Source organism: Talpa europaea (genome assembly GCF_964194135.1).
Source record: "Talpa europaea genome assembly, chromosome: 12".
Taxonomy (NCBI): Eukaryota; Metazoa; Chordata; class Mammalia; order Eulipotyphla; family Talpidae; genus Talpa; species Talpa europaea.
This window is the reverse complement of record NC_140079.1, coordinates 7,501,408-7,570,171: the sequence shown is the minus strand read 5'-3', so window position 1 is coordinate 7,570,171 and position 68,764 is coordinate 7,501,408. Positions and strand designations below refer to the sequence as shown.

The window sequence follows — 68,764 nt, the reverse complement described above, 5'->3', positions numbered from 1 at the left end:
CCCCCCACCCCCCCACCCCCATTGCTGTCTGGTCTCTGCTCTTCTGGACACCAGGCCTGCTTATCTGGTTCCCCCTTCCTGACTTCCATTTTGTTAGAAATTGGGGTTGCTTAGATTTATAGATTAAGTGGACAGCAAGGTGTCATCTTAAAAAACAGTTGATGACTTGAATGTATTTCAAGTCATACTAGTTCCACAGGACACCACGATAGGAAGGGTTCTGAAAATTTAAGTATTGGGGACACCCTTCCCCTGACAACCATAGTGCCTGGTGGTGAGCTTGGTTTGAAGCAAGGCTTTCTTGAGCTGACGTAAACTAGTATGTTTCTTCAGCGGTACTCACCGCCCTCTGCCTGCCCACTGCACATGAGGATAAACTGAGGCAGGCTTGTGGCCACTGCGTCTCAGGCCATCCTGGCCTGTGAGTCTGGGGATTCATTCCTCTCCTCTCACAGTGCCCCCTGTTGGACTCTGGGGAACCAGAGGGGCAGTGACAGGGGAAGCCAGTGGTACATTCCAGGACGCCTGCGTCCCTTCCCTTCTACTTGGTATGGCCTGTGGGCCAGCCTGCCTGGGACGAGAGCCAACTTTCAGTTCTCCATTTTGTGAATTTTCCAGGACATGTGTTGCCACTGGCATTTTCTCCTGCGGGCGCCGAGTACTCACCCCTGGCAGGGTGCTCCATGTGGGATCTTGGGTCCTCCCTACAACTTTTTGCCCACCCCATGTGGGGACCCCTAGGTCCTAGAAACAGGCTTGAGGCCCTGTTTCATGGCCTGGTCACACCTGGGTATCTAGAGACCCGGGGCAGGACCTGCCTGGTGTGTGTTGGTAGCAGGGAGGTGTGGCGTGTAGTTGGCCAGCCTAAGTGTGGGTGCTGCTCACTCCAGGCCTCTTCTCCTGGGGCCTGATCTGTAAGCACAGACCGACTCCTTGCTAGGTGCCCAGCACCTAGGAAGATCCCTTCCTCGGACGCCCCTGCTTGGCTTCATCATCCCATTAAGCTGAACTAGTGGAATGTACCCCACTAACGCTGCCCATCTCCCTGTGAACTTTGAGTAACAGAATTCTGGATTAGGATGGTGCTTCTGACCCCTCCTCTGCCCTGGTGGCTGTGGCTGTGTGAGGAGTGATTGCCCAGCAATGGCTACTACCCCTCAGGGCACTAAGCATCCTGAGCTGAGGTGTGGGTAACTCCTCTGGGGCAAGCCCTTGTCTGTATTTTCTTTTTTTTAAAAAAAGATCTATCTATTCATGCATACAAGAACCGGGGTACAGGCCAGATGTGTGGAGGGTGAGAGGATTCACCAGAGACAGAGCGGGAAACAGAACAGGCAGACTGACTGAAACACACTGCTGAGGGGAGCAGCGGGCAAGACAGGAGAGGTATGCTGTGCCATGTGGGCATCTCCCCGGCCGGCGGGGATCAAACCCACACTACAGAGGCTGTGGACAGCTCTACAGCCCCGTGCTCAACCGCCTGCACCGCCAGGGAGGCCCCTTGTCTGTATTTTCATGGTCAGGGTGCTCAGTTAACCAGGGGGTCCATCAGACAGGGGTGCTGGGTCCTGGCACCCAGCATCTCCCTCCCATGGCAGCAGAGGGGCTCAGGATTTGGATGGTCTTGGGACACAGGTATGGTTTTGTGGGGTGGTGAACTCTGACCCCAGATGCCAGCTTAGCATTGGGTGGGCAAAGGCCAGAAGCAGGAGTGCCCATTGCATGGGCAGGTGCAACTGAGACTCGGAGACAGGGCCTGGTTGCAGTCATTTGCTGGGAACTGAGTGGGCTGTGCTCTGTAGCCCACCCCACCTGGCAGAGCCCTGACTCATGTTCTAGTTGGAGGACCCTGAAGTGGATTTCAGCAGATTTCTTTAGCAGATCACGTGGGCACCAGAGGAGCATGGACATGTGTGGGTGTACCTGCTAGCCTGGCAGATGTCCCCTTTGCCACTGGCCCTCTGAATGGTGTCTGTGAGCCACCATTCCCAGGGGTCTGGACCTGTGGTAGAGCTCAAGATGAGCAGGAGCTCTGGGGAAGGATCTCCCAAATGGAAGGGAACAAGTGAACACCCACCTGGTGAGGGCCAATCCTGCCGACCCCCTGGATTAAGGACGGGGGCCCAGGGTCCCCTCCAGCAGCTCCTAGCAGAGGGCTGCTAGTCCTGAAGGTATGACCTGCAGGCCAACTTAGCCTGTTGTGCCGGCTTGCCAGCACCATAACCTCCTTGTCCTCCAAGCAGGGGAAGACAGCCACGTGCCTGCTGTCCAGCCAGGGCTGGCCCAGGGCCCCTGCTGGGCTGGTATCCCTTGTCTCACCCTGAGTTCTCCTGGCTGCTCATCCTCCCTTGAGGGATGACCTGATGGTCTAAGGTAAGTAATCAAAATAGACATAGCTCCATGCCAGGCAGTTGCACTGGTCCATTTCCTGACCTCTGACCCCCCACCCCCGCCCTTAGCTCCTCCTGGCCTCCCCTCCAGAGGTAATTGCTGTGAACTGGCTGGCTGGCAGAAGTGACCATGTGCTATCAGGTGAAAACAGAATGGTTGTGGCCCTGCCCACCTGCCCCTCCATCCTGTGTCCTGCTTCCCCAAAACTGGGTAACTCACATCATTTCTTTTCTCCCATCACAAATAGTGCAGCGATGCAGACACAACTGCCTCCTTATGAACAGCCTTTGGGTACCTTTTTAGGAGTGGAATTGCTGGGTACAGCGTACATCAAAGGGTACACTTAAAGCGTTGATAAACTACGTGCAGGGCGGTGCAACTCTGATGCTTGGTACAGAGCCGTCAATGTGAGCTGCTGCCATCCTGGCATGGTTGTTGTCACTGACGACACCCACTCTGCACGTTTGTTTTTAAAATTTTCATTTGGCATCATTTGGGATTTACAGAAAAGTTAAAAGACAGCAGAGTTCTACCTCCCCCTCACCTAGCGTCCAGCATCTTGTGGAAACCAAGGAATTGACTCATGAACGTCCCCATTAATGCTGCCCCAGGGTTTATTCCAATTCATTTTTTTTCCACCAATACCATTTCCTGTTCTCAATCCCACGTGGCCTTTAGTCATCGACTTTTTTAGTCTCTTCAAATCGACACTTCATGCTTCCCTCGTTTTTCATGATCTTGACAGTTTTGAGGACTGGTCTGGTAATTTGCAAAATGTCCCCTGGTAGGCCCTTTTATTTTTTCATAATCAGACTAGGTTTGTGGGTTTATAGCACACACAGGTGGGGTGTCCTGACCACATCCCTTCAGGGGTCCTTGACACCCGCATGACCTCTGATGTTCTCCTGAGGTTGACTCCTGGCTGAGGTTACTTTACCCCTCCACCCCCGGTCTGTTTGCCATCTCCCCTTTCTCTGCTTTGTCTTGAGTCCTGCCCACACCTGGCAGGGGAGCATTTATTAAACACATAACTTTTTTTGTACAGAAAAATGTAAAAAAGGACAAATAGTCCACAATTGCACATAGAACGCAGATACCTACTGACAGTTAAAGAAAACCAACATAACATGGAATATGAAAAAAGTTGTGCAAAAAGTACTATTAAACTATTCCAACAAAAAGTAAAGTCTTCATGGTCTTTAAAAAAGAAGACACTGCCACCCCTGCCTCTGTCCAGCAGGTGGGGCCTGGCAGGAGCCCTCTGGAGCCCCTCGGTGCTGTCAGGAAAGGGTCGGGATGGCTCCCATTTTACAAGTGAGGACACTGGTCTGAAGAAAGGGATTGGCCTTGAAAGTCCGGCCTGGACACCACCCATGTCAGGTCTGTGCCTGCCCAGTTGTGCCATTAAGACTCCCCAACAACTACGTTGCCCCAGACTGAGCCTCTAGAGGGCCACTGGGAGTGCTGCCCACACTGGTACAATGATAAGTCGGTATCTTTCCTGCCCTGGCGCCTATGTGTGGAAAGGAGCTTCCTGCCTCTTCCAAGTCTGGATGCCGCCCCTGAGTGGTGAGCAGAGGCTGAGCTGTGGGTATCCTGCAGGGCTGTGGGGTGGGGAAGGAGAGGCTCTGAGGGCTGCTGAGATGGGGTGGGGCTGGAGTCCTGCCCAGATGGTGCATCTTCCCAGGCCTTCAAAGGCTCAGGAGGCCCCGGCTGCCAATGCCCTGAGTGCCACCAGGACAATGCTGTCAAAGGAAACCCATGTGGCTGCACTGCGTCTTCGAACCTGAACACTGCATGCTCCTCTGCTTTCCTTTGTCAGCTACGAGTGTAGCAGATACTGCGCACTGTTGGGACACCCAACAGGGGCACCCAGAGAAGGCTGACACCGGCAGGGACTACAGGCCTAGGCGACCAGGACCCAGGGGGAGTGGGAGTGGCCAGCTTGGGGACAGGGGCTGAGCCGGGGCGGGTCAGTTCGCAGAGGTTGCAGGCCCGCCCGCCCCAGATGAGGCCAAGTCCAGGGTGACAGGCACTGTCTGCACCCAGCCCAGGACGGCTTGAGTGACAGAAACCCTTGAGGGAACTCGACGCTGCCGGGCAGCCCCGCACCCTAGAGGTTGCTGCAGCCGCTGCACGGCCCCCGCCGCCCGCCGGGGAAGGGGCAGGGGCGTGGTCGCCGCGGAGGGCGCCGCCCGTCACCCCGTCCCGCTCCCCACTTCCGCGAGCCCCTTCCCCGCCTCGCGCCCCCGGCCCCGGGCCCCGCGCGCCGGGCCCCGCTCTGGGCACCCACGGCCTCGCCGCTCTGGCAGCTCGTCCCCTTGGCCTGGACGCGCGCGGGGCTTCGCGAGGCCCGACTCGCGCTCCCGCCCGAGGGCCCCGGCCCGGAGCCGGGACCCGAAGTGCCCGACCCCGGGTCCCGCCCGCCCTCCTCGAGGCCCCCCCTCCATGCTGGGCCCCGGCCCTCCCCTCCCCCACGAGACACGCGCGGCGACTTCCCAAGAGGGGCGAAAAGAGGAACGAGGGCGCGGCAGATCCGGCGGGGCGGGCGCCCCACTCCCGCGCCCAGCCGGGCTGCACCCGCGCCTAGGCCGGGGGGCCCCGCGAGGTCGGGGACCCCGGAGAGGGGGGCGGGCGGGCGCCGTCTCCCCAGCCCGGGCCGGCGGAGAGGGGGGAGGGTCGCGCACGTGGCCGGGGGGCGGGGCTGGCTGCTTCCACCCCCCGCCCGGGCCACGTGGGGTGCCCTCCCCCACCGCGAGCGGGGGCGCGCCGGGCGGAGACGGCGGCGGCGCGGGGGGGGCGGGCTCCCGCCGACCGCGCGCCCGGCCGCGGGGTGGGCGCGCCGCGAGGGGGTGGGGCGCGCGGGGGCGGGGCCTCCGGGGGCGGGGAGCGCCGAGGCGGGGCGGGGCGCGCCCGGGGCGGGCGGGCGGGCGGGCTGCGCGGGGGCGGGCGGGGCCCCCGGGCTGAGGAGGGGGCGCCCCCGGCGCGGGGCGAGAGGAGGCGCCGGGCGGGGCGGGGCGCGGCGCGCGGGGCGTCCGGGCCGGGGCGGGCGCGCTCGGGCCGCAGTGGGCGCGCCCGGGGCGGCGCCCCCGGCCGGGCCCCGCCCCCGGGGCGAGGGTGCGCCGGGAGGGGGCGTGGCCGCGGCGCCCCGAAGGGGCGTCCACCGGGTGGGGCGGGCTGCGGCCGCCCCCGCGGGCTCCGGTGCGTCAGGGCGCGTCAGGCGGGGCGGGGCGGGCCGAGCGCGGGCGGCGGCGGCGGCGCGGCGCGCGCCGGGCCTCCTCCTCCTCCTCCTGCTCCTCCCGCTCTCAGCAGCCGCCGCCGGCCGGACGGGCGCCGCTCCGCCGCCTCCTCTCCGCCCGCGCGAGCCTCCCGCGTGCCCTGCCCGGCATGTCGGCGGCCGTGGCGTGCGTGGATTACTTCGCCGCCGACGTGCTCATGGCCATCTCCTCGGGCGCCGTGGTGCACCGCGGGCGGCCGGGCCCCGAGGGCGCGGGCTCCGCCGCCGGCCTGGATGTGCGCGCGCCGCGCCGCGAGGCCGCCCCGGCCGGGCCCGCGGGGCCGCCGCCGCCCCCCGCCTCCCCGCTCCCGGGCCCGGGCGGCGCCGCCGCGCCCCACCTGCTGGCCGCCAGCATCCTGGCCGACCTGCGCGGCGGGCCCGGCGCCGCCCCGGGGGGCGCCTCGCCCGGCTCGTCCTCCTCGGCCGCCTCGTCCCCGTCCTCCGGCCGCGCCCCCGGCGCCGCACCCGCCGCCGCCAAGAGCCACCGCTGCCCCTTCCCGGGCTGCGCCAAGGCGTATTACAAGTCCTCCCACCTGAAGTCGCACCTGCGGACGCACACCGGTGAGTCCGGCCGCGCGCCCGGCCCGCGCGGGGGCGACCTCCGGGGCCCCTCCCCCGCCGGGACCCCGAAATTGCGTGGCGCGCGGGGGGCGGGGAGGGGGGCGCGCCCTGGCCGCGCCGCGCCGGCGGGCGGGGCCTCGGTGGGTGGGGCGCGCGCGGGGGGCGTGGCGGCCACGCGGTCTGGCGGCGCGCGGGAGGCTGGCGGGGCGCGCGGCGCCGGGGTCGGGCCCTCGCGTCCCCTCCCCCGCGGCCTGCTTTCTCTTTTATTTTCTGTTGCGCTCGCGTGAGCCCTGGTGGAGCGTCTGGCCTCGGGCTGCGGCTTCCCGGCCTCGGCGCCCCTGTCTTTGGAGCCGGAGGAGGAGCCTCATCGCCGCCTCCGGGGTGGCGGCGAGGGTTTACCCGGGGCGGCGGCGGAGCGCCGGGTTCGGGGCCAGGGTTGGGCTTGGCCGGCACGTTTTCTTTACCTTCTGTGTTTTAACCGGGCGGTGGGCTGGGCTGGCAGTTGGGGTCGGGGCCTGAGTTTGGGGAGGAGCGGCTGTTTCAGAGGGAGACGCAGGAGGGAGTCAGGGCCTCATTGTGTTGGTTCCCCCCTCCGCCCCCCTGCCACCGGGGCCTGGCAGGTGCGCGGGTGGGAGGGGAGGGCTCGCTACATTATCACCTCTCCTAGCAACACGGTCCTCTTGGGGGGCGCCGAGGGGAACCAAGACGCAGAGAGGTGGGTGGGCAGGTCTCCCTCCGTGGTCACCACCGCCCCTCATCCCCCCGTAGGACCACGCTCGGTCCATGGGGGGCCTGCTGCAGGCCGGGAGTTTGAAATAGGGGACCTGAAGCCTGTCCTGCTGACCGACCTGGGACTGAGAATTGGAGGTGTTTGCCGCGTTGTGGAAGGGCATGGCAGCAGGGCTGGGGACCTGGGGCAATGTGGGGGTGCATTGGACCTTTGTGTCTGGCACAGGATTTGAGGTCTTAGTTTTTCCATCTGCATAAAGGGAACAGGAAACGTGACCTTCCTGTTGAGGGGCTTGTGGGCAGGTGGAGAGGGTACAGGATATTAGGATTGGCCACATGGTGGGGAGACACCTCATAGCGCCCAGACCCACTGCAGGGTCTAGGGAGGGGAGCAGAGTTGGGAAGAGGCGAGCAGTGTCCCTCCCTCTCCCCCCCCTTGGGCCCTGGAGCCTCTGCCCACTTTCTGATCACAGTCAGATGCTGTTTGGGGTGGGTGAATGTTTCCTTCCCGAGCCCCTGTCCTCCAGAGTGGGTGGCCACGGCCTGCCTCTCCAAGGCAGCATGGTCCAGGGCCCCTTGTCTGTGTTGCCATTCTCACTTTCTAAAGGAGAGACTGAGGCCCGAGAGGTCAGTGGGAGAGGTGTCTCAGGAGTGGGGACAGATACTGGGTGGGGGAAAAACCACAATCCTTTGACCCCCAAGGGGGCGGCCCTGTCCCATAATCCCCATTATAATAGTGGGGGTGGGGGGAGGGGGCACGGCCCCTGGACTCTGAATTAAGAGCAGACGTTCTGGTCCTGGGCACCTTAGCTTCTGTTTTGGAGGATTTTGGACACCTCTCTGCTTAATGACTGCCTGTTTGGTGTTTCTCTGGCTCCCAGGGGTCTGTTTGAGGGGTGGGGAAGGCCATACCTGTCCTGGGTGTCCAAAGGCTTGTTGGTGACAGACCCAGGGATACAGTGGGTGAGGTACCCCATCATCCCTGCTCCACTGGCAAGGGTGGTGGGGAAATTGGGAGGGACTGTGGGATTTTGTCCCGGGGCCACCCAGCCACAGGGGGACCGAGGCAGGCTGTCCTGTGGCGGCGGCCCCCCCCCCCCCCCAGGAACCTCTGGCCCAGCAAGGAGCTTCCTGCAAGGGGCGGGACTTTGAAAGCTGCGGGAGATGTTGACGCTGTTACCATGGATACCAAAGTGAGAGCGAGGAGATGGGGCGGGGGCGGAGGAGATGCTGCTGTCTACTTGCTCTCCCAACCTCCTCCGCCTCTGGACTGCTCCCCCTGCTCCCCAGTGCCCAGCATGCAGTCAGCGCCGAGCCTTCTTGGGGGCTTTGGCTCTCTCCCCCCAAGAGGGAGCTCCAATGGAAAATGGAGCTTTTAGTCCAGATCTCCTGCTGACATGGGAGGGGGCTCATCTCTGGGGGGGGGGGTCTGTCCTTGGCATTATGGGGTGTTGAGTAGCATGCCTGTTCCCACCTACTCAGTGCCTGCAGCACCCCCCAGTCGAGACAACCACAGATGTCCCCAGATATGACCTAGTATCCTCTGGGGGGCAAGATGTTCCCCCCCTCCCTGTTCTACTCTAAAACCACATTTACTTAAATCTGAGAGACAGTAGTTGAGCATTTACTGTATACAAAGCACAGTGGAATGGGCCAATCCAGTCCCTGTCCCCTGGGCCTCCTGCAACCTTGTGGGGGGTGGGGAGGTGGCGGCAGCAACTGATGGAAGGCTTTCCGGAGCAAGAGCCCCCTCTCTGCAGAAACCTGAACCTTTGGGGCAGGTGGGGCAGGTTAGGGTTTGTTCAGAGTGGGGACTGCACCCTGGCTGCAGGGGATGGGGGGCAGAGACTGGTCTGGGCTTTGAGAAGGAAGTGGGGTGGGGGGCAGAGCAGGCAAGGGTTCTCTTTAATCCTGAGGGCAGGGTGGAGGAGGGTGGGTGTGGAGGCAAGGGAGGCTTTGCAGAGGAAAATCCGTTTATGGAGAAGGGATTTGGAGAGAAGTTGCTGCTTTGTGGGAGGGAATGGTTCCTGACTGAGGGGGCAGGAGGAGGCTAGGGTGACCCCCAGTTTTCTGATTGAGGGGGCTGTGTGGTGAAGAGTGGCCAGGAGGAGAAACCCCATCAGGAAAATGAGTTTCAGAGGATAAAGTGCCACCAGTCCCTCCTCCTCCCATTGTTATAGAGCCCTAACACCATCACAGGGATGTCTGAGTGAGCAAAGGACCCCGTGCCCTTCCCCCGCATCTGTGAGCCCCTTAAGATCTGGTGGGACTCTGGATACTGGTAGCATATTTGGGAGTCCAAGGTGGGGGACTGCCAAGCCCAGGGAGTGGCAGGGGTGGCCTTGAAGTACTGGCTGGTACCCAGGGACGGCCTCCCCACCTCGCCCCCTTTCAGTGGGTAGGGTGCCTGTGCCCCAGCTTGTTGGGGCTCCCCCAACATTGCTAGGGCGATAACCACCCCCCACCCGTCAGGCTCCCTGATAAAGCTGGTGCAGATGGCTGTCGAGTTAGTGGATGATACCAATGTGAGGCGCCGCCTCCCTCCCCTAGTGCTCTTCCCAGGACAGCAGGCCCCTGAAACTCATGTGCTGGGGCACCTGGGGAGCTGTGTCCGCCTCCTGAAGATGCCAGTCTAGGTGGAGGATGAGTTGGGTGCTGTCCTGGCCAGGCAGCCTTGTCCCTCTAGGAGGGAGGGATGAGGTGCTGTAGGAACTCCCTTCAAATCCGTGGGAGCAGTGCTAGCTCCTGCTGGTGGTGGGGTATGGATGAGCAGATGTGGGAGCCTGTAGACTCACAGGTGTATGTCAGGTACTTATGGGGTACCACACTCTGCCCTCAGTTTGCAGGGGGTACGGGGACATGTCACACCCAGGGCATGCAAGTGTTTGGAGGCTGAGCACAGGGTAGTAAAAGGACCAACCCAGGGGTCAGTGTGGGGGGACACCAGGGCCAGGAGAGGCCTGTCAGACAGGTGGTGTACTGAACAGGGACAGAACTGAAGAGACAAGAAGGGGGGGATGTGGCGCGGTGTGGAGAAACCTGAGGTGAGAGCAAAGAAGAGGCTTGTGGGGTGATCTTGATGATAGCCTTGGGTTTGTGGGGGCAGGAGTGGGGGTGTTTAAGATCACAGCCCCTCACAGGCTGTCTTTGCAAAGCCATCAGGACAGCCGACCACAGGGGACCCCTTCCTTGCTGTCTGGCCTCGCCATCATTTCTGCTGCCCAAGACTGTCCTTTGGGTTCTTGAAGTCCTTTGTTACACCTCCCCGCACCCCCCCCCCACAACCTGCTGCAACCCCAGTGTCCCCTGGCTCTCCCTGCCTGTCCCCTCCCTGGTGCCTTCCACCTGGTGGGGGTCATTGGTGCAGGCTCCAGCTGCCAGCCACACCTCCTCTCTACCCCTGTGGGGTGATCCCAGGAGGTCCCGTGAAGCTTAGCGTCAGAGCCACAGCCCTTGACCTCTGCCCTAGTCCAAGGAATGGGGTACTCTCCCCACAAAGGCCGAGGATTGGCGGCCGGGGCGGGGGGGGGGCTGTACACCCAGCCTGTCTCCAGGACTCTTGCTCTCTGTTTCTCTGTGTCTGGGGGCACCATGGGGCTAACCTTCCTGTCCCGAGCTTGTGCAGCTCAGCCCAGGCCAGAGGATCAAGTCCACCTTGGCCCTGCTCACCCTGTTGTCTAGCCCCACAGGTAGCCAGGAACAGCCCAGCGGCCTCACCTGGGCTCTCCCCCAGCTTTGAGCCCCCAATGTTGCCTCCTCAGAGTGTGTATTGTGAGAGCTTGGCAGGGCCTGGCATCTTGCAGGTGTGGGGGCAGGAAGTCTGCACCTGGGTATCTGCCACCCACGTGTGCTTTGGTGCTCCCCGGCAACCAGGCAAGGGGTGGAGCTGGCAGGCTGCCAGGCCGGGACCCCCGCCTGGTGCTTGGCCCCCGCGGGAACCACGTGAGCAGGATGTCCCCATCACCCAGCTACTTGTACGTGCAACAGCTGTGTTCCCAGCCTGGTGTCCTGCCTGGCGGGTGCTGGGCCTGGGGAGGGGAGGGTGGGAGCGGGGACCAGCCACACTACTCTATAAGGGGAAGTAAGGGTGCTGCGGGGACTCAGCCGCAGCAGGGCATACCCCCAACTTGCCCTGCAAGATGGTGACAGGACTGCGTGCCTCTAAGCTGCATCTCAGACCCCATCTTCATCCCCAAACCAGGCTCCCTCCCCCACACTCATCCTGCAGAGCCATCAGATCCCTGTGGTCACTGCAAGGATGTTTTGGGGGTTCCATCCTGGGCTGTTCTGACCCCTCCCCCAGGTCCTGCTGACCCTGCCTTCTGGAGTGTGGATGGGGCAGCCCCAGGGACAGCCCTACAGTCTTGGGGACTGTTGATCCCTTGTCCCCACTGCTCAGTTGTGGTCCCCCACCCCGTGGCAGTGGCGCCAGCATCTCTCTTTAGACACCTGGGCTGACAACCCCTCCAGCCAGTCCTTGTGAGCATGACTCATGGGTGGCCCCCAAGAAAACCTCTGGGGTGGGGGGAGGTGTGGACCTCTGAACTCCTGTGGTGCTGGGGATTGTTCTTCCATCTCCTTTTGGGACTAGAGATGTCATGAGATCACCTCCATTACCCGGGCCCTGATCTCCCTCTCCGCCTCTGCCCCTCCTGGCTCCTAGTCTGCCTCTGCATTTCACTACCTGTCTCCTGCCTGGCCTGGGGGCCTTAGCTGACTTTGGGGGGACGGATCCTTTTCTGTCCTTGTAGCCCCCACTGCCGCGGGTGGGTGTATTCTTTTGACCAAGTTGTCCTGGATCACCTCTGCCCCCAGTGCCCCCAAACCCTTGAGGTACCTACCCTGATCCAGTGGTGACACCCCCCAACCTGGCAGCTCCCCCCGCCCCCCCTGTCCCCCCCCCCCTCCGTCCTACCTGCTCCCTCCCTAGTCTGTATTCCATCTTTCACCATTAGGGGGGTGGCATGGGCTTCAGGGCCCTTCAGAGCTCCTGGCAAATAAGGACTCGAGGACCGGCCCAGGATACCAGCTGCGGGCAGATGTGCCCTTGGTCTGGAGCATGGTGTGGCGGGGCCTAGTGTAGAGGAACTTCGGCGAGGCCCCTTGGCACCCTCAGCCAGTGGGGGATGCCCTGATAACACATCTACAGGACTGTGGCTCCATTAGATAGAGGGTCAGGCGAGGTAGCACTCAGGGGTTGGCAAGTGCGACTGGCAGGCTGGGGTGGCCGCTGGTCTGGTCGGGAGCAGGATGGGCGAGGGTGATGGGAGGGGTCTGCGGAGGAAGTTGCTGGGTGGTGCCCGCTGCCTGGTGCTGGCGCCATCTGTTCAGTGGGGGCGGGGCATCCCCAGGCCTCTGGCCCCCCAACCCCCACCCCGTTCCCTGAGCTGTGGCCCTGTGGTCGACCCTTCCCCACGCTGAGCTCCCTGGATGGGACATGCAGGGCTGCTGCTCCCGGTCTCCCGAGCCCCGCACCGGTCCCTGTGCCCACAGGAGTCAGCAATTGCCCTCTGCCCCTTTGTGCCCCAGGTGGTTATTTCCAAAGATGGTACTAAGCTGGGGTCAGGTCAGATTAAGCTGCAGGAGAGGGGGAGAAGCCCTGCCAGCGTGCGTGTGCAGCCTATTAATGTGGCCTCTGGGTCGTCTTCTTTTTTTTTTTTTTTTTTTAAAGATTTTTTAAATTTATGCACACAAGAGCTGAGGTACAGGTCAGAGATGCAGGGGGTGAGAGGATTCACCAGGGGCACAGTGGGGAACAGAACAGGCAGACTGACGGAAGTATGCTGCTGAGGGGAGCAGGGGGCAAGTCAGGAGAGGTCTGCCATGTGGGTAGCTCCCTGGCTAGGGAGGGAACTCGTGCTGCAGAGGCTGCGGACAGCTTCATAGGTTGTGTCTTAACCCCTTGTACCACCGGGGAGGCCCCTCTGGGTCTCCTTTAAACGATGGAAACTGCTTCGGTGGTGTGACTACTGCGGGTCTTGGGAAATAAAAGGGGGTGTTTGTTAGGAACACGTGAAGTGAGTGGGGTCTTTCCTTGGCGCGCTTAAGTCCACAGCCAGAAGCCGGCCTTTGGGGCCAGGGTCGGACAGAGGCCGGGGACCCTTTGACGTCTGATGGCTACCCACTAACCATGCCCTGTTCTCCGCCTCCCTGCAGGTGAGCGGCCCTTTGCCTGCGACTGGCTTGGCTGCGACAAGAAGTTCGCACGCTCAGATGAGCTGGCACGCCACCACCGGACACACACGGGCGAGAAGCGCTTCCCCTGCCCGCTCTGCACCAAGCGCTTCACCCGCAGCGACCACCTGACCAAGCACGCGCGCCGCCACCCTGATTTCCGCCCAGAATTGCTCCGGCGCCCAGGTGCCCGCAGCGCCTCGCCCAGCGACTCGCTGCCCTGCAGCCTGGCAGGCAGCCCAGCGCCCAGCCCCGTGCCCAGCCCAGCCCCCGCTGGTCTGTAGGGCCCTGTGTCAGCCCCGCCCCCCCAGCGCCCCCCCCCCCATCTCCCCGCTGGACAGGGGCACGGAGCACCAGCCACACGCCTGCTGTCCAGGGCCCAGGCGAGGCTCGCGCTGACAGCAAGCCTGGGCCCCGCCAGCCTGCCCCCCGAGGGCCCTGAAGATGACCCTGCCCTGCGAGAAAGCGAGCAGGGGCCTGAGACTGGACCCGGCGCGCCGCATGGGACTGGGGCTCACGTCTGTAAATAGCCATGACCCATGACCGTCCACTCTTCCCATCTATTGAACAGGGTCCCCCCATGGGTGGCCAGCAGGCGCTCCCCATCCCCTTGGCGATCACCCCACTTTAGGAAGTGGGACATTGGCCCCAGAAAAGGCGCCTTGCTCAGGCCTCTGCCTCCAGGTTGGAATGAAGTGTGCAAAGAGCCATAGATGAACCAGGGGCGACCCTGTGCCCACTCCCCACCCAGCCCGGGGCCCCTCGCCCCACTGAAAGCCATTGGGGACGTTCAGGGAATCGGGGCCTGGGCGCCCCCACTCGGGTACTCAATCTCAGGTGTCCACGAGTTCCACCCCGCTGCCCACAGGGGGCTGCCCTGCTCCCTTGCCGGGGCGCGGGGCGGGGTGGGGGTGGTAGGTGTCTGTCGGGATCCAGGTTTTGGTTTTGAAGCTTGGGGTACAGAGGAGAGAAACCGGGGTTCTTCCAAAGAGCATTTTGACTCACTTTGGTGGGCGGGGGGGTGGTATCACGAGATGGGAATGAATGTTGGCTTATTTATTTTCCTCTGTCCCTGCTGGTGTGGGGGGCCGCGCTGCCCCTCCGGCTTGTGAGTGTGTGTGAGTGAGAGACGACTGCGGGGAGGTTGGCTCACGGGCCAGCTCCCCGGGGGTAGGGTCCCCAACTTTCGCCTTGGACAGCATCACATGACAATCAGCCCCCCTGCCCCCATAGCTGGGTGTGCCAGCTCTGTCCTGATCCCCCTCTTTCCCCTGACATCCCCGCTTCCTGGTGTCCGGGCCAGTCGGAGGCCCCGCCGTGCCCGAGGCGGAGGGCTCGCTCCCGAGCCCCGATAGCTTGCTTTTTGGACCGCGTAGAGTATTTTTTCAGGCGCCAATTCTTTTACTGATCCAGCCCCTGGGTTGGATCCCTGTCCTCAGGGGTGTGTGTGGGGGGGTCTCCATGATCTGAACTTGGGGGTGGGGGGATACATGCTATGCCCTTCTGCTTCCTCCCAATGAGGCTTGGGTTCGATATCCATTTGGACGGAGAGACCGAGGCTCCCTCCCTGGAATGGGAGGGGGCCCAGGCTCCCTGTTCCCAGACCCTGAAAGACACCTATCCCCCCACCATTGACTGCAGGAGATTTTTGGTACCCCCGTTTGTTCCAGAACCTTCCTGTCTCCCAGTTGGGGACTGGGGAGCTTGGATGGCACTGGCTTAGACCCAGACCCCACCTGGCAGGATCCAGGGATGGGTGCCTGGGGTTCTGGGGGGGATGGATTCCTTTTGGAGCTAGGCTGGGGTGGGTGTCTGGGCATGGCCTCGTGGGGCCTGTTGGTCTGCACCCTCAGACCCTCCTCTCCAGTGTTGGTGAGGTGCCTTAGTCCATGGAGATGGGTGGCGTGCAGGGGCCCCTGTTCCTTCGTGTCTGTCTGCTAGCCCCTCAATCACCCAGCCCTGACCTGTGCCTGACCTGCGGGAGGGTGGGGCTGCGTACCCGGGCCCTGTCCCGGGACCTGAAGAAACTTGTGCCCTTCTAGTTCTGAGTGGTCATTGCTGGTTCTAGCTGTGGCCTCAAAGGAGGGGTGCATGGGGGACCTGTGCTTTCAGGTGGTGCCCTCCTTCCCCCGCCCTGCCTGGCCTCAACCTTGTATTTAATTAAACAAGCCCTTTTTTAAACCTGACTCTAGTGTCTCTGGTATTTCCCGTTGCTGACCTCGGCCAGAGGGGCCCCTCCATCATGCTCACCTGTGTATCCCCAGGTCACCAGCCTCCCGGAGAAACTGAGGCAGTGGGCTAGGGAATCCGGGGTCTTGGCCAGTCCTCAGACAGAAAATAAGCAGGGTTTGAGGCGGTGGCTGCCTGCAGCAGTGCACTCTGCTGCCCACTGTCACCCTGACATCTGCGCCTCCCCTGCTTCCTGAGCCGGCAACCTAGGCCCATGACAAGCTCTTTAGGCTTCTGCCTAGTGACCCCCGCTGGGGGAACTACAGGGGGTGATCAGGATCCTCCCTGAGGCGCCCTGCAGCCCCTGACCCAGCCATTCCAGCCCCATCTGGTTCCTGTGGCCGGTAGTCCAGCTCTTACTGTATGCCTACTGTATACCAGCCTGCAGTTGTAAGGGGACATGGTAGGGGGACCTCAGCTGCTCTGGGAGCTTTACAAAGTCGACATCTCTGATTGCAGAGTTCTCCAGAGCCTGGGTGGAAGAAGCATAGACACTCCCTAGGGCTTCCCAGTTTCCAAACCCCCCCAAAGTGATGACCACCCCCCAATCTGGTGACTGCCCCAAGTATTGCAGTGCACCTCATCTTCTAGGGCCCTGCTTTCCCAGCCCCAAGGTCATGCCCACCCTGGGATGAGGAGAGGTGGGGAGTGGGGTCTGCACTCACCTCGCTCTTGCTCCACCTATTTGCCCTTTCCACTGCCCTTGGGGTCCCTGTTCCCCCCGGCCCCCAGCTATGGTCAGGTTCTCTGCCCCTTTGGGCAAAGTTCTAGGTGGGACATGTGCCCTGGAAACACTACAAGGGTGTCCCCTCCTGATTGCTGGAAGTGCCAGGACCCCTTCACCCTCAGGCTTAGCTCCCCATCTTCCACTTCGCCCCTCCACCCCACACCTGCATGGCCAGTGACACCGTCGGGACCGTCACCAGCAGGACCTGTGCCAGCTCCAAAGCCGGGGTGTTCCCACTCCCCTAGGCTGCCCTGGCCCGCGGCGTGAGCCTTGATTACCTTCTGTCTCATCGCCGCTACGTCCAGTCGATCCAGAAACCTCCCTGGGGTTTTACCTTCGGCACATGTCCAGAATCCGGCCACTTCCCTCTTCTGCCTCCACCGGGACTGGACCCCATTATCGCTCAACTGGACCAGCACAGTCCCCTCCACCCAGGCCTCAGGCTCCTCCCCGAGGAGGCCGCTAGGGGGCGCGTGTGAGCAACCGAGCACGGTCCTGCCTTTCCTGAACCCCAGATCCCCACCTTTAACCCCCATCTGGGGCTGAAGCCCACTGCTTCTCCACCTCACAAGGCCCTGCCCCTCCTCTCTCCATTCCCTCTCTGCTTCCTCACCCCCTCACCTCCTCACTCTGCTGCAGCCACTTGGGCCTCTCTTCTGTTTCTCCAACACACCCAGGACTTTTTTTTTAAAGATTTATTTTTATACAAGAACCCGGGTACAGACCAGATGCGTGGGAGGGTGAGAGATTCACCAGAGACAGAGCGGGGAGCAGAACAGGCAGACGGACCGAAGACACTGCTGAGGGGAGCAGCGGGTGAGACAGGAGAGGTCTGCCGCGCCATGTGGTTATCTCTGTGGCCAGCAGGGATCGAACCCTCACTGCAGAGGCTGCGGACAGCTTCACAGTGCAGCGCTCAACCGCCTGTGCCACCAGAGAGGCCCCAGGACTTTTTTTAAGATTTGTTTATGCATACAAGAACTGGGGTACAGGCCAGAGGTGGGGGGGATGAGAAGAGTCACCAGAGACAGAGTGGGAAACAGAACAGGCGGATCGACGGAAACACACTGCTGAGGGGAGTAGGGAGTGAGACAGGAGAGGTCTGCTGCACCATGTGGGCCACCTGGTGCTGCAGAGGCTGAGGTTAGCTTCAAAGTGCTGTGCTCAGCCCCTTGCACCACTAGGGTGGTCCCCACACCAGGACTTTTACACATACTGTGGCCCTCTGCCTGGAATGCTCCTCCCCTGGAGGCTTCCTTGGTCCTCTCTTAACCTGCTCAAACCCCACCTTCCCCAGAGGCTCATGCAAGCACATTTTCCCCAACCCTCTACCCTGTTCTGCCTCTTCTCCCTTAGCACTTTTTGCTTCCTCGTTTACTCGGTTCCCTCCTGTTTGCCAGCCCCTCCAGAACACTACATCTACCAGGGTGGGGTTGCTGCTTTGGTCACCGATGTGTCCAGCACTGTGTATGGCACTTGATAGGAACTCGGTAAATATTTGTTGAACGAATGACCAAGACTGGAAGGAGCACTAAGTGCAAGTTCAACTAAACATCTCTAGCACCACACAGAGGCGCCCAGCCTGCTGCTACCACAGGCATGAAGAAGCTGAGAGAACACTTAAGGGAGGAGCGCAGCCGAAATGCTCAAGAGGGCTGGACTGGGAGTGGGGAGGTGACCTTTACACACAGTCCCCTGCTTGTGTGTGTGGGGGGTCTGTGGTGGGGACCTATGGGTGGACCCAAGATGTTCATAGAGAGATTAGGAATCTTGATCTTTATGCGATGGTTCCCTAGATTTTAAACATGGGCACCAAATTGACATTACTCTAAAATCTAGTAGTCAAACATACACACACACACACACACACACACACACACACACACACACACACACGATCACAGCAGCATGATTTCAATGGCCAAAAGATGGAATCCATTCAAGTGTCTGCAACAGAGAACAGATAAACACAATGTGTTCCAGTCATACAGTAGAGTATTAGTCACCCACGCAAAGGAGTAAAACTCTGACACATGCTACAGTATGGAGAGGCCTTGAACACACGATGCTCAGGGAGAGAAACCAGACACCAAAGGCCACACGGTGTGTGAGTCCACTGAGATGAATTGTCTGGAACAGGCATAGCCACAACAAAAAGTGAGTTTGTGGTGTCAGGGGCTTGTAGGAGTGGGGCATGGGGGTGACTGCTGATGGTGACAGGGCTTTTTTAGGGAAGGAATATTCTGGAACTAGAAAGTGGTAGCGGGCACATAACACTGTGACAGCCACTGAATTTTTCACTTTCAAATGGTTAATTGTATGTACTGCAGATTTCTCCAGTGAGAGGAGCCACACTAACAAGGGGGATTTGTCAAATGCTATTCGAGGCCCCTCCCCTGCCTTTGCCTGCATTCCTGTTTTCAATCAGGAATTTTTACCTCAGTCATTATGCATTTAAGTTAGGGTCTCTGCACCCCTTAGACTTGAGGATGGGTTCATTCAGCACTCATTGATCCATTTCAGTTGTGTTGCAGGTTCTGTGTTGGGCTGGATACTGGGGTCCTAGGATCTTAGATTCTCCAATCCGGTGTGGGGGTGGGGTGAGAACACCTACACAGTTGGAGAACAAGAAGGGCTGTGAGGCTGCTGAGGTGAGAAATCTCCAGGGAGAAAAGCAATTGTCAGACTCAGCTGAGTCCTTCCTTGATCCCAACCATCCCAACCCCACCTGGCAGGATCCAGGGACGGGTCCTGGGCCCTCTGGTTTGGACAAGGACCTCCCAGCATCCACATCTTTGGGCCTGAACCTTGGCTCAAGAAGAGTCCCTGAGTCTAGAAAGCCACAGGCATGAAGAAGCTGAGAGAACACTTGAGGGAGGAGCGCAGCCGAAATGCTCAAGAGGGCTGGGCTGGGAGTGGGGAGGTAACCTTCACACACAGTCCCCCTGCTTGTCAATACTCATTGTTTCATAGTGGGGTGACTGAGGTGATATGGCCATGGACGCACTGGGTCCCTGCCCTGGCCACAAGACCAACTTAGGGAAAAAATACATTGAGTCTTCTGCAGAGCAGTCCCTGACCCTCTCCATCCCACCTGCCTCACTGCTCTGCCCAGACACTTATTAATTTATATGTAAAAAATAAATGAAATGTACCATCTTAGCCATGTTTAAGTGCACAGCTCAGTGGCATAAAGCACATTCACAGTGTAGTGCAGCCATCCCCACCATCTGTCTCCAGAATTTTCTCACCTTCCCAAACTGAAACTGTCTCCATGAAACTCCTCCTCCCATTTCCTAGCACCTCGTACCCCCATTTACTTCCTGTCTCTATGGATGGGACTCCAGGCGCTCCTGTGAGTGGATCACACTGTACGTGTCCTTTGGGTCTGGCTTATTTCGCTGAGTATAATGGGCTTAAGGGCCAAGCACATTTTAGGACTTTATTCATTATTAAAATTGAATAATATTCCATTGTATTGAATGAACCATTTTGCGTTTATCCATTCAATACAGCAATATCTCTCCTTTCTTACTAAGAGACATTCCCTTTCCCCTGAGTTAGCAAACTTTGATTTATATGTTTAACCTCTTGCTTTTTCCTTGCCGTCCGAGGGCAAAGGGCCTTCTGCAAACTTCAAAACAAAGCCAACGACAGAGCCCTGCAAAGACTCTGAATTGCTGATCGCCAGATGGTGACAAGTGACATCAACCAAGTCACCAGCCCCTTAGGTTATCAGCAGGGGCGTGCTGACCCTCTCCCACTCCCCTCTTATTCCTTGTAACCCTAAGTACCCCCACACTCTATAAGCTGGTGGGTAGGCTTTCACACTCTTTGCTGCCCTTCTCATTTGTCAACAAATAAATGAAACCATTTTCCTTTTCCTCAGAATGCTATTCTTACTGGCGAAGGGGAAGCCAGATAGGTGATTCTGGTACCACATTCACCTATCAATGGGCACTTGGCTGTCCTTCTGGCTGTGGTGAATCATGCTGCTGTCAACATTGGCGCACAAACACCTGTCCAAGACCCTGCTTTGCCATCTTTTGCTACATCGTGGGATTCCTGTATCACTCTTTGAGGAACCGACCTGCTGTTCTCTAGAGCAGCTGCACCATTTTACAATCGCACCAACACGCAAGGGGTCACTCTTAGAACTTTTCCCTGAGACCCTGTGCCCGCTTTGGTTCAGCATGGCATCTAGGGCAGGGTATACAGTAGGCATTCAGTATTTGGTGAGCAAATGAGTGAGTGAGAACATGTCTCCTCCTGTGGACCTGGGGGTTACACGCTGACAAGAGACGGGGTGCGACGAATGAAACACTTACTGAGAGTCAGTCAACCTGTAGGTTTTACAGCCTGAACCCATTTCCCCCGTGCAGGTAAGACGGGCCCGCGCGACTCGCTTTGTTCAGCAGAGGGCGCTTCAGGGCCACAAGCAACGCGAAAAGCAAAGTAATTGCAAACCAGTACCCGGCTCAGAGTTTTTTTTTTGGTCAGGCGCGCCATGGACAGCCCAGGCACCTCAGGCTCCTGGAGCCCAAGATGGCGCTGCAGCCGCCGCGGAGGGCCGGGCGGTGGAACACGCGAGGCTCCCAGAGGCCTCATACAGGGCACCTCACGGCCCCCAGACCCCCTCCCGCGGCCTCCTATTCCGGCCCATGCGTCCGTGATGCGCCTTAGTCGCGCGGGAGCGGGCGTTTCTGGTCAGGCGCGCCGCGGGCAGCCCCTCCCGGGGTCCCTTGCGGCCCCGTCCCGGGGGCTTGCGGGGGCCTCAGAGCAAAATGGCGGCGGTGGTGGGGTCCGTGAGGCGCGGGCGGCGGCGACCGCGGCGCCAGTGAGGGGCCCGGGGGCCCGGGCGGCTCCGGGCCGGGGCTCCGCTGCGGGACGGAACATGTTGCGCTCCACTGGCTTCTTCCGGGCCATCGACTGCCCCTATTGGGCTGGGGCGCCCGGGGGGCCCTGCCGGCGGCCCTACTGCCACTTTCGGCACCGCGGGACCCGGGGCCCGGGCGCGCCCGGCGGCGGCGGCGGAGCGGCGCCCCCCGCAGCAGGTAATGCCCGCCCGCCTGCCCCGGGCTCGGCTTCCCGGCCCGGGTCTTGACGCCACCGCTGGGGCTGGCCCGGCCCCCTCCTCACACGCTCGCGGTCCACGGTCCCCCCCAGTCAGGACTGGGAACCCTCCCCTCCAGGGCCCGTGCGAAAGTCGCGGAACCTCTGGACGCCTCCGCTTCCTCTAGTGTGAAGAGTAAACAACGAGAAGACGTGCGTTTCTGTCGCGGGGGTGGGTGAGGTAACAGGCCGAGGGCAGCGCCCGAGAAACGAGCTCGCCTCATACCGGTTGGCAGACCGAGGACTCTTACTCCCGCCCTAACCGCACCCGGCTCCTGGTGGGGGTGTCATTCCCGCCTCACCCGCGACCCGGGTGCTCGTGGCGGTCCTTGTTTATCTCCGCACTGCTTTCCCCGGCCGCGCCTTGGGTAGTGGCCGCCGCTGTCGACGGCAGTGGGCTCGGGGGTGTTAGGAGCAGTTACTGCGTGTCAGCCGAGTGTCGTCGAGGCGACTGGACAGGGAGTAACTCCAACCCCCTTCACTGGGACGGAGAGGATGCCCTGCTTTTGTCTGGGCAGAGAACTTTAGTGGATTACACATCACATTATCCTGGTGATTATCAATGTCATGGCAGATTTTTGTAAGCGCCGCAAAGGAGCTGTCGGGGCTGCTTGTGGGAGGTGTGGGGTGAGACCTTAAGAATGGGAAATTGCAAGGAAACACTTGGAGGGAGGAGTAAACGCGGTGTCATTTCTTCCCACTGAAATTCAAATTCATTTCTTTCCACTGAAATTCAAACTCTCAGTGCTGACGTCTGCCCTTCAGGACTGGCTCTCCCTTTCCATCAGACCCTGATTTCTCTTCAGATTTCTTCGTTCTGTCACAGTTTCATATTCTTTCCCTCCATATGACAGTAATTCTCACCTCAGAGTCTTCTTTGGTTGAAAGAAGAGCACCCTTGCTAGGTTAAAAACGATAGGCTTGTTTCCTCATTTTGCTGGAGGGAATAACAGGATTTTCTCAAATTGCTCCCCATTAATTTGCTTAGGGCACCAGCACCTGCAGCCGACTGCAGCCAGCCAGAGACAAGCGTTGATTGTCTGGCTGCACACCTGTGCTGGCTGTGAGGCATTCAGAGCTGCATGAGGTGCAGGCCTCGCTATCAGGAACCTGCCCTTGAAACGGAAGGCAGATTTGCCCACAGGTAGCATCACATTGTTCCTTACCCCCTGATGGGGGCTGGGGAGTTGGGGAAGAGAGAGTCATGTGTGGGTGCCGTCTTAGAAGCAGTGACACCCAGTTCATGTGGTTAATTTTTACCCTCTTACGACAGTTTCTTGACTTCACTTATTTACTTATCGGCATTGCATGTGACATTCTGCAAGGAGCTGCCTGACATTTGGGTTTCTCACCATTGGAAAAACAGCAGGCCCACTCCCCTGTGACGCCGACATCCTGGCTTGTCTCCGTCCTAGGGTTTCAGCCGTCTGAGTTCTGGGACATTGATTCCTATACTCCTTCCTCCCATGCCAAGTCAGTCTTCATTTCTTTCTACAGCACATATAGCCAGTTAGTTTCTGAAAGGATCATTTTGGGGGCCTGTTTGGTGATGTAGTTCTGTATATTTCACTTCAATAGGTAAAAAATGTAGTTGCTTACCCAGTACCCCAATATGTCTGCATTCCTCCCCACCCCCATTCTTTATTTCCTTTCCCTTTTGCAGGTGAAAATAAACAGCCATTTTCCAGTCTCCGATTAGGGAGAAGGGCTCTGATACCTTCTGGTTGAACACCTCCTTCCCTTCCAGAGAGGGAGGGTCAAATTCCAGCTCTGCTTCTTTCTTGGAAGTGGGGCCCTTCACCCTCTGTTTCCTCCTCTGTGATGTGTTGTTCGGGCTGCCCTCCGAGGTGGCCAAGGGAGAGTACATGTTAAGACCTTCCCCTCCCTTTCAGCTCCCCCAGCTCCAGGTTGTGACAAGTCCAGTTTCCATCAGACTTGATGGAAAGAGACTGTAGCAGCGTAGCTTTCAGCTAGATCCACTTGTGAGCAGAGGTGTACAGCCTGACCAGAGGCACTGAATTGGTGGACTGGGTCGGGTTCGCCTGGGCCCGTTTTTAGAGCAACTGTCAGGGGTACTGAAGCGCTGGGTGGGAGCTGTCTGCAGGGTGGGATCCGGTTCCCTGTGTGGCCCAGTATCTTGAACTTTGGCTTGATAGCCTGTACCTTTCTGCAGAAGCCCAGGGGTCTGGTGGGGATTCTTTTGGTCCTTCAAATTTAGCTCCCTGCTCCCCCCCCTCCGCCTCCATGGGCTGTCGGATCCCTACCTCCAGACTTGGCCTGTAGTGTTGGGTTATTGCCACCCTCTGGCAGGCTCTTTATCTGTTTCCATTTTATAGATGAAGAAACAGTTCTGAAGGGGCAGTCATTCACCTGTGTGCTGGTAAGGGGGGTATGATGGGTAGAAACGGGTAGTCAGGCTCTTGTGCTACCCACTACCACCTGCTGATTCCTGCTCCCCAGTACATGCAGGTCCCACACACATCTGGGCCCTGTTGTATATCAGGCTCAGTGCCCTGCCTTGGGGCTGACAGGTAGCCATGAGGCCTGGAAAAGAGAATTACAGGAATCTGGAGGAAGACCTGAGCAGGAGAGGCCCCAGCCCTCTGCCTGCAGCAGCATACCTTGGGACAGACTTCACTCCTGCCCCCTCAGATTAGACCACGTGGGACCCTTTGTGGTCTGGAATCCTGAAGGAAAGCCCTGTTTCTCCAGGGAGCTCTGAGCAGGAAGTGTGTTGGCCGGCAGAGGGTGAGGAATGACTTGGAACAGGAGTATGTAGCAACAGTGACTGGCAGACTCCAGCTGTCACTGCCCAGCGGACCTGGTCATGCCTCCGTGCGCCTGTCGCCCCTATAGGCTGGGTACCTGCAGGTTTCATGTAGGGCGGGGCTTCTCACTGCCTGTGATGAACTAAAGTGTCTGATGCTTTGTTGTTGTGATCTGCCTTGTGTTTCCCTCCCCTTCCGGGAAAGAAATGAGACAGAAACTGCAGTAGAGAGTACTGTTCTCTTTGTGCTGGGGTCTGACGGGGGGGAGTAGGTGTGAGGGAGGTTCTTGCCTGCTGGTGGTCAGAGTAGCAGGCGCCTCCTGCTTCATCTAGGTGGGCGCGCTTAAGGTGGTTAAAGGAATAGTGCAAAGGACGTTGGGGCCATTATGGGCACGGGCTGAGTGGCATTGTGGCCCCACCCATTCAGTGCCAGGAGTTCCACTGCCCTGCCTTTGTCGGGATGACCATATAGATCCCTGATACTGCCTAGTGTCCCCTGAGGGCAGGATTGTCTTTAAGACCCCCTGATCATAGGCTGTGCCTTGCGGGAGCCACTTGACAACTCTGGACATCCTTCTGTGGCCCTCCTGGGAGCCTGGGCCCAGGTGCGCTAGGTGTGGCTCTAGGTCTCTGGGGGCAGGGCCTCTGGGATGGGATTGAAGCTTTTGGGACTCCCACTGGGAGAGCATTCACCCATTCATAGTGAGCAGTTCTTGGTTTTTCTGTTCAGCCAGGGTTGGAGGAAAGGCTCAGAGGATTTTTAAAGGCGCCATCCTTTTGTAAATGTCACCAACTCAGCACACCCTTACACTCTGCTGGGTCATGTGTGAGAGACCTGGGTTTAACCTGCTCTAACTGCACAGAAGCCACCTCTTCAGGGGGTAATATAGCACCCTGTTGGTGGAGGTCCATGCATGACACCTGAGTTCCAATCACCTTTTTCCTGGATTGGAATAATAGGCATTTCAAAACATTGGAGAAAAGCAGAAAGAAACACGTCTTGTGAATTGCCCCAGTCTCATATTCGCCTGCTTGCTGTATTTCCTCCCAGACTTAACAACAGATTTTGTGTCTTTATTGTAGTTGTGATCCTGCTGCACAGATTAAGCTGGAATCTGCCATTTCTGAGGTGTCACCATACCCAGGTCTGCTGTCCTCACACCTGGCAGCCCCTCTGCACAGCCTGGGAGGAGTTAAAAACCTTCCTCTCTCCTGTTGAGCTTGGGCCATTTACATAACCAGCGGCTGCTAGTGATGCTGGTTTTTGTGTTTTCCAGTTCCTTTTTTTTTTTTTTTTAAAGATTTATTTATTTATGCATGCAAGAACTGGGGTACAGGCCAGAGGTGTCGGGAGTAAGAGGATTCACCAGAGAGAGTGTGGAGCAGAACAGGCAAATCCACTGAAATACACTGCTGAGGGGAGCAGTGGGGAGACAGGAGAGGTCTGCTGTACCCTGTGGGTAGCTCCCTGGCCGGGGATCGAACTCATGCTGCAGTGGCTGGAGATAGCTTCATAGTTTGGAGACTTAACCCCTTGCACCACCAGGGAGGCCATGTTTTCCAGTTTTTTTTTTTTTTTTTTTTTAAGAGGTATTTATTTATACAAGTACTGGGTACAGTCAGAAGCGTGGGAGGGTGAGAGGATTCACCAGAGCCAGAGCGGGGGGCAGAACAGGCAGACGGACAAAATACGCTGCTGAGGGGAGCAGCGGGCGGCAGGAGAGGTCTGGGGGCCATGTGGGACCCTCGCCCGGTGGCTGGGGATCAAACTGGCACTGTGGGCAGCTTCGCAACCCAGCACTCAACCGCTGCGCCACCAGGGGAGGCCCTGTTTTCCAGTTCTTAATGTCAATCGCTAGAGCAGGGACTCTCACCTAGGGTAACCTTGCCTGTCAGGGACACTGGGTGAAGTCAGGGACCTCTATGGTGGTTGTAACTGGGGATGCTCCTGGCATCCATCATATGGGTGGGAGCCAGGGATGCTGCTTAGCCTCCAACAGTGGTCAGGATGGCCCCCTCCCCTATACATAGAAATAGGATTGAACCAGCTCCAATTGTTGTGGGGCTGAGACTGAGAGACTGGGCATCCCAGTGCCTGGCCTGGTTCTGTTTTAGAATGTGATGGGGAAGGTGGTTGAGGTACTGAAAAGCACTGCTACCCCCCTCCCCAAGTTTCTCAGGCCTGGAGGCCAGAGGTGGAGCAGTTTGAGGCCCAGACAGGTTAGTGGGGGTGGCTGTGCTCCTGGGAGGAGTAGGGGAGTCCTGTGTGGGAAATTATTTGAGTATCCTTCACTGTCCGAGCCCCCAGGGGCTCCAGAGAAGAGGCATGGTGCTGTGGTCTGGCCCTCAGCTCCCTCAGATGGGGGCATTTGGGCTTTGCTTTCTGGTGTGCAAAGATCCCAGCTAGAGAGGGGCAGCTTGGTATCAATGGTAATTTCTGTAAAGTGGGTGCCATTGAGCCCTGAGCCAGTGTGCCTCTTCCATCTTGCGTGACTGCGTCCTCCCCTCTCTGCCCTGTACCCATTACAAACTCAGTTCTAACCCCTGCAGATGGTTTTTAAGCCAAGTGGAGGATGTACAGGAATTCGGTGTGTTATTCTTTAAGCTGTTCATATGTAATGGGTAGACTGGCTGGTGCAATCTGGATGGCAGCAAAAAGTAGAACATTAAAACAGAAAGTAGGTGGAAGGGGGTGGCCCCAAGCAAGTGGTTACTGACCTGGGATTGAAAGGATGAGTACAAGTTTGCCTGGTGGCCGGAAGTGGGATTAGGCAGGAGCAGCAGTCTAAAATTCTGGGCAGGGAGACAGGCAGCAGCAGGCCTAGTGTCCTACTCTGGACTTGGGGACTCTGGGAGAGGAGAGGCTGCTGTAGCATCACTGCTGTCACACTGGTTTGTGACTTGTCCTCTAGCACAGGGCCTCGGAGTCCTGCTGTGGTCTAGCTAGTCCACTCAGAGTGGGGGACATGAGAGGCCCAGAACCAGTGACCATCCCCAGTGCCTGCTGGGAGATGTCCTGAGGGGCCATCTCTTCCCATCACCACAGAAAGCCTTGTCTGTGTAGTGGACATGCTCAAAGCATTGACAGCCCATGACCTAGGGTTAGGATTTCTCACCCCACCCCCCCAACCTTAAACTTTTGCAGACACTTGTACCAGCGAACACAGTCAAGGCCAGGGTGCAGCAATGAGCCCTAGGCTCAGTATGTTGAACTGGGAACCTGAGGGGACAGGGCCTGGAAGGTAACCAGAGGGCATGTCTGGGGGCACAGGGACCGCTTTCACTCCAGGCACATCTGGTGATAGGGCACAAGGACTCTCCTTGTGTCCTGGAGACCAGGCCTGTCCCTGCCCTCTGGATGTCCAGACATCACAGTCTGCAGTGGCTGGAGCAGGCGTGGGAGTATTTGAAGAGCCGGCTCTGTCACCCCCAGCACCTGCTTGCGGTGTCACTCAATAAACGTGCTGATGCTCCAGAGTGACCCTGTTGTGCAACTCTTTCTTAGGGGGTGAAGCTGCTGCCCCTCACCGTGGACCCATGTCCTGGGACCCATGTCCTGGGAGCCTGCTGCGCTCCATCTCCCAGACTGGGTGTCCCTGGGGGATGCTGCTGCATGCCACCAGCCTTATGCTGGAGGCTTCCAGGAAGCTGCACTGTGTAGCAAGGTGGCTCCAGAAACACCCATGGGAGGACATGTTGGGGATTGGAAGGCATGGGTCAGGAAGAGGGAGAAAACAGTTTGCAATGTCTGTCCTGACCGCGTAAGTGTTTTATACCCATCGTGGACTGCGAGAACAGAGAACATGCCTCCACTGCACCCTTCAGCCTGGTCTTTCAGTCTTTTCTGTGGTGTTTGTACCCTACTCTGCTCAATTCCCTGTGGTTTGGAAGAGTAGCTGAGCTCCGGTCAAGACGATGGTCCTGGTCCCCTTCAGCTCTAGGTGTTTGCAGGACAGCCTGAAAACTGGGTGGGATTATGGGGGAGGAAAGTGTCAACCTATGGGGTAGATGCCCGGGTCGCTTTCAGGGGTGTGGGGAGAGAGTTGGGTGCTAGACACAGGTCTGTCTAGACTTTTCTTACCCCTGGAGGCCAAGGAGGACCCCAGACTTTGCTTCTTTGCACAGCGTTAGCAGTGGGGTCTGATCCCTGGTGGGGGGGTTCTCTATGGTTCTCTCCAGGTGTCTGGGGTACCCCTAGGAACTAATAGGTGCCTTTACTCCAGGCTTTAGGTTCCTGGTCTGTCCAGCAGTGTGACATTCAGGAGTGGAGCTGAGGATACCCCAAAAATGGAGAATTGGGGTATAGGAGTTGGCTTCCAGGAGTGGAGGACTCTGGGTGGAGGGGATACCTCAGGAGCTGAATCTGGGCCTAGAAGAATGGAACTGGCAGCTGGAGTCCCTGTGAGGGCTTCAGGGGGCTATTTGCCCTCAACTGGAGGTGGCCCTTGGGGTGCTGTCTGCCAGATAACACTTCCCAGAAAAGCCCAGAGTGGGGGGTGGTTCTATCCTGGGAGCCACAACTGCCTTCCACCCTTCGTGGGGCCCAGTGAGGACTGTTTGTGGATGTGTGCCTGTGGCCACTGCCTTCCAGAACATCTCTGTCTTTGTCCACCTTCAAGGTTTCAAGGCCTCCTAAACCTTCCGCCCCACCCCCCATGACTTGCTGGGATTGGTGCTAGGTTGAGCTGCTCTGCCACTGTGACTCGCCCTGTGTCCCAGCTTATCTTGTGCAGCAGGGACTTTGTCTATCTCCTGGTGTCCCTGCTACCCCTGCTCGGTGGTGTGACCACCACCTGGGGTTCAGGAGCCATGTCCCTGCTGAGCTCTTACCAGGAGCTGGGAGTGGGCCACTGCAGCCTGTGCTTAGCCATCTGGGGCCTTGGGCAGAGAAGAAAGAGGAGGTCACAATGATGGCTGATCCTTTGGGAGGACTGGGTGCTGTCTCTCCCTATCCCAGTGGAGAGAACCCAGGGTTTGGGGTCACAGAGACCAGTTAGCAGCCCTATGGGGCTTAGGGAGCTGCTGACTTAGTCTCCTCTGCAAAATGGGCTGACAAAGGGCAGGATGACCAAAAGCATGAAATAAGGGGGTACTCCTGAGGGGGGTCCCCTAAAAGGAGTCAAAGAGGTCAGGGAGAGTGTTGTGTATCTCCCGCAGTGAGTGAGGAGGGCCTAATGCTTGATTGTCATTTTCCATTGCCTTTGATTCCATGTGTAGCAGGAGGTGTTTCCTAGAGAGGCCAGGGGGTGAGGAGAGGAACAGAAACGTGTAGGAGCCGGGAGGGGTGTTGCTGGGCGGGTCCCATCTTGGTCTTTCGTTCCCTGGTGGGGCTCCACCAAGATCCTTCCCAATCTGTGTGGCCCTGGCTCCTGTGGGTTTTCACACTGTTCTGGAAGTGAGGGCTTCACGCCTCCCGCTGTGTGGGCCGGAGGCAGGCCTGAGCTGAGATGGGCGGGCCGGTCCCTGGGAGAGCTGCCTGCGCTTAGGTGAGGCTGGGCCCTCCTTTGCCGCCAGGGAAGAGGCCTCTCCAGGACTTCTTCCTCCCTGACGTGGTGAGGAGTCTTCCCAAGGGACTGCCTTCCTGTGACCACCAGGCAGGTATCCCCTATAGCTGCTGCTGGACTTTCCAGGCTGTTGCTGGAAAGACTTGCCTTTCCCTGGAGTGGGGACCAGAACCCAGCCTTTGGGGGCTCTCCCAGTCATCCCAAGCCTTGCTCCCTTTTCCGAAACACAGCCCAATTAATCTTGTTTACTAAATGTAGGCTTTCCTCGTGCAGCTCCCAGAGGAAGCCATTGGCTTCAAACCAGGTTACTTCCCCAGTAATTGGAGGATGCCTTCCCAGCTGCCCCGTGGCTTTTCCTGACCTTTCACGGGTCATCTGTCCAGCCCACCTTCTGATAAGCCCCCATGAGTGGGTGGGCAGGGCCCCCTGAATACTGGGCTAGTTGCAAAGCAATTTCTTGGGGAGCTTCTCCAATTCTGACAGGTTCCTGGAGGGACCCACGCCACTGAGGCGGGGTGGGGGCAGGGCCTAGGTGGCATGATGTGAGCTGAGACTCAGGGTGGAGGGGAGGCCCCAGGACCTACTGCACTTGCCCCCCTTCACCTCTCCAAAGCCTCAGGTAACCTTGCGGGGGACGTGTCTTCTGCTTCAGGGACTGAACTGGGGGCCCTAAGTGCAGGGAGCTCACACCTGTGTGCTCAGCACTCTCTCAGTCCCTGTGGGGAGACTGGGGCCCCGGGACAGCACTTTGCCTAGACTCAGGTCTACCTAGGATGGGTTTCTTTGTTGGGGTGGGTGGGGTCAGCAGATGGCCTCCACTTGGGGCTGGAAGTAGCCGCTCCTACTGCTCAGCTCGAGGGGCTGGAATCCCAGCAGGGCGCTGTACCTTCAGGTTCTGAGCTGGAATCTTACTCCCAAGTGCTCCAGCCTTTCCCGCCTGCGGGCTGGGGTGCTGCTGGAGAGCCCTTAGGCCGGCGCGGAGAGGGTGAAGCAGGCATAATTTTCAGAAAACAAACCTTGGACCCATCCCAGAGCCAATGAGGCTTCCTCCTTTTTGGGGGGTCTGAGGGGAGGGGATGGTTCCCTATCCTACATGTAAGCAGACAGGAGGGAGAAGAAACCCTGACCTCTCACCCCATTCATTCCCGAAGGGGGCCCCGGGGCGGGTATTCCTGCATGGGTTGCATTTTGCCTTTGGCTGGGGGGGAGGGGATTTTGCCAGGGTGGGCCCTCCTCCCACCCCCCACTTGGGGGCAGGGTGGGGTGGGAGCCCTTTTAGACCCGAAGGAGTGCCCCCTCCGGTCATGGCCTCCGTCTGGGCTCCACACTCAGCTGTCATTTGGAAGTTGGGGTGGGTGGGTGGGCAGGACGATCTGGGCTCCTCTGCTCAGGCAGGTGATGGGTGGAGCAGGGGTGTGGGAGCTGGGGAGACCTTGTTGACTGCTGGAATCTCTAGTCTGACCTCTTCTCTGGACTGTCCCTCGCTTTGCGCCTCGCTGGGAGCGAGCGGGGAGAGGCCGTCAGCCTTTGTCCTTATCGCAGGCTCCCTCAGCTGTGGGAGGGAGGGATGGGCGGGTTGTTTCCCTGGTTTTGCCTTTTGCCCATTGGTGTCGTTTATGTGCTTTTACCCCCCAACTACCACCCATCGTCTCGGATGTCCCCCCTGCTCCACAGTGTACATCAAGCCTCCCTTCTCTTTTCTAAATACAATTTTTTTTCCTAAAAGATTTATTTATTTATACAAGCACTGGGTACAGTCAGAAGCGCGGGAGGGTGAGAGAATTCACCAGAGCCAGAGCGGGGAGCAGAGCAGGCAGAAGGACCGAAGGACACTGCTGAGGGGAGCAGCGGGCGGCAGGAGAGGTCTGCGCGCCATGTGGGACCCTCACCGGCGGCCAGGGATTGAACTGGCGCTGCAGAGACTGCGGGCAGCTTCACAACCCCTCTAAATACAATTTTGAAAAGGTTCCAGGTTAAAAGCAAAAACAATAAGCCTACAGTTAGCCCCTCTCTCCCGTCCCTCCCTGGGCTGTAGGCCAGGGCCCAGCCTTTGCTCCCACCAAGCTCACCCAGTGCCACTCACTTGCTCGCTAGTGCTGCCAGGATTCCCTGGGGCTGCTGGCCCAGGCACCCTCAACTGGGGGTCCTGCTCCACAGTCCTGGAGGGTGGGGTCCCGCATGGGCTCAGGCTCCATCCAGGGGCGGGCAGGCCAATTCCTCTGGCGGCGCCTACCACAGGGTGTCGGTGTCCTCGACTTCTCAGGTGTCACAGACTCAAGTCCCATAGAATTTCCAACAATGAGCTCTTTAAATCCTGGAATATTTATTCTATGGTGCTTCTTTGGAACACTGAATTTTATTCAGATTTTATTTAGAATTTTGGCATCTCTCCATGAGTGAGCGTGGACCGTTGGTGGAATTGGGAGGGGGTGCTGTTTTCTAGAACATGCCCTGCAACCCGGTGACAGCATGGATGATGTGCCGTCCAGCTGCCATGGGGGGCGGGGGCCACAGGACTGGAGACCTGCCTCACCCTTTTGTGGTGATTTCTGAATACTGTGTGTTTGAGCATGGGATGCTTTTTCCACACCCATGGGCTCATACCGCTGGTAGCGCTCCGCCTCGCTTTCCCTACGGGTGTCGTGTGGGTGTATCAGCAGGGGCCATTGAATGGGTGTGTCCTTTGCCTGCCTGGTGCTATTCCAAGATAGAGAGCTGTGCATGTGTCAGGCAGTGCTGGGTAGGCTGTGTCGGGCCTAGCTGCAGGCAGCAGTGTGCCACGCTTTAGTGGGGACTCATCCAGTGGGAATGGCCCAGACATTGCCCCCCACTTCCTGGAGAGTCACAGTCATTGTGGCCATCTGCTCTCTCCAGGCCTGGGTCCTGTGCCCCTTACCCCGGTGGCTAGCCTCTGGGGTCCCATGGAGGGGTGTTTCTGAGACTTTGACACCTTGGAGTCTTCTGGGAATGGTGGTATCTGACACCTGGAGGCCTGGGAATGGTGGTATCTGAGTCTGGCTCTGGGCTCTTCCCTGGCAGTCTGGCCTTGGCTGGGATGGGCAGTGGCCTCTGCTCACATTGTTTCTTCCTCCTCCCATTTCAGGACTTGGCTATGACCCATACAACCCTGAACTGCCCAAACCCCCCACGCAGAGAGAGAATGGCACCCTGGACAGAGGGGATGAGCCTCACTCAGACATTTTGGAGCTAGAGCTGGTCAATCAGGCCATTGAGGCCGTGCGTTCGGAGGTGGAGCTGGAGCAGCGGCGCTACCAGGAGCTCCTGGAGACAGCGCGGGAGCACGGCTCGGCTGAGACCCCCGCCCTCACGCCCCGTGGCCCTGCCGCCTGCCCCACCGCCCGCCTGGACGACGGTGCGTTCCCGCTGTCCTTCGACTACAACCCCAGCAGCCGTGGCCTGTTGAGCCCCAATGCCAGCTATCAGCCCACCCCGCTGGCCGCCCCCGCTGAGCCAGGCAGCAAGTACTCGCTGGACCGGAGTCAGGGTCATGGTGGAGGGGGCAGTGGCACCCTAGAGTACGTCCCCAAGGCGGTGAGCCAGCCCCGGCGCTATGGCCGCCCCATCCCCAGTAGCAAGTATGTGGTGGATGACTCCAAGCCATCCACGGACCTGGAGTACGACCCGCTGTCCAACTTTTCCGCTCGGCTGCTCAGCAGGGCCAGCTCCAAGGATGACAGGGGCTCCAAACGGCCCAGGGACTCCCGTGGCAGTGAGCCCTACACACCCGTGCTTAAGAAGGCTTGTGACCCTTTCAGTGGCTGTGATGCTAGGTTCTCAGACTCAGACGATGACACCCCTGCAGCTCCAAATGACAGGCCTGCCACCGCCGGCCCCCCTAGTGTCCCGGCTGCCACTGCAAGTAAGGTCCCCAGGAAGTCGGGCTCCAGGGAGGGCCAGGAATCCGAAGAGGGCAGCCTGAGGGAGACCAAGGAAACAGCAGTGCAGTGCGATGGGGGGGATCTTGGGCAGCTGCCCCCGTGCCCTGCTGGGGCCAAGTCCTCCCCAGCCAGGGCCTCACAGGACCACCATAGCCCCAAGGACGGGAGGCCCAAGAAGAGGCGGAGCCACAGGGATGGCGTCCAGAAGAAAGACAGGGCTAAGGACCCCGAGCGAGGCAGGCGGTCTGAGAAGCCCTGTGCTGACGGCAAGGGGCCGCAGGCTGGCAGCCCCCGGCACAAGGCGGAGCAGCCCAAAGGGACCAAGAAAAAGCCATCTTTGGCCACCCCTGTGGCCAGCTCAGGGAAAGGGTCGCCTGACCAACTGCAGCCAAGCCCCGTGCGTGGAGGCACCCGGCCTCAGGACTCCCGGCCCGGTCCCCACCAGCTGCCAGACAGGGCAGGTGAGAAGACCCTGACTGGGAAGCTGGTGGAGCGCAAGGCCCGCTCACTGGACGAGGGCGCCTCTCAGGACACCCCCAAGCTGAAGAGACGGGCCCTGAGCCATGCCGATCTCTTTGGAGATGAAAGTGAGGATGAGAGCCCCGGGCCCCCAGAGCCCCGGCTGCAGCCCCCCGCCCTCCCTAGTCTCAGTTCCAGCTCGGACTCGGACTCAGACTCTAGCCTGGGCCTCTCTGCCAAGCGGGGGCCGCCCAAGCAGCTCAAGGTCTCCCCGCCCCCCTTGGCCGCCTCAGCCTCTCCCTCCTTGTCCTCCTCCTCCTCCTGCGCGGGGGCGGGCGCGGAGGTGGACTACTCTGCCCTGGAGAAGGAGATCGACTTCGACTCTGACCCCATGGAGGAGTGCCTGCGCATTTTCAACGAGTCTACCAGCGTCAAGACGGAGGACAGGGGCCGGCTGGCCCGACAGGTGAGAGCTGAGCTGGGCTGGGTGGGCAGGCCAGGCCACCGAGCGCTTCATCCCTCCCAGTGTTCCCAGTGATTGGACCCCCGGCGTCGCCACCGTGACGGTTCCTTCAGCGCAGGCCTTTTAACTCATTCAAAATGTAGGAACCCTCAGTGGCCGCCTGCTGCCCCCCTGCACCCCATCCAGAAAGAGGACCCTGGCTCATGACCCATCGGAGGGGTCCTGCCACAGCCTTCTGAGAACAACCAGCTAAGGGGTACCTGGCTCCTGCCATCTCTGCCCTCCCTCTCCCCTGCCACCTCCTGTCCCCACTGCAGCCACTCCTCTCTCTCGGCCTCTCTTCCCTCTCCTGACCCGGCGTCTCCTCCGTCTCCTCGCTCCAGTCCAGGCCCTCTTCCCTCTCTCTGCGCCAGTCCAGGCCCTCTTCCCTCTCTCTGCTCCAGTCCAGGCCCTCTTCCCTCTCTCTGCTCACTGTCTTCGCCCCCCCCCCGCCCCCCTTTCTTTCCTTTCCCATCCCTCCTCCCTCCTCCAAAACTGCCTGCTCCAACCTGTTTGCGTCTCCTCATCCGATGCTCCCATGTCAGCCACCAGAGGGAGCTTGCTTTCAGCAAAGCTGGACAGGCCAGTGTCCGGCTCTGAAACTTATAGCTTCAGCAGGGTGGCAGACCCTGGGTTCTTTGGCTCCTTAGTGCCTCGCTCTGTTCCGGCCTTGGGGTTGTTGCCTTTGGTTTGGTCCCTGCCCTGTGAAAGGCTGGGATAGCTCTGCCAGGGAAGGTGGTGAGCCTGGGGGTTGGGGTATAGCTGCACAATTCACCTTTCAAGAGGCTGGGGAGCTGGACTGGGACAGGAGGTGCTGGGGCTTGACTGACTGTGGGCATTGGGTATTTCAGCAGTACCTCCTGGGGGTAGGCGAAAGCCTTCTGGCCTCTCTTGACACTGAAACACCCTCCCTTTTTGACCTAGCACTTTTCTGTCCAACTGTCTCATGGTCTCGGACTTATATCTGCTACCTTCCGTGCCGCCCCTGCCCAAGGCCTGGGTGGTGGGATGGCAAAGGGGGGAGGGGCAGAGCCATATTGAGGGCGCACTCTGTGTTTCAGCCCCCTAAGGAGGAGAAGAGCAAGGATAAAGGGCATGCAGGTCTGACCACACTCTTCCCTGGGCAGAAGAGGAGGATTTCTCATCTCTCCAAGCAAGGCAAGGAGGTATGGGTCCACCCCTGGGCAGGGACTGTCCGGAGGGAGAAGGGCCTGTCTGCAGAAACAGGTCTCCAGTGCCTTTGCTGATGGGGTCTTTTGGCAGGGGTTCTTTGTTCTGGTGCTCCCTGCATCCTAGCAGAGAAATGCATGGCCACACCCCATCCTCAAGTGTCCAGGTGCTGAGATCTGGCCTTGAGTGGCAGTTCTCCAGCTGGTCACCCTGCCTGCTGATAGGCCTGCTCTGCAGTGTGCAGTCTGATCCTGGGCAAGTGGCCTCACTGTCCTCCTCTGTCATTGAGACCCGGGAACATTTTTGGGATCACTGTAGGGGTGGTCAGTGTGTTAGTGCCGGGGGAGCAGGGTCAGAGGACCAGGTTGCCAGCAGAGCCACTGGAGCTTCAGTTGATTCAGTCACTGGGCAGACCCTTCCTGGAAGGAAGGACTGGGAATTTTGGAAGCTGCCATCCAGAGAGACTAGGTCAATGGGTCTAGATTGGAGTGCCAGTTTAATTAGGGCCCAGAGATCCCTCTCAACACCTAAGGACTGAGGGCACAGCCTGGGCATGCCACGGTGGGAGAGCAGTTTCCTACAGGCACCCTAGGACCTAAAAGCACCTTGACTGTGAAGCCGGTTGAGCCCAGCTGGCTCCTGCTGAGGTATCTGCAAGCCTGTAAGAAGGTTGAAGGGTCACCCATTGCACCTGGCCCCTGCCACCCTGCCCACAGTCCTGCTGTCAGCTCTCGGAGCCCCTGACTACAGATAGGCCCTGGATTTCTCATCACTCAGGCAGAGCCTGTGAGGAGAGCTCCGGTGCCCGCTGCGCGGCCCCCTACCGCCCAGGAAGTGTGCTACCGGCGGGCCCAGCAGGCCCAGCGGGAATCGACGAACTGGCTGCCAGCTGCCCAGCGGCCAGCTGAGAAGCCATCCTCTGTCCACATCTTGGCCCCTGGTGAGAAGAGGAGGATTGCCCACGTCCCCAACCCCCGCCTGGCTGCAGGTGAGTCCGCCTGTGATCTCTTCTGTAGGGCACAGGGTCTCGGATTCCCAGGCCAGGTCCCTGGTGCCAGTGGTGACCTTGAGCAGGGTCCTACCACCGTCTTCAGCATGCTGTGTGAAATGGGCACAGAAATCTCCCCAACTATTGGGCAGTGGTGGCACCCTGCCCCTCATACACTTTTGTGTCAGTAGTAGGGGGCTGAGTGCTGGATGCCTGAGGGGTGTCCTCTCTCCCCCATGCCCCTGTCTCGGCCAGTCCTGGGCTCCACCTACCTCTGAGGCCCTTACCTAGAGGTCTCGCTCTGTCCCTTCAGTCTGATTTTTGTGTCCTTGCCTCCCGAGACTTCTGGGGTAGAAGGTGTGGGCTGAGAGTGGGCACCAGAAGCTGGCCTTGGTGCTCAGGGGCTGGGTGCCAGGCATCTGCACGTGTGGGGGCACCTGGGAAGGTGTTAATGAGGTGAGTGGGGAGGCTCTCTGCCTTGTTTAATTGAGCCACCTGGGCTGGGCTTGAGGTGGGGGCTAGATTTCTTCCTTATCCCAGTCTGAGGGGCTCTTGGCTTTGTCTGAAAATTCTTGGCACCTCAGCAATCCAGACTGGTTGGGATACCCATGGGTGTGTTTCTAGTTAGCACTGTCTGGAGCTTTGATGGGAGACAGGCCCCAAGTCACCTGAAAGTCTGTTCCCCTTGGGTATAGAAAGGCCTTGCTGCTGGATCAGAGGCCCCCTTGAGTCAAAGGGCTTTCTAGGGATTCACACCTCTACCCAGGGCACGTGCAGCCCTGCCCTGTTCCTCCTGGTGTCACAACCTTTAGGAAGAAATCGTCTAATTCTGGTCCCTTCCTCCTTAGCATTTGAGTTGGAGCCTGCTAGGCAGGTGAACAATGTGGGCAGGTTCTAGTGGGTTACACTGGGCTGGGTGGGGCTGAGACAAGCACTCCGTAAGTGTGCACCTCCTGCACACAGTGCCATCCAGGTTGCTGTCTGTGGCGTGGGTGGGATGAGTTCTGTGATAGGCACTTCATACACGTGGGCCAGTGTGCTCAGGTGCGCCGGTGCTTCCCCTGATGTTCTCCAGGCCCTGTCCGGTGCTGCTTGCTCTCCTTTTCACGCCTAGACGCTGTTCTTCCATCACTGAAAAGTGCAGGTTTCCCGGGAGGGTTGTATGTCAAGGTTGGTGGGCCGCTGACTCCTTTCCCGTGTGGCTGAGAGGCTGGCCTTGGGTAGAACAGGCCATAGTGCTGGCCTGGGGCCAGGGACCAGTCCGCGCACTGCCGCCTCTTCTGCAGGGCTAAACAGGGCTAGAGCTAGTCAGAAGCGCCCCAGCCACACACACTCAGAACCCACCTTCCACTCCTCCTCCTGGACCCTTGGAAACAGCCCCACAGCCAGTGCCCTCTTTGGGGGTGGGAGACTGCTTGGTTTGTGACCTCATCAAAGGGAGAGGCAGAACACAGAGGCTGGGGCAGGCAGGCAGCTGGTCACAATGACCTGGCCGGGGGCACCCCAGACCTCTGGTACTCAGTCTAGGAGCCAGGGTCTTTCCTCCCTCAGACGTCAATGCCTCGGAGTCGGGGGCTGGAACATGTGGCAGAGGCTCCCCACGCACCCTGCTACTCGCCGGACCACCCCAGCGGCGACGTTGCCTGAGCCGGCCTCTGAAACCCCGTTTTTGTTTCCCCCTCCCCCCAATGGACTTGCAGAAAGCAGATAGAGCCTAATGTCATTCCATAGCCCGCGTTCCAGACCCCGGCCCTTCCCCCTGTGCTCTGAGATGCACATCCTGCTCACGCTGAACGGCCGCGGCTGCTTGGTGCTCTGCAGCTCCGTGATGGGCGCGCTCTCCTCCTGCACTCATGTCCCCTGTGTCCCGCCAGCCCCCACAGGTGCCAAGAGGACCCTCTCGGCCAGCAGCAGCCAGTCTCCTAATGGTCCTGAGCCAGGTGGCCAGCCCCTGAAGACGCGTACGTTGTCGGGCATGGCATCCAAGACCACTACCACCGTCACCCCTAAACGCATCGCTCACAGCCCATCTCTCCAGGTAACCTTGCCCACAACCCCAGCATCTGAACCTTTCTTTTCGTACCTCTTCAGACTCCTGCCCTCTGTGGTGGTTGTATTAATTAATAGACACAGTTCGTAGAGCTTTAAACAGTTTTCAGGAAACCTGAGCCGAGAGCACATTCCCCTGGTGCTCCCTTGTCGATACTGTTTGTCGTGTTTTGGCACTGAGGGGCCAGTGACAGCCCTCCCTCATAGTCACAAAACCCAAAGTTTCCAGTGGGGTCTGTTCTTGTCACATGTCCTGTGTGAGCGCGCCACCTGTACTGCTTCTGTGTCCTCTCCAGAGTTTAAAGAAGCCCATTATTCCAAAAGAGTTTGGGGGCAAAGTCCCCACCGTCATTCGCCAACGATATCTCAACCTTTTTATTGAGGAATGCCTCAAGTTCTGCTCCTCCAACCAGGAGGCCATAGAGAAGGTGGGTAAACCAGTTCAGGGCCTGGGACAGTCTTTTGGGCTGGGTCCCTGGCCTGGTCCTGTTGTGAATGGCCCCCAGCCCCAGGCCTGCAGGGCTGAATGGCATGTCTGTGCCTAGGCACTGAATGAGGAGAAGGTGGCCTATGACCGCAGCCCCAGCAAGAATATCTACCTGAACGTGGCTGTGAACACCCTGAAAAAGCTGCGGGGCCTGGTCCCCAGCGCTGTGCCTGGTGTCAACAGTAAGTCCCTGGGTGGCCTGGGCAATGCTTCTGGAAAGACTCAGCCTGTGGGCCCTTCAGGCTGCAGGAACAAGGTGGGTGGGGCCTTCCTGAGGCCTTTTTGCAGTTCTGAGGGAGGTGAGGTTCTCAGACAAAAGGCATTGCAGGAAAGCGTGGGGTTGTCAGCCTTCTGTCTAAGACGGAGCTGGCCCCCTGCCCTGGGAACAGCCTCTTCTTGCTATTAACCACTCTCCTTAGCCAAGCCAGGGTCTCTCGAGCTGAAGGGCCGCTGCTAATGGGACTGCTCGCGGCCTCTTCAAAGTGAGAGGCTCTAGCTGACCTGCTGTGTGCATTAAGCTCTGGGGGAACATTTCATTACGCTTGTCGAAGGTGCATTAACCAGTCTTCCCGTTCTCGCCTCTGTCCCTCCATCAGTTTCTTCTGGGTGCTTCTAAGGCCCTTAGATAAAGTGTTAAACTTCCAAGGGTGCCACCTGGGGGAGAGGGCCTTCTAGTCAGCTGAAGACCTGCCGGCCCCCACAGAAATAGGTGGGGGTCCCAGGGCCTTGGCCTCTGCCGATTGATGGGTCGGCAGGAGGAGGGCATGTGGGAGGGAGAAGGGGTTTGAATCACCCTAATTCACCCTCCCTTTCTCCTCCCCCCAGAAACCAGCGGCCAGAGGGTGGTGTCCCATGAAATGGTTTTGGGGGGCAAATTGGCTGCCAAAACCAGCTTTTCCCTCAGTCGCCCAAACAGCCCCCGCGTGGAGGATCTGAAAGGTGAGCTCAGGCCCCTCCACTATCCTCACCCAGCTGCTGGGGGGCATGAGCCCCCTATACCTCCCCCCAAGCCCAGGCTTGCTTGGGCCGACTGCCTTCTCCCGGTTGTTCTTAGGGGCTGCCCTGTATGGCCGCCTTAAGGAGTACCTGCTCAGTGAGGACCAGCTCAAGGAGAATGGCTATCCCTTCCCCCACCCTGAGCGACCCGGGGGCGCTGTCATCTTCACCGCAGAGGAGAAGAGGCCCAAGGACTGTAAGTAGCTTCTGCGATGCAGCACCTGAGCTGGGCAGAGGGCCGGGCAGAGGGTCGGCGGGGGTGGGGGAGTCTGGGTAGAGGGGACAGGCCAGCAGTGGGGAGAGACAGCTTCTGGGAGGGTGGGCCCTCAAGCACTGACGCTCTGCTCTCCTGCCCGCCGTTCGTCCCCTCACAGCCTCCTGCAGGATCTGCTGCCGCTGTGGCGCTGAGTACCTCGTGTCCTCCTCGGGCCGCTGTGTCCGGGAGGAGGAGTGCTGCTATCACTGGGGGCGGCTCCGCCGGAACCGAGGTGAGGCTTAATGGGGCACTTACCCCCGTTCTGACCCCAGGCCCCTAGGGCCAGCTCGCCAGGGTCAGGGGTCTCCCGGACCCCACACTGAGCCCTTTCTAGGTTTCTTTCTGTGAATTGTGGTGTTCTTCGCCACACTCTTCTTCGCAACGCTTGCAATCAGAGAACCTCCTGTGACACGTTCAAATAAATGAAAGGAAGGGCCCCCAGCCCATGCCATCCTCTCCCGCCCCCTCCCCCTGCATGACCTTGGTTCAAGTGGGAGCACTTGTGCAGATAGGCAGGCCGTGTTGCGTCCCGGGGAACAAAGGGTATCCGCTCCACAGCTGCCTGTTTCATTTAATTGCAGACACAGCAGTGTTCCCCGCGAAGGCAGGCGTGGGCCCCTGCTCCCTGCGGCCGCCTGCACACCCGTCTCTGGGTCTGGTCTTTCCTTGGTGCGCTGGGGTCCCACCTGGCCGTATCCTTACCCCTCCTCCCAGCCCCATCTGGGGAAGGGCCTCTGCAGAGCCAAGGGTCTGACCCCAGTTTCCGCTCCCTGGTAGGGCCTGGCTCCCTCTCTAGGATGGTGGTTGAATTAAACCTTCCCACCCTCACAGGGATCACCCCCTTGATCCAGGACTAGGTTCCCTCTGCAGGAAGCCCCCACCCCAGGCAAAAGGGTATTAACAACTGCCTAGAGAGATGTGGGCACAGGCATGGTTGGGAGCTGCACTGACCACTGTCCCCTCTTAGTGGCTGGTGGCTGGGAGACTCAGTACATGTGCTGCTCGGCCGCCATCGGCTCTACTGGCTGTCAGGTTGCCAAGGTAGGTCTCCTGGTCCTCCTTCCTCCTTGTCCTGTGAAGCCCTCTCCCTGCTTCTTCATAGCAAATTCCCACCCCCATCTTGACTTGAGCTAAGTTGGGGTGCAGTCTATACCAGAGCCCCGATCCTGTCTTTTGATTTATCTGCCTATCAGGTGACCTTGGGGAAGGAGTAGGACGGCCTCTAAAAACCACCGCTGGGCCTGGCCCTATGAGCCTGACCCCTGTGGCTTCTCCTGAGGTCCCTGCTCCTCATGCTACCTGTGCCTGCCTCCCTCACTCTTTGTTTCCCGCCCACCCTCAGCAACACGTGCAGGATGGCCGGAAGGAAAACCTTGAAGGGTTTGTGAAGACCTTTGATAAAGAACTCTCTGAAGATGCTCACCCAGGGATCTATGCCCTTGACTGTGAAATGGTGAGCCCGTGGGCTTGTGCCCACATGCTGCAGGCAACTTGCTGCTGAGACTTAGAGGTTCATCTCCCCAAAATTTTGAGGTGGTGCAGATTTTAGGATAAGAAGCAAACAGCAGCTGGCTCCCACCCTCCCTCGCAGGTGGCCTTATGTCCGTGTGCTGAGGCCCGTGTCACAGCCTGTCGCATCTGCTCAGAGGGCTTTGCTCGTCAGTTACTTCTCTCCGCGCTCAGCAACAGCGTGATGCTTCTCCACAGCCACTTTCCCTGGGGGTTCGCCAGGGAACCGGGATTTTGAGACACTCAGGGCTGTGTGGGCTTGGGGATGGGTGCTGGGCCCGGTTTCCAGAGCATCACCCAGTGGGGACCAGGAGGGCCCCCTGTCCTGTACTCTGGGCATGGAGTGTCTGTGGTCCTGGATGGGGCATCAGTGACTGAGGTGTGTCCTCCTGTCCCTGCAGTCCTACACCACATATGGCCTCGAGTTAACGCGCGTCACAGTGGTAGACACAGACATGCAAGTGGTTTACGACACCTTTGTCAAGCCGGACAATGAGATCGTGGACTACAACACCAGGTGCGCCAGCTCCCAGGGAGCCAGGATGCCGGGGCCAGACCCCTGCCCAACTTCCACGTTAGGGATCTGTATCACCCTTCCCGGTGGCCTTAAGACCCCTGCCTTCTCCCACCCCAGGTTTTCAGGGGTGACGGAGGCAGACCTCGCCGATACGAGCATCTCACTGCGAGATGTCCAGGCCGTCTTGCTGAGCATGTTCAGCGCTGACACCATCCTTATTGGACACAGTCTGGAGAGTGACTTGCTGGCCTTGAAGGTACACAGCTCTCCAGGCCTTCTTGGGTTCTCAGAGGGCACTGGGCAGTCTGCCTGTCATCAACTTTCCTGGGCCAGGTGCGCCCAGCCCGCCAGGGGAGGGGAATGGTGTGGGGGGGGGTCTCTTCCCAGGCACTCCACATATCCCTGCTTGGACATTCTGCTCTGAAACCTTCCAGAGCCCTGGCACCTTTCCACCCTGATCCTCCCAGAGCCCTGCCTGGGGTTGGAAGCCGGCATGTCTAGCCCCTGATTCCCTGCCCCGCCCCCAGGTCATCCACAGCACTGTGGTGGACACATCTGTGCTCTTCCCGCACCGCTTGGGCCTCCCCTACAAGCGCTCCCTGCGGAATCTCATGGCCGACTACCTCAGACAGATCATCCAGGATAACGGTGAGTAGCTCGCCAGGTGGTGGGATGGTAGGGCAGCCCAAGGGGAGCCCACCCTGACTCTGGTTACCCGTCACCTGCCCACAGTGGACGGGCACAGCTCCAGCGAGGATGCCAGCGCCTGCATGCACCTGGTTGTCTGGAAGATCCGCGAAGACGCCAAGACCAAGCGGTGACCCGCTGCCGCCGCCTCTCCTGCAGCCCCGGCCCGTCCTCTACCCCAGGCCTCTTCCAAAACAGTGCAATAAATCTCGAGAGCTAACCCTGTCCACGTCACCAAGCGAGACACGGGAACTGAGAGCATGGGACGAGCCAGCATCAAGAGAGCGCAGACCCGAGACCAACCCTGGAGCCCAGCCCCCGCCAGAGCCCCTTGTCCTGGCCCCTGCCGCTTGCCCCCCAGACCTCGTCCTCTGGAGACTGCTGCTTGTGTCCCCAGGCAGCACGACCACCTGTTCTGCCCCCTCTGTGCTGAGGGGGCAGGGGCAACAGGGCGGGCTTGTCTCGGGTTGGTTTGAGACAGGGGTAGTCTTTTGTTGTTTTGTATTGTTATTTTTATTATTTTTAATTTAAACCTGATGACTTGCACAGTTGTCTTCCCCCATCCCAAAGGAGCCAGACCCTGGTGCTGAGTCCCCACCTCCCAGGGGTGTGGGTGGGCTGGGAACGGTCCAGCCCAAGCCTCCACAGCCACCAGGACCCAAGGTTCCAGCTCAGCCTGGGCGGGTGGGAACCGGCTGCCCCCAGCCCACTTGGACTCCCTGCCCTCCAGAACCCAGCCAGCCCTGCCCTCCACCAGCTTCCGGGGCCTGCAGGCCTCTGGGAACAGTCTTCCCATCAGAGCCCCAATACCCTCACCCCTTTCCGCACCCTTGGGCTGGGACAGAATAAATGTTTGTATGGATTTTAGATGGTGCTTCTGGTGGTCCTTGTTGCCAGGTGAGGCCACACAGCTGCAGAGGTCATTGTTCCCTTCGAACTTGGTCATGTGCGCCTTCACAAGGTCCAGCCCGGCACCTGGGCTGCCCCTTGGGCCTGCCACTGTGCCGTGGGGGTGCAGTGTTCCTGACCCAGAGCCCTGGGAGGCCTCAGGATTTCAGTCCACTTGGGGGTGCTGCCGTGGTGGACCAGTGGCCAAGGAATTGGCTTGACTGGCTGCTCTTCCTACCCACAGAGCTCTGGTGGTTTGGGGGACCAGGTTGGAGTTGGGGAGCAAGGAGAGGAAGAGAGCCACTCTACATTGCATGTCTGAAAATCTTAATATAGAGGGAGGGTCAGCCCACTTGGAGCTCATTCTGGCTAGGGTTGGGAGGGCCAGGGCTGTACTGGTCCTATAAAAAAAAAAGCCACAGGGCCTCCTTGGTGGCCTAAGGGCTAAGTCTCGGCACTACCACCGCAAAGTCTAGGGAGCTGGCCCGCAGGGTGTGGCAGACCTCTGTTTTGCCCACTCTTCCCCATCAGCAGTGTATTTCAGTAGATCCGTCTGTTCTGCTCCCCAATCTGTCTCTGGTGAATCCTCTCACCCCCTCCTGACACCCATGGCTACATCCCAGTTCTACACAAAATAAAACTCTTATAATAAATAATTCTAGGAAAAAGAAAAGTGTCTCCTGAAGCAAAGATGCTGAGGAGCCCAGTCCAGATGCTTGAGCACAAGGGGGCTGGGCAGAGCTGATGGGACAAGCCCCACCCCATTACTTGCTTTTGTGTGGTGGTGGTTTCCTCCCCTGCCCCAGTACAATGAACACCCTGGGGAGGCTGTGGGCAGTTATGAGGGAGCTCCTTCTCTTGCCCCTCATTTTCCTCTGCCCACCCAAGATCTCACCTAAAGTCTGAGAATAGTCAAACTCCCTTCCCCTTGGGGCCATTCACATTAACTGCCGGGTAGACGCTGGATAAATATTTGTTGAGTGTTGAATGTCCACCTAGTGTCCCCCACATGTCCAGTAGGTATCCAGACCTGGCTTCCAAAGAATGTGAAAGGGAGTTTGCTGCTCCAAGGAGGTAGGGGGTTCAGATGGTGTGTGCTCTCCCACTCCCACCATTCATTCACCCTACATCTGCCCATAGGTGATCGGAGGACGGGTGGACACTGACACTGGCTTGTTTCACTGGGCCAGAAGAAGAGTCCTCCAGGCTAGGGGGGTACAGGTGGAAACTGCCTGGAGCCCCCTCCTAATTTTCGTACTCAGAGGATTCCTAAAAGTGAAAATATGAAAAACGGAGCTTAATCATTTCCCCCACTCACAGAGGGGACACTAAGTTACGTAGCCCTTCCATCACGCCCTTGCGTCCTGCTCTGGGCCCTCCCCGCCTCACCCAGGCCACTGCCCCAGTGTCGGCGCTGTCCTCCACCCCCATCATTTCCTTCAGAAAGGCCCCCAGGGCCTCCCCAGTGGTGCAGCAGGTTGAGTGCCACCCTGTGAGGCTGTCCACAGCCTCTGCAATGCAGGTTCGATTCCTGGCTGGCCAGGGAAATACCCACATGGCGCGGCAGACCTCTCCTGACTTGCCCTCTGCTCCCCTCAGCAGTGTCCGGTCCATCTGCCTGTTCCGCTCCCTGCTCTGTCTCTGGTGAGTCCTCTCACCCTCCCATGCCTCTAACCTGTACCCCAGTTCTCGTATAAATAAATCTTTTTTTTTTTTTAAAAAAAAAAAAAAGGCCCAGAGCCGCGCCCCCTGCAAGGTGGGTATACATTCGGGACAGAACCCTGTGTGGGCTTCCTCCTGCGGTCAGGACTATCTTCACGGCTGCAACTGCACTAGGATGTGCTCATTTAACCGCTAAGGGATGAGACAATCGGACTCAAGCCCCGCCCCGTACACCTGCGAGCCCCAACGCGTCCTTCCACTGCCGCCACCGACCCCCGCCTCGCCCGCCGCCGGCGGCCCGCGCCACCCGCTCCTACCCTGACCCGCAGCGCCGCTCCCCGGCACCCCCTCTGGCCTCGCACTGCCCTTCCCCGCCCACACCCGGGAGGCCCGCCCATGGCCGCGGGCCCCGCCCGTCCACCCGCTGCCTCCCGTCCACCCTCTGCCTCCCGTCTTCTTCCCGGGCCCCGCCCCCGCGGCCCTGCCCTCTCCCCCCGCCAACCCTCCCTCAGGCCGCGTCCCGAAGCCTCGGCGCCGCCCGGCTCCGCCCCTGCCCGGCGTGGCCCCGCCCCCAGCCGGCGGCCCGGCCGCCTCCTCGAGATAGCCCCGCCCCCGTCTTCCGCTCCGCCCGCCCCGCCCCCGCCCCCCGTCGGCGCTGGCCCCGCCCCCGGGCCGGCCCACCTGCAGCCGCGGCCCGCGCCCGCGCCGCCCGTTTCAAGCCGGTTTCAGGCCCGTTTCAAGCCCGTTGGCAGCGGGCCAGCAGCTCCACCACGTCCGCCGCCCTGGCCGCCCGCGGGCCTCCCCAGGCCGCCGGGCCCGGCCGGCAGGTGAGCCGAGACCTCCGGCGGCCGTGCGTCCCGGCGCCCGCGCCTCCCTCCGGACCCGGCGGGCCTGGGGGCGGGAGGTCGCGGCGGCCGCGCCCCAGAGGTTCGCGCGGGCCGGGGCCGGGGCCGGGCGACGGCAGTGCCCAGTGTCGGGGATCCGGGCGCCCCGCCGGGGAGGCCGGGCTTCCAACCCCGGGCCCTGCCTCCGGGGCTGCGCAGGCTCCGGCGTTCATGGGCGTCGTGGTGAGCTGAGGGGAGAGGAAGGTGGGCGAGCGCTCCGGGGGTCGTGACCTGCCCCCAGTAAACTCTGCGTGGATTCCGGCCATCTCAGCACCCCGTCAACCCCACACGTACCCCGGTAGCCCCTTCTCGGCCCCACTGGCTAAGCCCCGTTCAACTGAACTGAGCCTCAGTTTTCCTCACCTGCCGAAGGGGCCCCGGGCCCTGCTCGGCTCCCAGGAGCTCCAGAGCTGGCTCCGTGCCAGGCCTCCCCCGGGGCCCCATGACTCAGGCCGGCAGTTTAAAGCCCTCGGTGCTTCTGCTGATGGTCCAGACAGGGAGAGAAGCCGCCGAGAGAAGGTGATCAGAACTGGGATGGGGGACACCACAGGCAGAGGGGGAGCTCAGAGGAAGCATCCCAACAAGCCTGGACGGTCTGAGAAGTATAAACTGAAACCCAAATGGTGAGGAGGGCCTGAGCAGCATGTGGGAAGGGTGTTCCTGGCAGGGGGAACAGCAGACCAAGGGCTTGGAGATGAAGGAGGCCCTGAGTGCTGTGGGGGCCGGGGTGGGGTGGGGTGGGGTTGTCATTTCCAGCACTGCTGGTCAAGCATGGTTTGCAGGGGCCAGACCAGTGACCCCTCCTGAGACTCTAGTTCCTGGCATCTAAGGACTAGGAGTGAATGGTGGGAAGGTTCCAGGCTCTGAGAAAGGCCTGGTATCTGCCTCCATCTCTCCCATCACCGTTTGCTGCCCCCAGACCACGCTCAGCCCTCAAGGTAGCTTGGACTCCTGCTACATGCTTAGGAAATATGCCTGCGCCCCGGGGCCCTATTTAGTCAGCAAACATAGAGCACCTAACCGGATTGGGCATTGTGTGCTGGGTGGGGATTGCGACAGGAGGGAGCAGCGTGGAGCCCCTGGAGGAGGTGGGTTTTGTCACCTCAGAAGAGGAACTGGGGACATGGGGGCTTGGACTATGGGCCACCTTGGGGGTCAGGAGCAGTGGCTAAAGGTAGAATCCTTCATTCTGAGTGGATCACTATAATGGGTGGCAGGTGAGGCAGCCTCATGTTGCCAGCTGGGGGGACTGTTTCATGGGAGGCTGCTGCAGGTTTAAGGATCACCCTGGAAACTGCCAAGCCAGAGGATGTCTAGGGAAGAACAAATAGCTGGTGGCTGAGCCTTCCAAGCCCAGGGAAGGGACAGCAAATGGACATGGGGAGGTGTCATTTTAGAGAAGGTCAATCCCAGGCTGTGTGTTCCTTGAGGGCAAAGTCATGGACAATGCCTGGCCAGGGAGAAGCACAGGTGTGACTTGGGCCTTTCTTCCCCACAGCCCAACCAGCATGGGCAGTCTTGCCCACCAGGAAGACTTTGAGGAAGAGAAGAACTCAGGTGCATGCCCTGGTGCCCGGGCAGGGAGCATGGACCTCCAAGGGAGAGTCAGCGAGTGGGGCCTTACAGAAGCTGAGGTGGGAGGGATCAGGGAGACCATCCTCCAAGCACATTCAACAGGCCTAGCAAGTAGTCCCAACCCCTGTGACTGAAGGTAGACTCGGGTTTCGCGGCCAGACATGGCTGTGTCACCCTGGCCGGCCATTGCTGCACCTCAGCTAGAGGCCTCTGTAGAAAGGATGGGTGTGAGCGGGTTCCCTACGGCCTGTTCTGAGGGGGAGGCCGGTCCACAGCTCAGATGTGGAGTGAGTGGGGGGTCCAGGGACTGCTCTTCAGCTCCACCAGCCCCTGTGTGCAGGGCCAGGAGGACCTTCCAGTTTGTTTATAGGCTCCAATGCGCCCAGCCACAGCCAGCAGCCTCCAGGGTCTGGGTCCCTGCAGGGCCCATCAGCCTTCCTCTGGGGTGTTGTTAGCCAGTGTTTGTGCTGGGCCCCGTACAGTACCCGCCCTTCTCTGGCTTCAGCATTCACCTGGGAGGTGAAGGCCAACGACCGGGCCTACAACAGTCAGTTCAAGGAGAAGGTCTTTCTGTGCTGGCAGAGGAAGAAATACAAGGTGGGTGCTCCTGCCCCCCAACCTGCTGGGGTTGAGCACCTCCCCCAGCAGAGCTGTTGGGATAAACCTGCAGGAGCTCGTTTGGGGGCTACGTGAGTGCTTCCTGTGCTCATATCAGCTTGACATTTTGATTATAACCATGAGAACTGTTGTGCCCCTTCTAACTGAATCGTCTGTTTGAGACTGGTTTCCCATGTCTCTTTGAATCAGTTCCTCCCCCCTGTTGGCTTTAAAATAAGTTAGCACGTGACCTTTAAAGTATGTTGTGTTCACTGGATATTCCCTGAAATCCACTTGCGTATCTCATTTTGAGAAATCCTGGCGTCGCAACCTGGCTGCGTGAATCTTTGCAGCCAGCAGACACTCAGTGCGAGGCTCCAGCCCTTGCATTCGGCAGCTGCTCGGTAACACTGACCGAGGCCGTGCAGTCAGTAGACACTCGATGCTGGTGCTGTGCAGAGGGTGGGGTGAGGCCGGCCTGGGGCTGGTCAAGCGGTGGGGTGCCCTGGCTTGGGCAGTGCCCCCAGGCCTGCTGGCTGTCCTTCCAGACCAACATCATCCACACGGCAAAGTACAACATCTTCTCCTTCCTGCCCCTGAACCTGTACGAGCAGTTCCACCACATATCCAACTTCTACTTCCTCATGATCATCATCCTCCAGGTAGGCCAAGTGGGGGCAGCCCCAGGAGTTAACTCCTGCACCTCCCACTCCTGTGTCACCTCCTCTGGGAAGCCCTCCCTGACCACCTTCATCTCAGGGAGCATTCAGCGGGTGTTCATCAGTGTGATCAGCATCCACTCCCTCAGATACTGGATGCACCCTCCTTGCTGATAGTCTTCTGCCCAGCCCAGGCCCTGGCACACAGGGGTGCTCAACATGTGTTGGGTTCATGGGTGGCTCCTCTGCAAGTCTAAGGAGGGCAGGGCCCCTCCCCAGGATGAGTGGCTTTAGCTGCATGATGTCCTTGGCCTCAGCCCAATGAACTGGCCCCAAAGGACAAGGAGAAAGAAGGAATGGAGCGTGTCCTCAGGACCACTGGGCGTTTCACAGCACTGGGGCAGCGTGGTGCAGGGCAGGGGCCGGCATCTGGTCCAGGCCCCCTGCTCTGTCAGCGATAGCCAGTGTCCAGAGCACCTGCCCCTGCCCAGCCTCTCCTTTCCGTTCTGAGTACAGTGAGAGACTCGGCTTTATCCACAGATCTCTTGAGTACCTACTGTGTGCAGGTTCTAGGATAGGTATTAGGGACCCACCAGTGGCCCTGACACTGCCTTCAGGTGGCTCAGAGGATGGTGAGGATGGCTTTCATGAGACTGTGTGGTGAGGGCCAGTGATAGGCAGGGCCTGCTGCCCAGGCTGGAGCGCAGACCTGAAGGGCGCACTGCAGTGGAAGGAGAGCAGGAGGGGTAGGGGCGGGCTTCAGGGGGAGGCAGAGAGCCAGGCCCTGAGGACGCACAAGCTTATGGTGGGGAGGGCTTCCCGAGGAGGTGAAAGGAATCTTGCCGGGGAGGGAGACATTGTGTGAGGGAATGTTCTGGGCATTGAGGGGAACCTAGAGGGACAATGTCCTTAGGCTGATGGGACGAAGTTGCTGGAGCCAGGGCCAAGTGGGCGCAGGATACAGGGGGCTGGGTGGGAGGATGGGGCTGCCCTGCAGGCTGGTGTGACCCAGACTCTATGACAGGGCTTCCCCGAGATCTCCACGCTGCCCTGGTTCACACTCTTTGCTCCATTCATCTGCCTCCTCGTCATCAGAGCGACCCGAGACCTGATGGATGACATAGTAAGTGGGGGCGGGGAGGGGGGCTGTCAGGGTAGTGTCCTTGGGACCTTGGCTTTTGGGGGGGTGCTGGGCCGTTGGAGGTCATTGTGAATGGCTGTGCCCAGCTACATTGTGTGGCTGCTGGAGCCTGTCCTCTTGCTGGTGACAGTGGCCCAGAGGCAACGCCCCCCAGGGGGGGTCCCTGGACAGACTCAGCTATGGGTTGTGGACTGGCTGGGGGGTCAGGACCACCTGCATTACCTGGGAATTGTGGGGGCAGCGCCATCTCTCTGACTCCACCCCTGTTGGTGCAGGGGCGACACAGGAACGACAAAATCATCAACAACAGGCCCTGCCAGATCCTGCTGGGGAAGAGGTGAGGCTGTGGCTGGGGAGCCACACGGCAAGTGCACCCAATGGGGTCAGACATACCGGGGGGCTGCCTGCAGAGTGTCAGGCCCTTCCTCACTGCCGGGTGCACTGGGTTGGTCTGACAGGGAGGCAGGTCAACATTTCTTCTCTCTTTTTTTTTTTAAAGATTTATTTATTTACACAAGCACTGGGTACAGTCAGAAGCTTGGGAGGGTGAGAGATCCACCAGAGCCAGAGCGGGGAACAGAACAGGCAGACTGACGAAATACACTGCTGAGGGGAGCAGCGGGCGGCAGGAGAGGTCTGCGCGCCATGTGGGACCCTCGCCTGGTGGCCGGGGATCGAACCGGCGCTGCAGAGGCTGCGGGCAGCTTCACAGCCCAGTGCTCAACCGCTGCGCCACCAGGGGAGGCCCTTCTTTTCTTTTTTAAAGATTTATTTATTTATGCATATAAGAACTGGGGTACAGAGGTGCGGGGAGTGAGAGGACTCACCAGAGACAGAGTGGGGAACAGAACAGGCGGATCCACTGAAACACACTGCTGAGGGGAGCAGCGGGGAGACAGGAGAGGTCTGCTGCGCCATGTGGGTAGCTCCCTAGCTGGGGATCAAACTCATGCTGCAGTGGCTGCAGATTATAGTGCTGCATCTTAGCCCCTTGAGCCACCAGGGAGGCCCCCAGTTCAACATTTCTTAGGTGCCCTGTTGTTTCCCTGGCGGGGGCGGGGGTTGTAATACAGAATCTGATTGTTAGCCCTTGCAGAGCAGAGGGTTCAGCCAAAGGCGAGGGCAGGGAGAGTGTGAGAGGAGCCTGTGACACCCCTTTGGGAACTGAGTCCCCAAAGCACCATATAGGCATGTCTGTGTATCCTGCTGTTTCAGCTGGGGGCGGGCACAGGGGCCGGGGTTCTGAGGCTATACCTCAGCGCCCTCCTGCCCGCTGCCCTTCCTGTCCTGCAGGTTCCTGTGGAGGAAGTGGACGAACATCTGTGTGGGGGACGTGGTCTGTCTCCACAAGGACAGCATTGTCCCGGTGAGCTGGGCAGCCCCTCTCTGGGCGGCCTGCCTGCTTGTCCTTCCAGCCCCCTCAATGCAGTTCCCTCCCGACGCCCCCAGGCTGACCTGCTGTTGCTGACCAGCACAGAGCCCAGCAGCTTGTGCTATGTGGAGACAGCTGACATTGATGGGTGAGTTAGTCATCATTTTGTGGGCCTAGCCTGGGGGGCTTCCCCAGTTGCCGGAGGGAGCTCCCCAAGCTGACTTGGATATTTTGGTTATTCACCCCATGGGCATTTTATGGGGCACCTGTAAGTCAGCAATGGTGGCAAGATTGAACCAGAGCAAGAGATGCGCTTTCTTTGCATAGCCTTTCTGGAGGCTCTCATGTGCCAGGCACTCCCCTGAACGCCACAGGCCTAGGATCGGGCCTCAGCCCTTTCGCCGAAGCCCAGTGTCCATGGGCAAGGCCCTCTCGTCCTCAGCCCCCTGGTTGGCAGCTGGCATGCAGTAGGTGCTTGGAGAAAATATTCAAATGACTATGGAAGGGATTTGGGGGTGCCTTGCCCAAGGGCTGTCTGCCTACCTGTGACCTCACCCCTCTTCTCCTTACCAGGGAGACCAACTTGAAGTTTAGACAGGCCCCGCTGGTCACCCACCATGAGCTGACCAGTCTGAGGAAGATGGCGTCCTTCCAAGGTGAGTGTGTTGGGGGCCCCCTGTCTGCCCCTCCACGCCCTGCTGTGCTGGGTTTGGGAAGCGGATGAAACTGGGTGCGGGGTGGCAGGCACGGTCACGTGTCACCCGTTGATCTTGTTCATTCTCTGGCCTTTGGAGTCAGGATAGCTTTGACCAGCGTGGTGGAGGGTGGGGAGGATCAGGAAGGGCTTCCCGGAGGAGTGAGTCCTGGCGCTGGGAACAGTGTGTGCAGGGGCATGGAGAAGGGGTCCTCGCCGGTGCTCCTGGGAGAGGCTGTGTGGCAGAGGAGCCAGCAAGCCAGGCTTGGGGCAAAGCCAGGCCTGCAAAGGTGGCGTGAGCTGGAGGGTGGCAGGAACATCTCCCGAGTCCCATTCCCAACCCTGCATGGAAGAGGGGTGCAGAACCCAGCCACGCCCTTGGCCCTCTGACTGCCCGTCGCCCACAGGCAAGGTAGTATGTGAGGAGCCCAACAGCCGGATGCACCATTTTGTGGGCTGCTTGGAGTGGAAGGGCAAGAAATACCCGCTGGACAGTGGTAACATCCTTCTGCGTGGCTGCAAGATCCGCAACACGGACACCTGTTACGGAATGGTCATCTACGCTGGTACCGCTGCCCGCGCCCCGGCCACGGGCTGGCCTGGTGGGGGGAGAAGTCCTGACGCCCACGGCGGGATCACAAAACCAGGCCTGGCTCCCGCCTGTTTGCTTGGTGATAGGGGGCTCCCGCTTGGTCTCTAGATCCTGGGTTCTGAAACTGTGGAAATGGACATCCTGGGCCAGCTCCCTTGTTGTGGCTGGAAAAGTGGGGTGCTTGTATGCAGATGGGCAGGTAGACAGATGGATGAGGGTGGGCAAGTGGATCCGTGAATGGATGGATGGGCAGACCAGGGGGTGGATGGAAAGATGCGAATCCTGCAGGTTTTGACACAAAGATCATGAAGAACTGTGGCAAGTTCCACCTGAAGAGAACCAAGATCGATCTCCTGGTGAACAGGCTGGTGCTCGTGGTGAGCTGTCCAGACCCCTGGCCTGGGGTGGAGGTGAGGGAGGAGGGAGGAGGGTCCCGCCCCACAGACAGAGCCTGGGCTCCCTCTCCAGGCCTCACGGTGTCTCTCCTCTGCAAAACGTGCGGCCTGATCTTCCGGGTGGGTCGGTGAGCCAGAGAATCTGTTCTTGAAATAACAATTTTAAAAAATGTCTTACAAAATCAATTTTGATCTTGGCTTTTTCCAAGCCCATGGCAAATAATAAAATGCTCACCCGTCTTCCATTGACCTTTAACGCTCCTTAACTTTTTACCCAATGAGCTTTATCTTTTTTGGTCACTGTAATTATTGTTTCAAAAACAGCAATCACAAAGCAGAGTTGGGGCTGGGGGCTTCCCACCCCCACATTTGCTTTGTCACACTGAATGTGTCCCCGTTGGTGAGTCCCTGGGGTGTCCTTGGTGCCACCTTGGGCCTCCCCCACATGGTCCGCCCTCCCGTCTGTGGTACAGATTTTCCTGTGCCTGGTGCTGGTCTCCATGGCATTGACCTTGGGCTTCAGATTCCAGATCCAAGAGTTCAGGGACAAGCACTACTACCTACCCTACGAGCACACCCACAGTGCGCTCATGGAGTCTTTCCTCATCTTCTGGGGCTTCCTCATCCTGCTCAGTGCCATGGTGCCCATGGCCATGTTCATCATGTAAGCCCCCTCACCCCGAGCCATGCCCCACGGAGAAGCCTGGCAGGGGCCAGCCTGTGACTGATATGTGTTTGCAGCGCCGAATTCATCTACCTGGGGAACAGCATCTTCATTAACTGGGACGCGCAGATGTACTATGAACCGAAAGACCTACCCGCCATGGCCCGCAGCACCAGCCTCAACGACCAGCTGGGCCAGGTGGAGTACATCTTCTCCGACAAGACCGGTACCCTCACCCAGAACATCATGACCTTCAAGAAGTGCTGCATCAATGGCCTAGTCTACGGTGGGACCGCACTCCGCTCAGCCCCTTCCTCCTTGGGGCTGCCCAGTTCTTCCCCTAGCAGCGGCTGGCCTTAGGGGCGCTATGCCCTAAGATCTCAATGGGTGTCTAACTTGGCCTCAAGTTCACCCCATATCCAGCACCCCCAGCCCAAACTTGATTCCCATGGTGCCCTCTTGTTAGCTGCGAAGCCTCTTGGGCCGTGGTCTCTGTCGAGACGGCTCACCCTGTGTCCACAAGGGAGCAGCTGGCCAACACCCCTTTATTTGTGGATGCTGAATTTCAGATTTCATGCCATTTTCATGTGTCATGAAATAGTATTCTTTCTAACTTTCACAAACCTCTTTGTGGATGCTGAGATCTGAAATTCCTAACATCTTCACATGTCACAGAAAGTAGTATTTTTCTTTTCGTCTTCGCAGACCTTGACTGCGGACACTCATTTTTTTTAAGATTTATTTATTTTTGTACAAGAGCTGGTATACAGGCCACGGGCACGGGAGGGTGAGAGGATTCACCAGAGACAGAACAGGGAGCAGAACAGGCAGACGACAGAAATACACTGCTGAGGGGAGCAGCGGGCGAGACAGGAGAGGTCTGCTTGCCATGTGGGCATCTCCACGGCTGGCGGGGATCAAACTGGCGCTGCAGAGGCTGTGGACTGCTTCACAGCACTGCGCTCAACCGCCTGCGCCACCAAGGAGGCCCAAGGGACACTCTTTTTGAATTTCATAGCATTTTCACATATCTCAGGGTAATATTCTGGCACTCTCCCCTCCCCACCATCTGGAAATGTAGAAACCACCCTTAGTTTGCAGCCTGTGTGTGGCCACAGTTTGCCGGCCTGTAGTTTGCCAGCCCCGGCCTAGTTTCCAGTCAGCCACGTGCTGCTTAATGAGGTTTTGCTCAACTGCAGCCTACACATGTGACGGGGGCCCAACAGTCTCCACCACGCAGCCGAGGCGGCTGGTGGCTGGACCACTGAAGTTCATGTCCTCACACACTATGACATTTGCCCACTGACAGCCAACCTAGCAAATGCCTGGTGTAGTTGGCCATCATCGGTGCTGGAAGCCAAAATGGGCTAGTCCCACCGACCCTCAGCCAGGGAGCAGTGGGGTGTGTGGCAAAGCAGCGTCAACACCAGGCTAGGTCTTCTGCTGTTTCTACAAGTGCTACGGAACCAGATTAATATGTGGAGTCACCTAAATTTTGAAGTAGGCAGCCAAGTTCAACTTCTAAAAAGACAGCACAGGAGGGCAAACGGGATGTATTTCCCAGGCTGGTTCCCACTCCATCTGCCCCTCCGAGACCTCCACGCAACAGGATGCGGCCATGCCGTTTGCTTTTTTGTATAGAGGGTCCTCGGTGGTTTGCGATGTCAGGTCTGGCTTATCTGGCTAAAGGTGACCGCGTCAGGAAGTCTGACCATGGGAGCGGGGCAGGGGCTGCAGGACCCCATGTGGATCCCAGGGAGCTGAGGCCTGAAGCAGAGTCTTTCCCTAGGTCCAGACGAGAAGTCCTCATACATGGTGAGTCCCGGTCGCCCTGCAGCACTGATGGTTAGGGGAACGGCATGGGCAGTGACCAATCCAGAGCTGGCTCATCCCCCTATCCTTTCCCCAGGTGAACCCCTACCTCTGGAACAAATTTGCTGATGGGAAGTTGCTCTTCTACAATGCTGAGCTCCTGCATGCTGTGCAAAGCAAGAAGGACAAGATGGTGCAGGAGTTCTGGCGCTTGCTGGCCATCTGCCACACTGTGATGGTGCAGGAGAAGTGCAGTGAGTCACAGTGGGCTGCCCCCTCCTCTTCCCCACTGTAGAGGGGATCCCGGCCCATGTCCCACACCCCCTCCTGGACTGGAGGGGCCTTAGACCTGGTGGCAAGCGGGGAAGGGGACATCATCTAGACTGCGCTCCAAGTATCCACCTGCCTTTGCTGGGCTTAGAGGTTGTCCAGGAACAACAGACCATCATGCCATGACTACTTGATGAGCCCCTGCTCTGCCCGTTTGCTCTCAGGTGCTTTGGCGATGAGGCCAAGGTCTGCCACAAGTGGGTGGCACTGTGCCCAGCACCAGCTCCCAGTGTGTGCGCCTGGCCCCACCCCCAGCGCATCTTCCATTCCCTCGACAGACCAGCTGTTGTACCAGGCAGCTTCCCCGGATGAGGAGGCGCTGGTCACAGCAGCCCGGAATTTTGGCTACGTGTTCCTGTCCCGCACCCAGGACAGCATCACAGTGATGGAGCTGGGCAAGGAGCGGGTGTACAAGGTCCTGGCCATGATGGACTTCAACAGCAAACGAAAGCGGATGTCAGTGCTGGGTGCGCCTCTGACTCCTGCCCCGTTTCTCCGCCCCCGGGTGGGGGGGGGGTAGAACCAGAGCACAAGCGGGCAGTTGGGCTTTTCCCTCCACAGTCCGCAACCCCGAGGGCGCCATCTACCTCTACACCAAGGGCGCTGACACCGTCATCTTTGAGCGCTTGTGCAAGAAAGGGGAGATGGAGTGGACCACAGAGGAGGCCTTGGCTGTGAGTCCCTGCGGAAGGGGAGGCAGGAGGACAGAGAATGAAGCCTTGAGGAAGGGGAGGGCGGAAGGGCAGGGACAGGTGGAAGAGGGAGTGGAAGAGGAGACGGCGCAGAGAAATGGCTGCAGGCGCCAGGGTGGCCATGCACAGTGGACCAGGTTATGCACAGCACAGCGCCCCCTGCCCCCGCCATGCCCTCACCACCAGGGGCTGGAGGAAGCTGTACTTTTACCAAGGACCCCTTCTGGTTGAGTGTAGGCCGTGGCAAAGGGCAGCGAGGGTGTTGGGGGGGGGGGCGGCTGTCAGACGGGCAAGGCCTGCGGGTCCAGGCAGAGGGAGAAGGGCAGCAGCCGGAGTAGTGGGGGGGAGGCAGGGCGGTGACAGGCTGGTGTGTCCCCAGTCCTTTGCCCAGGAGACCCTGAGGACACTGTGCCTGGCCTACAAGAAGGTGGACGAGGAAACTTACGAGGACTGGCACCAGCGGCACCAGGAGGCCAGCATCCTGCTGCACAACCGGGCCCAGGCCCTGCACCAAGTGTATGAGGAGATGGAGCGGGACCTCCAGGTGAGCGGAGCAAGGACGGGAGGGGCGCCAGCACCCCAGCTCCAGCCCTGGGAGGTCCACCCTGCCAGCCGGGTCCCTGCTCAGTCTTTCCCTGCCCCTCCCCCCTAGTTGCTGGGAGCCACAGCCATCGAGGACAAACTCCAGGATGGCGTCCCTGAGACCATCCAGTGTCTCAAGCAAGGGAACATCAAAATATGGGTACTCACAGGGGATAAGCAAGGTGGGTCCCAGGGCGGCTGCACCCAGCGTGAGAAGGGGATGCAGGGGGCAGATTGCTCACGGCCGCCAGGGAGACCAGTATCAGAATGTCCGGAGACAGCACCGCCCTCCTGATTGTTCCTGGGGAGAGAGGAGCAGTAACAACTAAGAAGGCCTCGGTCCCCCACACCGTATCCCTTTGGGCTGGTGCTGTGCTGAGTGCTTCCTGGGCATCTGGCACATGAGCAAGGGTCTTTGTTACCCCTCAGTGACAGGTGAGCACTGTGGGGCCCAGGGAGCTCAGGTCCCCTAACTGAGGTGGCCCAGAGACACAGGAGCCTCAGGTCTTTTGCCCCTGGAGCCCTGACTCTCCCAAATCAATCCCCCTACATGTTCTTGGAGACCCCACTATACCTGGGTGCCCACAGGGCTGCATTAGGACTTCTGTCCTAGAACCCTACCCCCCCCCCAATATTTAAAATTGCATTTTACAGTTTTGTCCAAATAAAGAGAAACTAGACTGGACTCTCTTCACCTTCCTCTTCTTCTGATGATTTTATTTTTTTTTTAAGATTTATTTATTTTTGTACAAGAGCTGGGGTACAGGCCAGAGGTATGGGGGGGTGAGTGGATTCACCAGAGACAGAGTGGGGAGCAGAACAGGGAGATGACCGAAATACACTGCTGAGGGGAGCAGCTGGCGAGACAGGAGAGGTCTGCTGCGCCATGTGGGTAGCTCCCTGGCCGGCCGGGAATGGAACCCGCGCTGCAGAGGCTGCGGACCACTTCACAGTGCTGTGCTCAACCCACTGTGCCACCGGGGAGACCCGCTTCTGATGATTTTAAAGGAAATAAATCATTTTTGTGGGTCACTAAACTTACCAGCTGGCCCCAAGCATGGGACATGTGATGTGTCCTCCTAGAGAGAAGGGCCCTTGCTCAGAGCTGCCGCCAGAGTCTCAGGTCCGGCTCCCATTGGCCAGCCTGGGCCACATGTCGTCCTCGGGTCCATCACAGTGGCCAGTGGCCAGTGGCCGGGGCAGGGCAGGCTAGTGATTGGTGGGGGTCTGAGTCTAGTGGCAGGGCGGGTGCGGCCACCAGGGGGCGCTGCTGTGGGGGACTGAGCCTGTCTGGTTTGCAGAGACAGCTGTGAACATAGGCTTTGCTTGCCATCTGCTCTCCGAGAACATGCTCATTCTGGAGGAGAAGGAGATAGTGTAAGGTGGTGGGCTTGCATGTGGGGTGGGGAGATGCTACCCCTGGCGGAGATGCTACCCCTGGCGGAGATGCTACCCCTGGGGATCTGCAGAGTGCCCTTAGCCTGTACCCAACCAGATGCCCAGAGGCCTACCTCCCACTCCAAGATGGATGGGGAAACAAGGCATAACGGGGGGAGGGCTGGAGAAAGGCTGTGCCTGACCCCCCTTGGGTCCCCCGCAGTCGCATCCTGGAGACCTACTGGGAGAGCAACAACAACCTGCAGAAGACGACGGGACATCTGGACAACAAAATCTTGCCAAAGGTCAAGATGGCCATGGTCATTAACGGGGATTTACTGGTCAGTGCCAGCTCAGGGCCCAGGGCAGGGTCTCTGGTACTTCAGAGGGGGCTGGGAGGAGCATCAGTCTGGGGGTGGGGACCCCCTGCCACCAAAAGGGCCCCAGCTAAGTCAAGAGATTGTTCTCAGAGGGACTGGAAGGAGGGAGGGCGCCATCAAGTCCTGCAGGGTTGGGACAGGAGGCCTGGGGCGGGTGTCAGCTTGGGGGTTTGTTCCTAGAGGGAAGGGGTGCAGGCAGAGTGATGTGCCTCCCCCATGTTGCCATCCCTGCCGGCCAGGACCAGCTGTTCCTGTCCCTGCGCAAGGAGCCCAGGGTCCTGGCCCACAACATGGACGAGAGCTGGGAGGAGCCCGGGGAGCAGAAGGCAGACTTCCAGCAGACCCAGCGGGTGTCCCTGGTATGGCAGATCCTTGGACTGCAGCGGAGGAACACGAGGCTGGCACCTCATGACCAGGAATCCAACACCAGCGAGAAGCTCGAGGTGCAGCGGGAACGGGCTTTTGTCAGCCTGGCCTTGAAGTGCCAGGCGGTCATCTGCTGCCGGGTGACCCCCAAGCAGAAGGCCTTGATGGTGGCGCTGGTTAAGAAGTACCAGAAAGTGGTGACCCTAGCCATCGGGGACGGTGCCAACGATGTCAACATGATCAAGAGTGGGTGCCGGGCTGCAGGGCTGGAGGGGGCGACCCACTGGCGGGAGGCTGGGACCGACAGGCTGTGTGTGTCCTCGCAGCTGCAGACATCGGCGTGGGGCTGGCCGGCCAGGAGGGCATGCAGGCTGTCCAGAGCAGCGACTACGTGCTGGCTCAGTTCTGCTTCCTGCAGAGGCTGCTGCTGGTGCACGGACGTTGGTCCTACATGCGCGTCTGCAAATTCCTGCGTTATTTCATCTATAAGACACTAGCTTGCATGATGGTGCATATCTGGTTTGCTTTCTACAGTGGCTTCAGTGCCCAGGTATGCTGGTGGGAGCTGTCTCTGGGGCTGCGGTGTCCTTCCCGAGGGTCTCCATGGGGTGGGGCCTACCCAGGGTCTCGGACAATGCATAATTTTTGTGTGGCTTTATTCATAGAGGTGTGGAATCCAGAAAAAGGGAGGGGAAGGTACCTGCCCAGCCCTCAAGGCTAGCATTTTCAGCGATATTTGGCGTATTGGAGCTTTGAAGCAAGTACAGGGCACATAGTCTCGATGTCACTCCTTCCGGGGAGGAGGGCTGGAAGATAACAGCGAGAGAAGATAAGACTTGGGGGTGGGGGCTGGATCCCCCATTTCAAGGCTCTGGAGAGTATCATGGTGAAGGCAATGTGCTGTCTGGACCCTTAGAAAAGTCTCAGGGCAGTGATTTCCGCTTCGTTTCAGGAACTTTTCTGCAAACGGATGACTAGAGAGGGCCTGGCGTTTGAGAGGGAGCATTGTGCCAACAGCTTCGAGAGATGCATATTTATATTGTTTGTTGCTTTGCTTTTCAATTTCTAGATATTTTATTCTTGGAGATGCTACTGTAAATGGATGTATTAGCCTAGTTCCCTGTTGGTTTTGCACAGGGTGGGGATATAGAAACACAACTAATTTTTCATGCCAGCCCATGCCCTGCGATGCCACTGATTGCCTTTGTTGTCTCTAGTAACCTTCTCTCACTAGATTGTTGATCTTCTGCAAAAAGCCTTGTGCCATCTGCAAAGAGAGATCCTTGTACACCCTTTCTGGGTGTCTTTCATTTCTTTGTTATACGTGGTTTCAGGCTAGGCCTCCCGGCACATCGGACAGCAGGGGTGAGAGCGGCCTCTTGGTCTCAGTCCTGATTTTGCGGGGACCAACAGCTGTCTCGGCTCTGTCTCTCTGCATTTGTCAGCTGGAAATCTTCTGTAGGATGAACTATTCCTTTTCCTTCACTTCTTCATTCAATTATTTATTCAGCTCAGCGTGGACAGTTCTTTTATTTTGTTGCTCCAATTGTCCCGGTTTGCCTGTCTGACACGTGTCTGCTGTTCTCTGAGCAAATGATCCTTTTCTGGCACCAACAGATTCTGGGCTCATTTGGACTTTCATTGCCCCAACCCTGGGGTTAACTATTCCTGTAAGGACCTCTGCTTTTCGCCCCCTTTCTTAAAGATTTATTTATTTTTGCATAGGGGTATAGGCCAGAGTTGCCCAGGGGGTGGTGGTGAGAGGATTCACCAGAGACAGAGCGGGGAGCCGAACAGGCAGACTGACCAAAGTACACTGCTGAGGGGAGCAGTGGGGAGACAGGAGAGGTCTGCTGCGCCATGTGGGTAGCTCCCTGGCCATGGATGGAACTCGTGCTGCAGTGGCTGCCGATAGCTTGATAGCACTGAGACTAACCCCTAGGCCTCCAGGGAGGCCCTCTGTTTTTTTCTTCCAAGAGAGGCACCAGGATCTAAGTGCTTGGTGTAGTCACTGCTGCCAGGAAGCAGTGAGCATCAGGGACTCAGACTTCTTGCTGTGCTGTGGGGCCCATGGTGAGCCTTGCCCTAGGTCAACTCCTTGGCCTAAATATCTTGAATAATCTCATACCAGCCTTGACCCCGAGGCTACCCTTGAGTGCTGGATGCAGGACTGGGCACAGGTCTTAGCTGAGGCCAGGCCACAGGTGGGCGTTGTTCTCCGGCTGCCCCAGGCAGAGCCTCGCTCCGGGACGCGTGCGTCTTTGGTTAAGAGCATTAGTTGCAGTCGGCGTTGGCCCCTGTCTGCAGGATCAGGGCTCCAGTTGGGTGCTGCCATCACCTAGTTATCCTCAGGGGCTGTTAACTTCGCTCTGTCGCAATCGGTTGTGAGAATGTGCAGGAGACGAGCCGCTGTCTTCACTGTTGCCATCTCTGTAGACTCTCCAAGATGTGTCTGTGGCTGGTCTTTGGCCTTTGAAGCTGACACATTCCCTCCCCTCTCCTCTCAGCCCCTGTACGAGGGCTGGTTCCTGGCACTCTTCAATCTGCTCTACAGCACCCTGCCTGTCTTCACCATCGGGCTCTTGGAGCAGGTGAGCCTCACCCCAGGATGCAGGTGCTCCCTTCTCTGCTCTGGCCCTGCCTCTCCACCCGAAGGGAGGGCGCCCTCATGCCTAGCCCCACCCTTTGTGGGAGCCTCCAGTCCCCAAGTCCCTGTCCCACTGTCTGCCCATCTTCACAGTTAGGATCGGGGGTGAGAAGAGACAGTTCTCCTGGTAACCCCACCCGCAGCTCTGAGAGACCCTGGATAAGTGACCCTGACTAGAGTGGTCGAGTAGAACTTTCCAGATGATGGAAATATTCCATACCCATGCTGTACAGAGAGGGAGCCACCGGCCATGTGGTTAAGGAGGGGCATTTAAAGCATGGCTGGCTTGACCTAAGGAGCAGATTTCTCATTTCACACCATTAAAAAATTTGATTTTTATTGTGATAAAATACAAATAACATAAAATTCACCATCTCAACCATCCGTAAGTGCTCATTTGGAGCACTGGGAACAGCCATGCACACTTGCATTGCTGTGCAGCCTGCCTACAGACTCACCATTCCACTTTATCGTCATCCACTTAAATCCAACTTGCCATAGGTGGCAAGTGGCCACAGAAGGGGCCACCCCTGGGCTGCCTTAGCTCTCCCTGCCTGCAAGAGCTCATCACATGCCCCTTCCCAGGACGTGAGCGCAGAGCAGAGCCTGCAACTGCCAGAGCTGTACATCGCGGGCCAGAAGGACGAACTCCTAAACTACAGGGTCATTCTCCAAGCCATCGCCCACGGCATATGCACCTCCCTGGTCAACTTCTTCATGACCTTGTGGATCTACGATGACATGGCCTGGAATGCCAACCTGAGCGACTATCAGTCTTTCGCAGTCGTCATGGCGCTGTCGAGCCTGCTGTCCATCACCATGGAGGTAGGCGGAGCCCCTGGATCACACCCCCACCCTGGGCATCTGGCATAGGGGCCACTGAGGTCTAGTGGCCCTGCCTTGAGGGCCTCACCGGGTGCCTTTGTGGTTCGGGGTCTTGACATCCCACCCCCCTCTAGGGCTCGCTACTCTCCCAGTTGACGTCTCCCTCCCCGGCCAGGTTATCCTCATCATCAAGTACTGGACAGTCCTGTCTGTGCTGGCCGTCCTCCTCAGCCTGTGCGCCTATGTGGTCATGAGCTGGGTCACCGAGAGCTTCTGGCTTTTCAGAATCTCCCCCAAGACCTTCTCATTTCTGTGTGAGCCCCCTGAGCAGGGGATGGGGTGGTGGGCCTGGAGGCGGGGGCACACACATGTCTGGGCCTCACTTGGGCCCTCTCTCGACCTCCACTCTGTTGCTACACTTTGGGAATTTGCACAAAGGCCCCCTTGGTGTGGAGGGGGGTGGTGTGGGGGGCACGGAGCAGGTTCTGGAAGGCCCTGTCTTGGGGCCGTGCTGTGACCCTGCCCTGTCACCAGACACTAACCGCAACATGCTGGGCAACCCCTTCATCCTGCTGGTCATCCTGTTGAACGTGTCCTTAAACACCCTGCCGGTGCTGGCCCTGCGCATCATCTACCAAACCCTCAAGAAGCCATGCCCTAAGGTGAGGGAACCCCGGCTCCTACTACTTATTCCTGGGATCCTGCCAACTGGAGTCTACACTGGGAACAAGGACTCCAAAGAGATGTGGGGACATACCCAGGATCCTCAGCGGGCCAAATAATGGTCCCTAGAATACAGGCAACTGAGTGCTAGGAAGGTCAGCCTCGTTCCAGTACCGACACCGTCAAACTTCTGCCCCACATCATCTGGGGGTTGGGGTCAAGATGATAGAAATTACCCAGAAAGGGTTTACAAAAAAAGAAAGAACTTAAAAATAACACAAGTGTCCATCCAAAGATGAATGAGCACACTGTGGCCCAGCTGCATACTGGAGTAGTACTCAGCCTCGAAGAAGAAGGAAACTTGACACAGCTACAGTGGGGATGGACCTGGTGGGCATAAGCCAGTGAAACAAGCCAGACACAAAAGGACACACACGGTGTGACCCGCTCCCAGGAGGGCCGTAGGGGAGTCACAGCCACAGGGACAGGAAGGAGATGATGGTGCTAGGGGCTGGGGGCGGGGAGTTAGTATTTAATGGGGATAGAGCTTCAGTTTGGGAAGATGAGAAAGGCTTTTTTAGAAGTTTTTATTTTTTGCACAGAAGACCTGGGGTGTTGGCCAGAGGTGCAGGGGTGAGAGGATTCAACAGAGACAGAGTCAGGAGCAGAACAGGCAAATCCACTGAGGGGAGCAGTGGGGAGACAGGAGAGGTCTGCTGCACCCTGTGGGTAGCTCCCTGGCTGGGGATGGAACTCCGGCCGTAATGGTGATTGTGCTGAGACTTAACCCCACGCCACCAGGGAAGCCCCAAGATGAGAAAGTTTTGAAGGAGGATGCTGTGCAACAGTGTGAATGTACTTAATGCCACTGAGCTGTACACTTAAAAATAATTAAGATGGCAAAAGGGGGGGCTTACTGACCCACATAACCAAAAGGTGGGTTGCAGCTGTGTTGGACCCCAGAATTAAATACTGTGGTGGAGTAAGACAGCCACAAACCTGCCACTTTCTAGCATAGGCTGGAGAGGTGACTGCCTCACCTCTGTGCTGCCTGAGGTCCCCAAGGCCCTAGAGTGAAGTCCCAGAGAAGGACTCTGGTTGGTTAATAAAAGCCAAATCCCAGGGAGACTCTAGGGATTGCTTAGGGAGGGGCCTGGCCAATCAGTAGTGGCCAAGGGCTCGGAATGGCCCCCACTGAGGGAGGCAGGTGACCCCAGAACAGTCAACACGGGTGGGAGCCTGATGACTCTTGCCCCCCACTTTGCTCTGTAGGTGGAGCTGGAGGCCCCGAGCGAGGAGATCTTCACGGTGGAGCCTGCGCACTATTTACAGCGGGAATCGCATGCCCGGCGCTCCAGCTACGCCTTCTCCCACCGCGAGGGCTACGCAGACCTTATCACTCAGGGCACAATTCTGCGGAGGACAGGGGGCGCCAACAGCATCCTGGTGGACCACAGGATGCCATTTGAGGACCCGCTGCCCTCGAGCCAATATGAGTTGCCACGGAACCAATATGAGTTGCCACGGAGGCGCTCCAGGAAGATGTCGGGGCTGGGGAGGAAGCACAGGCACAGGGGGCTGGCGCTCCCCGAGGAGGTGCAGCCTGCTTCCGGGGCTGCCTCCTCACTGACAGTGACAGCGCAGTCCCTTTCTTATTTTGAAAACAGATTCTCCATCTCCAAAAACTTGCCCCCCACTGCAGACTGGCAATCTGGGTCTTTGCAGGAAGACGCATAAACAACGATGACGCAGGAGTCCCCACTATGGCACGCGCACTGATTTCTAAGAGTCACCATCAACCAAGAAGAGACCAGCGGACCTCCCTGGAGAAGCCCCCCTGGCGCAGAGAAAGTCAGCTGCCACCTTGTGAGAGTCAGGCACAGCTCTCAGAGTCCACCAGCACCCCTAAGAAGAGAGTCCCTTTGGATGATTTCATGACTATGTATCTGGCAAAAGGAGCCCCCCAAACAGGGGTGGTGGTGCTTCCCCATGAGATGCAACCATCTCTGGTGGGAACTGCGAGGTGGGAGGATCATCTGCAAGGGAGTAGGCCATGAGGTGGAACCCAGATGGCAGAGGCAGCTGGCCTCCAGACACGTGTGCCCAGAGAGAGAGAAGCGCTGCCCGTCTCCAGAAGGTGGTGACTCCCCAGGCTCAGAGAGGTCAACCAGCAGGCACCAGGTCTTTTCCGGGAGACACAGGCTCTGCACCCCTTTTTCTAATAAATTGGGGTTCCATCTGACCCCAGGGCTCATTCTTCCTTTTTTTTTTTTTTTTTTTTTGGTGAGACTACATGAAATTGCCTCTCCCAGTTTAAAAAAATCAAAAACACTGACCTCTAGTGACCCAGTGGGGGATTTGCAGGGAAAGCTTTTTCTTCTTGGTGGGGTAAGTGATATAGATAAAGCTTTCTGGCTCTTGAAGGGACAAGAGTCTGAGAAGATTATGCCCAGCAGCCCTGGCTCCCAGCTTGCCGCCTGCTGACACCTCCCACAGCAGCTTATAAGGCCCAATTCTGGTACCCACCTAGACTCACCCCCAACCAGCATGCCCTGGTTTCTTTCCCCAAATTCAACCACCTCACACTTCAGGCTCCAGAAAGCAGTAGGCAGGGATGCCTCAGAAGCAGGCCCTAACAAAATCCTCATATCGAGACCAGGTTGGTGCCTGAGTTCTGTGGGGTTGGGGGCTCAGAGAGGACCAAGCCAAGAAAGAGGCAGGTTTTGGAGAGGAGAGGGGTAAGCTGGGAGAAGGTGGGCTTCTGCTTCCATCACCCGCTTCCTCCTGCTCCATCTTCATGGTGGATGAACCCCACTCCTTCCTGTCCTGCACCCTGCTCCCCAGTTGGTCAACACACATGCTCGGTGAGTGACTAGAAAATAATTTATTGGAACAAAACAAAACATCCAGCACTGCAATGGTTAACAATAATGACGATTAAAAAAGCAAAAAACGTTTAGGCCTGTCACCTGAAGGTGAACCGAGAGGGCTTGTGTTCCCTCTAACATGGGGGAGGGCACTTTGATCCAAATAGTGTCTCCCCGGAAAGCGGCCCTAGTGTCCAGTCTTGATTAAATCACCCAGGGCCACAGGGCCTCCTGAGCCTCCCTCTCCCCTGGCTGAGACAATCCTTCCAAAGACCAGCCCTTGGGGGGTTCTGCTGGGACCACGAGGAGTTCAGGTATTTGCTGGGCTGGTTTGGGTCAAACTGCTTGGGCAGAGGAGCTTCACCGGCCCAAGTTCCAGCTGGAGCCTGGGCTTCCTGGGAGGGTCCCTGGAGCATACCTTGCCATCCCCCCCACCCCCCACCAGGTCCAGCCCTCCGAACTGAGGCCTTCTGTCCTTCAGGGGGTGAGGGACTCCCTTTGGCTACCCCAGTCCGTCCTTCCTAGAGTTTGTCCTGGAAAGTGGGCTTTCCCCCGGTAGGAACGTGAAGGGCCTTGTGGTAGAAGTTGTGTCATAGGCATCGAGACTGTCCCGGCATCCCTAGAATGATGTGGGGCCCCTTCTGTTGTCTAGGACCCCAACTTGGGTGGGAGTGTGTGCATCCCCCCACCTCCCAGGCCTGACGGGTAAACTCATGCCCCCTCAGGGCCCAGGAGACTGAGTGTGTCTGGGTGGAGCCTGGGCGGTGCCTGCCCAGGGAGGGGGGGCGGTCTCACGAGAGCCCTTTGGATCTGGGGAAGTTGGGGTGCACCCCAGCCCCTTACCCATGGGCAACAAGACTCAAATCAGCTGATTGTCTCTCTCCTCTGAACAAGACACTTTGGAATTCATGCTAATGTGAAACCAGCCAGGTGGGAGGCAGGGGTCTGAGATGGCAGTGATACCCATTTGCTCCCCAAAACCAAGAACAGGAGCTGGGGCCCCTGCCTGGCTGGGGCTGGCAGGAGGCCTGCGGTTACAGGGAGGTGGAGCGCCCCCTGCCTGCCTCATCCCTTCCTCTCCACCCCAGCCTCTGCCTCATGGAGCCCGCAGGACACAGTTCCTTAGAAAGGGGAAAGAAACAGCAGCGAAAAAAAGTGCTGGACCGCGCCAGCCGGGCATGAAATACACCATGCAACACGGTTCCGGGCACTGCCCACCCCCCGCCCCCACCCGCCACAGCACAGAATCATCAAGAAAGAGTACATTAGTCATGCATCAAATCAAATTCCATTGTGTCTTTTTTTCATTTTTCTTCCTTTTTTTTCTTAAATTACATTTGAACACAGAACACACAGAATAATAAATACTCTTGTAAGACATGACTCCAAAAAAACGAGAAACAGAACACACCAAAGAACAGAAAGTTATTCCTCTCGCTCCCTCTTTCTCTCTCTCTCTCTCCCTCTCTTTCCTAAAGGACTCGTTTAAATAAGAAATCTGTAAACGCCTGGTCCTTCCTCCCGCTCACGGCTCACGCTCTCAGTCTCTCCCGCACGCTCTCTGCCTTTTGCCGCTGTCACCCAGCTTCCACTGCCCTGACATTCAATATGTCTCCCATGGAACTCGTCAAAGAAATGACATACCATCGTCTGCAAAATTATAATTTAACGGTATAAAGCTTCAAGTCACGTATTCCAAAAACTAGCTAAGGATTTTTTTTAATCACATAAACTATACATTAAATATTCTGAGGTATTTCAGAGAAAATTGTCAAAGGCTTGAAGGAATTGTGCTGGAGGTGTCATTCCCTACGTGGAGAAAGATCTTTGGTACATGATGACCAACTGGGTGTTTGGGAGGGACAGAGTGGGGCAGAGGGGAGACGGGGAAGGCTGGGGTACGGGTTGGTGGAGGGGGCTTGGCGGGGTGGGGGCTGGTGGGTGTGCTCACATGAGCACACGAGTGTGTTCGAAGGGGACTGGGGAATCTGGGATGTTTCTGTGAGTCGGGTCAATGGGGCTTGACCCTAAAGGACCTCAGTTCGCCTTGCTAGAATGTTCTACAGTTAGAACAAGCCCACATCAATACCTGCAAGCAGGGGCTCTGGCC

The 68,764-nt window shown here is 58.5% G+C and overlaps 3 protein-coding genes across 3 annotated transcripts; all 3 read left to right on the top strand.

The window, feature by feature from the left end:
- Positions 1-5,778: 5,778 nt before the first annotated feature.
- Positions 5,779-13,416, top strand: KLF16 (KLF transcription factor 16; the record flags this gene model as incomplete). Its single annotated transcript, XM_084250706.1, has 2 exons — positions 5,779-6,229; positions 13,115-13,416. The coding sequence occupies 2 exons, from the start codon at positions 5,779-5,781 to the stop codon at positions 13,414-13,416; spliced, it is 753 nt and encodes a 250-aa protein (XP_084106832.1).
- Positions 13,417-20,982: 7,566 nt separating this feature from the next.
- REXO1 (RNA exonuclease 1 homolog) lies at positions 20,983-43,234 on the top strand (the record flags this gene model as incomplete). Its single annotated transcript, XM_084250690.1, has 16 exons — positions 20,983-21,142; positions 32,575-34,295; positions 35,393-35,497; positions 36,279-36,489; positions 38,364-38,527; positions 38,835-38,966; positions 39,084-39,207; positions 39,851-39,964; positions 40,080-40,217; positions 40,396-40,509; positions 41,245-41,318; positions 41,620-41,730; positions 42,188-42,303; positions 42,421-42,559; positions 42,831-42,951; positions 43,036-43,234. The coding sequence occupies 16 exons, from the start codon at positions 20,983-20,985 to the stop codon at positions 43,122-43,124; spliced, it is 3,633 nt and encodes a 1,210-aa protein (XP_084106816.1). The 3' UTR covers positions 43,125-43,234.
- A 4,698-nt stretch (positions 43,235-47,932) lies between these two features.
- ATP8B3 (ATPase phospholipid transporting 8B3) lies at positions 47,933-65,524 on the top strand (the record flags this gene model as incomplete). Its single annotated transcript, XM_084248620.1, has 26 exons — positions 47,933-47,981; positions 48,505-48,596; positions 49,145-49,258; positions 50,280-50,378; positions 50,672-50,733; positions 51,690-51,762; positions 51,846-51,916; positions 52,342-52,424; positions 52,870-53,028; positions 53,343-53,431; positions 53,923-54,113; positions 54,191-54,431; positions 56,023-56,179; positions 56,534-56,722; positions 56,817-56,929; positions 57,327-57,491; positions 57,600-57,711; positions 58,831-58,906; positions 59,130-59,247; positions 59,526-59,898; positions 59,979-60,202; positions 62,160-62,243; positions 62,885-63,124; positions 63,300-63,438; positions 63,659-63,786; positions 65,060-65,524. The coding sequence occupies 26 exons, from the start codon at positions 47,933-47,935 to the stop codon at positions 65,522-65,524; spliced, it is 3,906 nt and encodes a 1,301-aa protein (XP_084104746.1).
- Between the last annotated feature and the right edge of the window lie 3,240 nt (positions 65,525-68,764).